The sequence below is a fragment of the Hippopotamus amphibius genome, chromosome 1, assembly GCF_030028045.1.
Source record: "Hippopotamus amphibius kiboko isolate mHipAmp2 chromosome 1, mHipAmp2.hap2, whole genome shotgun sequence".
Taxonomy (NCBI): Eukaryota; Metazoa; Chordata; class Mammalia; order Artiodactyla; family Hippopotamidae; genus Hippopotamus; species Hippopotamus amphibius.
Genome location: NC_080186.1, coordinates 166,609,187 through 166,681,275, shown reverse-complemented (window position 1 = coordinate 166,681,275; position 72,089 = coordinate 166,609,187). Strand labels below are relative to the sequence as shown.

General features: G+C 43.9%; 2 protein-coding genes across 3 annotated transcripts; both read right to left on the bottom strand.

Annotated features, from left to right (window-relative positions):
* Positions 1-14,582: 14,582 nt before the first annotated feature.
* On the bottom strand, positions 14,583-26,943 carry C1H5orf15 (chromosome 1 C5orf15 homolog). The gene is made up of 3 exons (XM_057735142.1): positions 26,790-26,943; positions 17,551-18,074; positions 14,583-16,055 (listed from the first exon to the last, which is right to left on the bottom strand). Exons 1-3 carry the CDS (start codon positions 26,926-26,928, stop codon positions 15,924-15,926), a joined length of 795 nt encoding a protein of 264 aa, XP_057591125.1. The 5' UTR covers positions 26,929-26,943; the 3' UTR covers positions 14,583-15,923.
* Positions 26,944-29,406: 2,463 nt separating this feature from the next.
* VDAC1 (voltage dependent anion channel 1) lies at positions 29,407-57,170 on the bottom strand. Of its 2 annotated transcripts, none has more exons than XM_057735127.1 (9): positions 57,064-57,170; positions 44,832-44,901; positions 44,256-44,305; positions 43,012-43,164; positions 42,866-42,918; positions 36,128-36,355; positions 33,008-33,158; positions 31,293-31,350; positions 29,407-30,351 (listed from the first exon to the last, which is right to left on the bottom strand). In XM_057735127.1, exons 2-9 carry the CDS (start codon positions 44,896-44,898, stop codon positions 30,260-30,262), a joined length of 852 nt encoding a protein of 283 aa, XP_057591110.1. In that variant the 5' UTR covers positions 44,899-44,901; positions 57,064-57,170; the 3' UTR covers positions 29,407-30,259. The 2 variants fall into 2 exon arrangements, with proteins under 2 accessions (XP_057591110.1, XP_057591101.1); XM_057735118.1 differs by having other exon boundaries at positions 44,832-44,904; positions 57,064-57,149.
* Positions 57,171-72,089: the final 14,919 nt, after the last annotated feature.

The window sequence follows — 72,089 nt, the reverse complement described above, 5'->3', positions numbered from 1 at the left end:
GCCCTGGACAGCGTCCAACCCCAAACTGGAAGCTTCATCCACCAGTGTGGCCAAAAGACCTCAAAACTATACCCAGCAGGCAAGAAAGCCCTGCCTGCCTTCCCCTATTCTGTGGCTCCAGGCCCCCTAAGCCAGAGGGTCCTCAAGAATGTGACCAAGAAAAGAAATCAGAGATGTATTTGCAAAACTAACAAAAAAGGAAGCCCAGAAATCATCTTTGGAAACCCGGGAAGTCTCTGGAGTCTTAGGACCATTAGATCCTGCAGAGACCTCCCTTCAACAAAAACTGAAATTACAGTAGATTCACTTACTCAAAGAACACAGAAGCCCACAAATGTTCACCCTGGCCAGCAGTCTCTCTGCTCACAGGTGAGGCTCATAGCACCTAAAATAGAAATTCCCCTTTTCTACCTTCCAGAAATCCACCCTTGAAGCAGGGCCCCAGCCTTTAAAATAACATCTCTGGATCCCTCTCCAGAAAATAAATTCAGTTTGTATATTCCTTTATTCAAATAGAAGTATGGAAGGATGAGTTTATTGCGATTTTTTTCCTCAATTTTCTTTGGAACCAAGATTTGACTCCAGGAGCCAACGCAAGCATCATATCCTTGATGAATTTTCCCCTCACCCTGCATGCCTGGAACCCAACCCAGGGCCTGGCTCACTATAGGCAGTCATCAAATGTCTATTGAATGAATGAGTTGTCTGTGGGCTCTCAGAGCAGAGTGAGATGCCAGACTTTATATTTCTTTATAGGCGTAGCATGTCTCAGAGTAACTTCTCTGTTTTGGTGTTTGACTTGGCAGTGCCTCCTTTCTAATGGGCTGAAAGCCATCCCTTGTGTGTCCCCCTCTGCTGGAACATGGTTTACTACACGGCTTTCTGCCTACAGGCCCAAGGCCTGGAGTCTGGTCCATGTGCTAATGACTTACAACAGCAAAGAAGCCAAATAGACTTTGAAGGTGTTGTGCTCCCATCCACCCTCAACCAGGCAACAGGGAAACCTTACTTCCTCACTGCAAAAGAGCAGGCTAATGCACGCAGAACTGAGTTTTCAATAAGAAAGGAACACACTCTTTATTTGTTGGCAACAGTAAGGTGAATGACTTCCAGGGTCCAAGAGAATCTTGCCATCAGTGCTCATATACTAGAAGTTCCTTCACTTGAAGTACACTAAGGACGAAGGAATGCAAGACATCATATCTATTCACTTGCAGTGCCCAACAATTGACTGTCCTATTGCTCAGAGAGAACTGATAAATGCAGGGGATCAAAGAGAGTGGCCAGCTCTGCCTGACATCTGTCTCAACATCTTTGCCAACACATAATCCATTTCATCCAGAAAGAGGGAAAATGCTGCATTTAACTATGATGGAGTAGCTAGTACCAGTCTAGCCCTCCCACCATAAAGAACTATAAAACTAGAATATTTATTTATTTGCTCATTTGTTCATTTATTTTCCAATCATGTTTCAAAGAACTGGAGTCCATAGAGCATGACAGTACTACTTACTGAGCTGAAGAGGCAGCGATCAGAGTTTAGAGCAGCTAAAGAAGCTATAATCTGAGAGATACAGGTCACTGAAAAGAAGAGAGCTGTGCAGGAAGGAGCTCAAGAGGTTAATGTAGGGGTTCCTTGTAAATCTGTGGCTGTTGGCTAGGCTATACATGTATAGGAAGAGACCATCTAAGGCTTACCAGATAGCTGCTATTGGGCTGAGAGAAAAAGTGCTAAAGGAAACTGGTGTTATGACCCTACCAAAGTGAATAAATCTCATTAACAAAGGATAACACCATATTAACACTCCTGACACTCAGCTGAGATATCCAGGAATTATTAAGCTTAAAAGGACCATAACTGAAATTCACTAGAGGGGTCCAACAGCATATTTGGGCGGGCAGAAATAAAATCAGCAAACTTGAAGATAGGACCACTGAAATTATCAAGTCTAAAGAGCAGGAAAAAAAAAGTGAAATGAACAGAGTCTAAGAGACCTGTGGAATACCATCAAGCAGATCAACATATGCATTGTGGGAATCCCAGAAGGAGGAGAGAGAAAGGGGCAGAAAGAATATCTGAAGAAAAGCAATAGCCAAAAACTTCCTAAATCTGATGGAAAACATGAACCTACAAATCCAAAAACCCAAGAAGCTCAACTCCAAGCAGGATAAACTCAGAGATCCACAATGAAACACATTATAGTCAAACTGTTGAAAAACAGAGAGAATTTTGAAAGCAGTAAGAGAGAAGCAACTCACCATGAACAAGAGATCCTCAATAAAAGTAACAGTCAATTTCTCATCAGAGACCAAGGAAGCCAGATGACAGTGGGATGACACATTTAAAGTATTGGGAAAAAAAAAAAACTATCAACCAATAATTCTAAATCTAGTGAAACTGTCCCTCAAAAATGAGAGATAAATTAAGACATTCCCAGACTTTTTAAAAGCTGAGGGAGTTCAGTATTATCAGACCTGCCCTACAGAAACGTCAAAGGGAGTCCCTCGGATTGAAAGGAAAGGAAACTAGATAGTACCACAAAGCCAAGTGAAAAAATATAGATCTCGGGTAAGATAAAGACATGGGCAAATATAAAAACAAGTATTATTATATTTTTGGTTTATAATTCCACTTTTTATTTCCTACAGGATTTAAAAGATAAATACATAAAAAATAATTACAGGGACTTCCCTGGTAATCCAGTGGTTAAGACTCCACACTCCCAATGCAGGGGACCCAGGTTCAATCCCTGGTTGGGGAAGTAAGATCCTACATACTGCAACTAAGCCTGTGCACCACACCTACTGAGCCTGCTTGCCACAACTAGAGAAGCCCACACACCACAGTGAAGACCCAGCACAGCCAAAATAAATAAACAATAAATAAATAAATTTATTTCAAAAAGTTATAAATCAGTGCTACCAGGCACACAATGCATAAAGATGTTGTGTGTGACAACAACTTAAAGGGGAGAGGACAGAAATGTATAAGAGCAGAGTTTTAAACTGGATTGTTATAAACTTAGAATGTTAAATGTAATCCCCATGGTAATCACAAAGGAAATATCTATAGAATATATACAAAAGGAAATGGAAACACAATCAAAGTGGTTTACTGTAAAAAATTAACTAAACACAAAATAAGGCAGTAACAGACGAATGAGTATCCCCCCCAAAAAAGTATAAGACATATAGAAAACAGAAGAAGAGCAAGATGGCCAAGTAGGATGATGTGGAGCTCACCTTCCAACATGAACACACCAAAAATATATCCACAGTTCAGATCTTTTGAGCATGAGCTGCCCATACTTCTTGCTGGGCCCTGCAATAAACAAATGCAGTACTTCCCTTCAACAACAACAAAAACAACAACAAAAGCCTACATGTGGAGCAATTCTCGCTGAAGACTGGCAGAAAGACTCTTATACAACCAAGGCTTTCAGAAAGATCTACACGGAATCAGATAGGAAGGGAAGAGAAGCAATCAGTTCAGGATCTGCACCCTTGGGAAGGGACACAGAATAGAAGGGGGATTACATGGGCTCAGAGATCATCCCTGGGGAGTAAGCAGTTCCAACCACATATTGGGCACTTTAGTCCTGAGGTTCAACACTGGGAGGACGAGTCCCCCTAGTTCATTTGAAAAGCAGTACGAATGACAGTGGGGCCATAAGAAACCCAGGCGCCACTCATGAAAAGTGCAAACACTTGCTGACTCTCGAAACAAGGCAGAAGAAACTGCCCTGAACTCTACCCAGTTTCCTACAATCGCCTAAGTGTGCACCCCAGCCCAAGGCAAGTACCTATTCCAGCCCACTTGCTGCAAGGCACAGTTCACACTAGGGTGAAGGCTACCACAGCCAAAGAGAGTGAGCAGTTATGGAGGACAGAGCTGGCTCAGACCCAACACAGAATCTGAACGGGGTGAGGGCAGTCATTGCTGGTGTTCATGGAGGCAGCCAATCAGGAGTGGTGTGGAACTCTGGCTGATGCCAGGACCACCCCAGCCTGTACCCCAAACCATGCTGAATACCCACTCCAGCCCCTCTTGCTCCAGCACTGCTCCTCTCTGGGGCAAAGGTGCCAGTGTTGGGAGGGGGGAAGGCATGCGTTTAGAGGGAACAGAGACAGCACGAACCTGAGCCTCAGGGCTTCCGCTCCAGCAACTTGGGACCCAACACCACCCCCAACAGGGTGGTGATGTTCAGTGAGCAGAGGAGAAGCCCTGCCTCACACCTGGCTCTGGCTTTAGCCCTTCCATCTCTAGCCCCACCTCAGTGATAGCTGCCAGCACACCCTAGGGGAAAACATGACTCAAACTCATGTCAGACCCAGCTCTCCCAGCAAAGCCACTGGGCACACACAGACTGTATAGGGACATTCCCACACAAGGACACCCTTCAAGACCAGGACAGGTAACTGTTTCAGCTAATTTCATAGATATAGAGAAAGTTAAGCAAAATGACAAGACAGAGGAATTTGTTTCAAATGAAAGGACATGAAAAAAGAACCTGAAGAAACAAATAATGAAACAAAGATAAATAATTTACTAGATAAAGAGTTCAAAAAATTAGTAATAAGAATGCTAACTGAATTAAGAAAGATAAGAGATAAACACAGAATTTTAACAAGGAACTAGAAAAAATATTTAAACCAATCAGAATCAAAGAATACAATAACTGAAATGAAAAACACTAGAAGAAATTAACAGCAGACTAGGTGATACAGAAGAATGCATAAATGATCTGGAAGATAGAATAATGGAAATCACCCTATCAGCAAGAAAGAAAACAAATTTTTAAAAATAAGAACACTTTAAGGGACCTCTGGGACAACATCAAGTGTACCAACATTCTCATTATATGGGTTCCAGAAGGATAAAAAGGGATCAAAACGTTTTTGAAAAAAATATGGTTGAACACTTCCCAAACCTGAAAAAGGAAATAGATACCCAGGTACAGGAAGCACAAAGGGTCTCAAACAAGATTAACCCAAACAGACCTACACTAAGACATATCATAGCTAAAATGACATACAGAAAACAATTAGTAAAATGGCAGAAGTAAGTCCTTCCTTATCAGTAGAATGGATTTAAAAGCATGATCCAACTACATAGTATATACATACAAGAGATTAACTTTTTAAAAAAATTTTATTTATTTATTTATTTGGCTGTGCCAGGTCTTAGTTGCAGCACATGGGATCTTCAGTTGCGGCATGCGGGCTCTTAGTTGTGGCATGTGGGATCTAGTTCCCTGACCAGGGATCAAACCCCCACCCTCTGCATTGGGAGCATGAAGTCTTAACCACTGAACCACCAGGGAAGTCCCGAGATTCACTTTAGATCCAAAGATACAAATGTATTGAAAATGAAAAGACAAAAAAAAAAATTCCATACAAAGAGTAACCAAAAGAGAGTTGGGATGTCTATAGTAAATCAGACAAAACAGGTTTTAAACCAAAAATTTTTGAAAGAAACCAAAAAAAAATTTTTAAAGGCATTATATATTGAGAAAAGGGCCAATTCATCAAGAAGATATAACAATTATAAACATATATAAGCCAAACAGCAGAGCCTCAAAATATATAAAGCAAACATAAACAGAATTAAAGGAAGAACTAGGCAGTTCTATAATAGCTAGAGACTTCAATACACCACTTTCAATAATAGACAATCAGAAGATCAACAAGAAAACAGAACACTTTGAACAACACTATAAATCAACTAGACATAACAGACATACATAGAACACTCTACCCAAAAGTACCTTACACTTTCATCTCAAGTCCACACTGAACATTCTGCAGCATAGACCAAAGAGTGGGCAACAAAACAAGTCTCAATAAATGTTTAACACTGAAATCTGAAAAAAGTGTATTTTCCAACCACAATAGAATTAAGCTAGAAATAAATAATTCAGAAGAAAAACCAGAAAATTCAACATACTCTTAATGGATCAAACAAGAAAAATTAGAAAAGATGAATGGAAATGACATGTCAAACCTTATGAGATGCAGAGAAGTCACTGCTCAGAGAGAAAGTTACAAATATAAATGCCTATATTTAAAAAACAGGAAAGAATCTAAAATCAGTAACTTAACTTTATGCCTTGAGGAACTAGAAAAAAGAGCAAAGTAGCCCAAAGCTAACAGAAGAAAGAAAATTAAGATTGGAAACAAACAAACTTTAAAAAAAAGAATAAAGTCAGAGGACTTGTACTCTCTGATTTCAAAACTTATTACAAAGCTGCAGAAATCAAAACAGTATAGTTCTAGCATAAGGATAGACATATAGACCAATGGAATAGAATTGAGAGTCCAGAAATAAACTCATACATCTATAGAAATTATTTTTGACAAGGATGCTAAGCCTATTCAATGGAGAAAGAACAGTCTTTTCAACAAATGGTGCTGGAAAAAGAAATCAAATGGTCCTAAAACAACTGGATTTCCATATGCAGAAAAGAATGAAGTTGTAACCTTACCTCACAAAATGTAAAAACTAACTCTAAATGGGGAATTCCCTGGTGGTTCAGTGGTTAGGACTATGCTCTTCCACTGCCAGGGGCCTGGGTTCCATCCCTGGTTGGGAAACTAAAAACCACAGGCTGTGCAGCTAAAAAAACAAAACAAACAAACAAACAAAAAAAACTAACTCCAAATGGATCAAGACCTAAACATAAGAGCTGAAACCATTAACTCTTAGAAGAAAACAATGTTTCATGACTTTGGATATGGAAATGAATCTTTACTTACAATGTCAAAAGCATAAGCAAGAAAAGAAAAAGCAGACAAATAAATTGAACCTTATCAAAATTAAACCCTTTTATGCATCAAAGGACAAAAAATGGGGGAAAATATTTGCAAATCATATATCTGATAAGAGATTAAGATCCCAAATATACAAAGAACTCCTAAAACTTAACAACAAAGAGACAACCCAATTAAAAAATGGACAGAGATATACAAATAGCCAATAAACACATGAAAAGATATTCAACATTCTTAGTCATTAGCGGAATGCAAGTGGAAACTACAAATAAGATACCACTTTATACCTATTAGGATACAAATAAATAATGAAAGAAAATAACAAGTGTTCGCAAAGATGTGGATTTAAACCCCCCCCACATTGCCAGTGGGAACATAAAAATAGTACATCTGTTGTGGTAGTGTGGTAGTTCCCCCAAAAGCTAAACATAGCATTACAATATGACACAGAAATTTCACTCCTAGGTATATACCCCCAAGAACTGTAAACAAGGACTCAAACATATTTGTATGCCAATGTTAATTGCAGCAATACACAATAGTCAAAAGGTAGAAACAACCTAAGTGACCATTAACAAATGAACAGATAAACAAAAATGTAGTATATACATACAATGGAATATTACTCATCCATTAAAAGGAATGAAGTTCTAATATAAGCTACAACATGAAAACATTACACTAAGTGAAATAAGCCAGATACAAAAGAACAAATAGTATATGATTCCATTTATGTAAAATATCTAGAATGGGCAAATTCATGGAGATAGAAAGTAAATTAAAGTTTATCAAGGTTTGGGGGGTTTCTATTGCTTAATGATTGCAGAGTTTCTATTGGGGTGATGAAAAAGTTTTAGAAACAGTTAGTGGTGATGGTTGCATAACAGTGTGAATGTAATTAATGCCACCAAATTATATACTTAAAATGGTTAAATGATAAATTTTAAGTTATATTTTACCACAATAAAAAAAAATTTTTTAAGCCAAAAGCAGAAAAGCAAACATTCCAGTTACATGAAGAGACATTTCACCAAAGAGAATAAACAGATGACAAGCACAGGAAAAGATATTCTACATCATTATCTGTTAAGGAAATACAAATTAAAACCATAATACAACATCACTACACACCTATCAGAATGCCTAAGTAAAAAATTAGTGACAACATCAAATGTTGGTCGGGATGCAGAGAAACTGGATCACTCATTTGTTGTTGGTAGGAATGTAAAATAAGACAATCACTCTGGAACTCTTTAGCACTTTCTTAAAAAACTAAATATGCAACTACCATATAACCCAGCAATAGCAGTCCTGGGCATTTATCCCAGAGAAATGAAAACTTATGTTCACACAAAAATCTGTATATAAACGTTTATAAGCAGCTTTATTCATAAGAGTCAAAAACTGGAAACAACCCAGACGTCCTTGAACAGGTGAATGATTAAAACATATGTGGTATACCCACAGCATGGAATACTACTTGAATAAAAACGCAGGAACTATTGCTACACCCAATCACCTGGATGAATTTCCAGATGATTATGCTGAATGCAAAAGCCAATCCCAAAAGGTCATATACTAAATGATTCTATTTATACAACATTCTTGAAATGACATAATAAGAGAAATGGTGAAGAGCTAGTGGTTGCCAAGGATGAAGGAGGGTTTAAGAGTGGGAGGGAAGTGGGAATGGCTATAAAAGGGCAACAAGTGAGACCCTTGTGCTAATGGAAGTGCTCTGTATCTTGACTGTATCAAGATAATATGTTGGGGGACTTCTCTGGTGGTGCAGTGGTTAAGAATCCGCCTGCTAATGCAGGGGACACAGGTTCGATCCCTGGTCAGGGAAGATCCCACATGCCACAGAGCAACTAAGCACCACAACTACTGAGCCTGTGCTCTAGAGCCCGAGAGCCACAACTACTGAAGTCTGTGTGCCTAGAGCCCATGCTCCTCGTAATGAGAAGCCTGCCCACTGCAAGCCCCTGCTCGCCACAACTAGAGAAAACCCATGTGCAAGATCTTTATATTATTTCACATAATTGCATATTAGTCTATAATTATCTCAAAATTTAAAGTTTAATATTATATATATTAATTATTAAATTGATAAAATATATTTAATATGTCTTATATATATTAAATCCAGATATATATGTATGACTATAGAAAAAACACAAATGTCCATCTATAGAATAATGAATAAATAAATTATGGCCTATTAGTCCAATGACCAACAATAAAAAGTAATAAACTGCTGACAATGCAACAATATGGGCGAATTTAAAAACATAACCCAAAAGTAAAATAGGTGAGAGACTTGAAAAAGCACTTTACAGAAGGGATATTCAAATGCCCAATTAACGTATGAAAAAATAATCAATATGATTAATCACTAAGGAACTGCAAAGTCAAACCGCAATCAGATAGCACGAGATATCCACCAGACTAGCTAAAATTAGGAACACTAACCAATGCTAAGTATGAGCAAGAATGTAGAACAGCATGAACTCTCACACACTGCTAGAAGAAGTGTACATTGATTCAATCAACTTGAGGAATTTGTTTGACATTAGCTATTCAAGTTGAATGTATGCATCCACCAATTCAACTCCTAGGTGTATACCCACCAGAAATGCAAACACTCCTGCAAGAGTGTATACAAAAAATGTGTATAAGAATGTTCCTAACAGTACATCCATAATAGTTTGAAACTGCAAATAACTCAGATGTCCATCAACAGTAGACTAGATGAATATATTGCAGTATGTTTTACACTAGAATAGCATTCAGCAATGAAAGTGAATAAACTACCACTACTATTGAACTAACAAGACAAATCTCACCATCATAATGTAGAATGAAAGAAGCCGGTCACAAAAGAATATATACAATGTATACCGTACAATTCAATTTATATGAAAGTCCGAAACTTACTAAACTGTAGTGTTTAGGAATATATATTTACATGGCAAATCTAAAAAGAAAAGCAAGGTAGTGATTGCCATGAAGGTCAAAATAATAACTCCCTTTGGAGGGACGGGGAGGGTGATGATTGAGAAAAGGAACACGGGATGTTGGCAAAGTTCTGTTTCTCTGCTTGGACAATAGCTACATAAGCATTTGCTTTTTATAATTTGTTAAGCTGTGCATTTGTTTGATGCATTTTCTTACAGTGTGTTATGTTATATTCATAACAAAAGCAACTTTTAAAGGAAGACAAAGAATATGTTTAGGACCTAAACGTTTAGGTCCTAAGGGGAGAGAAGCTTTGGATAGTTTTTCTTCTTTCTTTTGGGTAGCTGTCTCATTTTCTATAATAACAGGCAATTAGTGATTTTAAAAAGAAAAAACTGGGGGGGGCGGGGCGGGGGGAGTCTGGAGTCAGACCTTACCTTAATTCAAATCCCAGGTCTCTCTTATCAGTTCTATGACGTCAGGCAAGTTGTTTAACTGTGTGCTTGTTTCCTCATTTGTGAAATGGGGATAATAGTAACTACCTTATTGGGCCAGTGTGCACACAGGAGAGTGAGAACCTGATCCATGGGAAGCCCTCACTGTTAGTTGCTATTGTAATGAGTCTAAATTACCCTGACCATGAAGAAACAAAGGTGAGGGAACCCCCTGGCAGTCCAGTGGTTAGGACTCGGCGCTTTCACTACCGTGGGCCTGGGTTCAATCCCTGGTCAGGGAACTAAGATCCCACAAGCCAAGCTGCATGGCCAGAAAATCAAAAAAAAAAAAAAAAAAAAGGTGAAAGCCGGGTTTTGGTATATAATATTCATCACATTTCACTGTGAATGCTTAATTTCTTTTCTTCTCTGCCTGACAGTGGGCCCCATGGGGACACAGACAGTGTCTGTCTTGACCTACTGTTACCTCCAGCTTGCAGCACAGAGCCAGAGTGAAAAGAGCCCAGGTGTTTGGCTCTCAGTGCAATGCTGTGGTGATGGCAGAAGGTGGACACCTGAGCGTTAACCTCGGCACCCAAGCCCTGCCTCCCCCACCCCCCGCCCCCTGCAAAGCTGCAGGCTCCCTTAGCTCAGGCAACCCTCCCTGGGGTTCTGGGTCCCACTGCCCCTAGGCAAAGGTTCTTGGGAAGAGCCCAGGGCATGATGGGAAGGACCCTTTGGCCTTGCTTCAGGGAAAGAATGAGGACGGGGAAGAAGAAATGGGGTTGGGAGACTCTAAGGAAGCCCATCTGTCCCCTAGCAGGCCGTACAAGCCTGGATGATTGGGGATAAACCCAGCTCTCACAAGCTGCGTGCTTCCAGGGAGCCCTGGGGGAGCTGGGCAGGCAGTACCAGGACTGTGGGCAGCTTCCAGCAGCTCCTTCGGGCTCTCATTCCTTGGTGGGCCCAAGGCTCAAGGCGGCTCTTCTGTCAACAGTGACATGTTGGAAACTCCTCCCATACACAAAGTCCTTTCACAAACATAAATCCATTTTTTCTTCCTGGCAAACCCATAAGCTAATCAGTTGCCAATTTTACAAGGTAGGAGGCTAATAAAACAAAGCTCAGACCAGTCATCCAGCCTCACCTCACTCCATACTCCTCCTCCCTCTCCATTTCTCCTCAGGTCTGTCTTCCTAGATGAGCAGGTAGGGGCAACATGGGCCAGGACATGCTTAGCCCCAGCAAAGCCCAGGATGTTCAAGTTAGCCCTGGAGACCCTAGACCCTTCCTCACTCCCAGAGAATCAGGAAATGTGTTTGGCCTCTCCCTAGAGGCTGCAAAATGGTGTGTGAGGGACTGAGTCTAGAGGTCAGACCCAGGGTGGGAATTGCACCCAGACGTGTCTGACTCCAGGGTCCACCAGAGCTCTAACCCACTGCCAGGTACTGCCTCCTTTGGAAGGATCTCAGATGGGAGTGCTGTCCAATCCACATTCCAAAGAGTGGGCTCGACAAGAAGCACAAAGGGCCCTATAAGAACGGCGTGCAGGCAGTGAAGGCTTCCCAGAACATGGCGTCTTTAGGTTTCCCAGCAGAGAAATGAAGTAGTTTTGGTGTTTTGAAAGAACCACACGGTTTCAGAGCAGAGATATTAGTATGTTAGGCAGAGAAAGGCTTCCTAAGGAGCAGGGTTTTTTAAATCTGGAGCCTCATCAATAGTGACAGAGGGGTCTGGGACTCCTTAGGAGGGAGCTGGAAGAGAGGTGGGCTTGGAGCTTACAGGGTAAAGGCTGCTACTTACGGGTCCAAAATCAGGCTTCAGGGAGTCACCTCAGCAGCCTAGTCAGCAGGTCACCACCACACAGGGCTCTTGAGATGGGAGTCAGAAATGGCCCCAGTTCCATTTCCAGAACCTATCCAAGCAACTTCCCCTCCTCAGGTCAAGTGTCAAGTAAGTAAAGCCACGGGTGAACAGAATCTAGCTGCAGATTAACCTCAAACCTCAGGACAGCCCTTTTTTCAGCTCCCTCGGAAGATGTCTGGCCCTCACAAGATAATTTAACCTCTTAAACTTCTGCTGGGAAGTTCCCACACCATTTTCAGCTTACCGCTGAACCCAGCAAGGAGGCAAACTGTGCACCACCAGATTGGGCTGCAAGAGGGCAAAAGGCAAAAGGCAAAGTCAGCCAGAAAGGGAGAGAGAAAGGGAGAGAGAGAGGGAGAACCACAACACTTTGGCAGCTGTGCCCACAGTAAAGCCCTCCATCCCTTTCGCCTTCATGGGCAGCAGCTGCTCGAATCAGAACCTGGGATTTGAGGGAAGAGCTGATATCTCACACAATTAACATGGACTTTAGCTTCATGCAGGAATGCGGATATGCAGATAAAGCTGACACACTACATCTTGGTTCTCCCCCACGGCCTGCAGTGCTAGGTCCCAGGTGTTATTAGTATTAAACTGTATGCTGATTATATGAGCCAATGCAGAGCCTGTTTTCTCCTCATCTCATTTCGCAAATACACCGTCAAATGATTTCAAGGGCCTAGCAGGTGTCAGGCAGTGCTAAGTAAGGGGCTAGAGATAAGTAAGAGCCAGTCTCTGTTCTCAAGCTCACACTCTGTGGAGCAAACTACAGAGAGAGCTGCCTCTTGCACATCTTCTACTAAAGAGCTTGCACTCACCCTCTTGAGTTCACATCTAAAATCAAAACCCCAGTCAAGACGTGCCTGCCTGCACAAATTCTAAATGTCTGTTTCTGTCTGCCTCACAACTTTCAACACATTCTTTTTCAGATAAGATACAGAAACGGGAACTAAAGTGTTACCTATTATACCATTAGTACCAATGTTTGGTGCAGTGCTCCTGGTATCTCCAGAAACTGACACTGAAAGAAGGGAGTAGATAATACCACATGTGAGTAGGATACATTAGTGCTGTAAGACTCAAACGTCAATCCTATTTGTGCCATTCAATCCTATTTATGCCTCAGACTTCCCTAGTGGCACAGTGGTTAAGAATTCACCTGCCAATGCTACGGGACACAGGTTCTATCCCTGGTCCAGGGAGATCCCACATGCTGCAGAGCAACTAAGCCCGTGCACCACAACAACTGAAGCCCACACACTCTAGGGCCCATGCTCCATGACAGAAGCCACCGCAACGAGAAGCCCACACAGCACAAAGAAGAGTAGCCCCGCTCACTGCAACTAGAGAAGGCTCATGCGTATCAACGAAGACCCAACGCAGCCAAAAAAAAAAAATATTTTTTAAATCTTTAAAAAAAAAACCCTATTAAGCCTCCTTCGCCTCATTTAACCCAATTCCAGTACAGAAATGTTCACCACAATATTATTTCTGAGCCAAAAATTAGAAACCGTCTAAACATTTAAGAGGAAAACAACTAAATAAATTATGTAGCTATTAGATGTTTTTAAGGACTATTGATATAGAAAGTGCTCATGAGGGCTTCCTAGGTGGCGCAGTGGTTGAGAATCCGCCTGCCAATGCAGGGGACATGGGTTCAATCCCTGCTCCAGGAAGATCCCACATGCCGCAGAGCACCTAAGCCCGTGCGCCACAACTATTGAGCCTGTGCTCTGGAGCCCGTGAGCCACAACTATTGAGCCCATGTGCTGCAACTACTGAAGCCCACGCACCTAGAGCCTGTGCTCTGCATTAAGAGAAGCCACAGCAATGAGGAGTCCACGCACCACAATGAACAGTAGCCCCCACTCACTGCAACTAAACAAAGCCCACGCATAGCAGAAAAGACCCCACACAGCCAATAAAATAAATATATAAAAAAAAAAAAAGGAAGTGCTCATGATCTGTTAGGTAAAAAGCAAGATACAAAACTCTATATGAAGTCAAGTTCACTTAAAAATTGTTTACACATACATGTGTTAATTATATACACATTTATAGACCAGTGGCTTGGGTGCCTCTGTAAGGCACTGGCACCATTTTAAATCAATGTACAATCGGATGCTGCAAAAGTCAGAGGCTAGTTTACTGCAGCACTGGGACATGGTTAGCAATGACTGTGCCATCAGAAAGTACCCAAGAACCCCAGATCCACTAAGGGGGATGATCCTCCAGGATGTGGGAGGCTTCAACAGGGAGACAACAGGGAAGCCAGGATGCTAGAAGTGCACATTGATTTAGCTGCTTTACTTTTCTTTGCAATCCTACTTTGCTACAGTTTTCAACAAACTTCAGTACATAGCAGTAAACTAGACCTAAAGGAGGATCTAGAAATGTACATGGAATTCATAGAAGCAGAGTCCTACTGCTAAAAGGAACAAAAGCAAGCTAATCAGCTTACCTTCCCCTCAAAGCACTACCCATCAAGACCACCCAAATGACAGACCCCATGCCATCATTAAAATGCAACAAACACACTTATAAAACCATGGATTTATATCTTTGCCATTTATTTTTTAAAATCTTATTCAAAATATTAAATAATACAATTTCAGATATGAAAAAAATTACTGCAATAAAACAGTTCAGGTGTATTTCTACTGTACTTCCCTTCCTTATTATAACAGTAAATTGTCTACCTGAGACAAATAATGGACTGTCCTGCCTTTTCCATCTCTACCCAAACCGCATGCCCACTGGCTCATCTGGCCTTGCGAGTGGTGTTTAACATATATTAAGGGTTATGTTTTCGAAAAAGTTGTTGTGACACTTGTAAGTCAACCATGTTTCAAATCACATATTTACATATTGATCAACTCCTTATGACAGAAAGACAGGTTAAAATTAAATACAGTAAATAATTTCCAGTTGCTATTAAAAAAGAACAAGAAAACAAAACAAACCCAAGGAGAGAGTCAGTGTACACATATATCCTTTATGTATACAAACAACTTCATTCAGGTATAATTTTAATTTGAAAGACCTAGATACCATATTATTTAAGTGACAATGGCCCCTAAAGTTTATTCAAACTTACTATAAAAAAATAAACAAGTGAACAAATATGATATAATTTTAAACTCTGCCCCTTGCTTGAAAGCTTGGAGGAACCCGTGCTACAATCAATTGCTAAGTAAAAGCAATTGTACACATATTTAAAATTTTACGACAATTTCTACCTCTAAATTTAATTCAGTAATTCAAACCAAAAAATGCTATCTCTGTAACATTTTATTTATTCCACTGCAAACTGCAGTCTCTACTGCCAGAATTTCCAAATTTATTAATGTTACTTAAAATTGTGATCAGAATGAGCAATAATAAATTACATATAAATTGTCCAAAAATATCCAATGCAATTTTCCTGGAAGAAAAAAAATGTTACTTATATGTAAAGCATTATTACATCCTTGTAGATTACAATTTGAGAGCACAAAAAAATGTGTGCTTAAGAAACAGCATTTGGATGGCAGAAAGAGAATCTGAGTCAGCAGTATCAGATGTGTTAGAATTTAATTGTAAGTCTGGGACCTTTTAAAAGTAGCATTACTAACACTTCCAGAAGAAGTACAATAAAGAAATCTAAAAAAATAAAAACTAACAGGTAATGTTCAGCTCCACATTTTGGACACCTGATTGAAATCACCTCTAAAAATGTAGATAAAAAATTATATACTCCTTGTTCATGATACTTAATTTCCAAAGCACCAAGGCAAAATAAAGAGGCCCACCTCTCATTTAAGTACTAAGTGCCAATGGCAAACATCTGCACAATCTCATATAAAAAGTCAAGCAAATAAAATTACATAATAAGCAAATGCAAATCACAGTGCTTTAAAATATATAATCATTGGTAATCTTCAGAGAAGGCATTGCCTCATTAACATTTTGGTCTAGACGATGATATTCCACTGTTTTGGAACAAAGGCCATCACGCCATTTCCTGCTTTGAACCAGAAGGAAAATCTGGAAAACAAAATAAATCAGATATGCAAAAGAGAAAACAGAGGACATGCTAAAAAATTTTTATAACAAGTGAAATATCTCTCTCCCAGGTTCCCAAATACAAAAGTAAAATGTCAACAACAAAAGGGCTACTTTGTTTACCATCTTGTAAACAAGGTGAGACAGTGCATAGGAGCGCCTGTTAAAGACGAATTCCTGGCCTCTCTCTTCAGAGATGAGTTAGTAGATTGCAGTGGAGTCCAGGAACCTACTTGTTTAACAAGTCCCTTAGGTGTTTCTAATAGAGATAGTCCAACACTAAACACTGCAATAAAATATCACTGGCATTCAAAATTTTGTCTACCTACAAATACTTACAGAGTGAGTGACAGACCACTAAACCACAAATAACCAAAGGGTTTGTTTGCTTGTTTTCTAACTCAAAAAAACAAACAAGATATTAGAATCACTGATTCTCAAAGCTGGAAGGTATTTTGAAATTATCTGGTCCAGTTCTATCATTTCGTAGGTGAGAAAATCAAGGTCCCAAAGGGGAAGGTGGCTGCCAGGAATCACAAAGCAAATTACAACAAGGTCAAGAACTGAGATTTCCTGGCCAGTAAGTTTTAAAAAAGACATTGTGTTTGATCTCCCTTTAAGTGTTTAAAAAGCTTAACTATTTAGCTCTAGGACTACATAGTGCCCAGATGAACCCTCACACTAAGTTACCCACCCAGTCCTATTTATGCCTCCTCTGCCTCATGTAATCCAACAAACTAATTCCAGTACAGCAATGGTCATCACAATATTATTTCTGAACCAAAAATTGAAAGTCATCTAAATACTCAACAGGAAAATAGCTAAATAAACTATGTAGTTATTAAATCATGTTTTTAAAGAATATTAATGCTATGAAAAATGCTCATGATTTGTTAGGTAAAAGACAAGATACAAAACTCTATGAAATCAAATTCATTTAAAAATTATTAACATACACATATGTCTGAATTATACACACATTTACAGACCAGAAATATACCAAAATGTTAATAATGCTCAGCTCTGGGTAGTAGCTTACATTTTCTTTTCTATACTTTTCTGTGTCCCTAAAAAAGACATGTAATACTTTAGCAACCAGGGAAAAATGTTATCAAAATATCATTAAGTTCAATGCTTAATAAATTTGAAGTCCTAAATTAACAATCTCTCTCCACAAGTACTCCCAGTGAAGTAGCAATGCTAAATTAAGATATTAAACCTTTTTAAAAAATCACTGGGCTTTGGTTTTGCTCGATAAAAATAATTTGGCTTCTTTTTTTAGAAGCACATGTAGTAAAGCATTCCGTCCTTCATTTGTTAAAATACACCACAGATTTATAAACTGATGAGACATCTCAATATTTTACCATCAATTGAAACCTGACTAAAAAAAACTCTGAATCAGCAAAAGCATTAATAAGAAATATGACTGAGATAATAGAGGGCAACTAGAGGGTGTGAAAAATCCCAAACTTACCTTCCTTTTGTTGTGATATGTAATATAAACAACAGCAATACAAAAAGCAAAAATAATAAGATGGAAAAAGAAATGGCTATCTTCCTCTTCTATATTTGAGGGTGGGGTCTTAAAAGGTCTCACTGACTGTTCAATTTCCATATAGTCCCTGTTTTCTTCCAAGGCCTCATTGGACTCATCATCCCGGGGGCTGGTGGTCCAGTCATAGTCCAGTTCCCCATAATCTCCATTGTCCAGAGTGTCTTTGGCAGTGGACGGAGAGCTATTCAGTGTAAGGAGATCCTCATCCTCTATGCTGGGATCTTCATTGTTATCAGCTTCCTCTTGGGACAGAGAAGTAGTAGGCGACGGATGAGAGGACACAGACGCCACTCCACTTTTTTCTGTACTAGTTGTGGGAGAGAGGGTGGTGCTGTTTTGGGAAACAGGTTTGGTCTGATTTTCATTTGTTAAAGCATTCATATTTGGAGCAGAAACATTTGGCTTGAGTACGGTCTGGCTTGGTGAATCAGCCTGTGATTGAGCTAAAATAAGTAAATAAAGAACATTAAACTGAAATCTTCAAAATTTATCTCTACCAAGCTAGAAGCACATACACCTAAATTTTTTACTAAGCTAGGATCAGCCACCTGTCTTTCTGTACTGAGGTTGGGGTAGTCTGGGTACTGAAGCCCAGCCTCTGTGAAATGAAAACAGAGGGTACAAGCTCTGTGTGGATTTTGCCACGGTGACCTAAAGTCAAACCCCTCTCTGTTCTTTTTCTTTCTTTTTTTTTTTTTTACGCTGGCAGGCTATGTAATGCAATAGGTCTCTTGAGATGCTGAAGTTGTTACTACCTGGCAAGGCAACTATTATCTGATGAATATTTCATTTTTCATTTCATTTTATTTCATTTTAATTTTTTTCATTTTTTAATTTCATTTTAAACTCAATGCCCAAAATTCAGATGTACGTGTAATGCTGTCAGCAATTATACTGTATCTTCCTAGTCCGTTCACCCTTCTACTCCCTTAGTAGATCATTCACATTTTCCTCTGTCCTCAAACTTCTAACACCTTCTCTGTTGTCCTCATTTTCAAAGGCTAACATCACTTCCAAACTTCTCTGAAAAAAAGTGAAGCAATCAGAAGAGAACTTCCACGAACTGCCAGAACTCTAGGCTCATAAATCCAACTGTCAACCTGACATCTCCTCTTAGATGTCTGTTATTCAAATTAACATGTTCAAAATGAATTCTGACTTTGGCTTCCAGGAAGATGGAGTAGATGTATTTTTCCCTATTCTTCCCATTAAAAACAAAACCCCTGCATATTATATAAAAAATAACAGAAAATGACTCTGAAAGGTGGAAAGGATAAGGTGGAATGGTTAAAGACCTCAGGACCCGAGAAACAACCCAGTGGTGACTTCCCTGGATTTTCTTTTTACCTCACGTATTCCAGGAGGTATAGAACCCACTGGAGGTAAAGAACCCAGCAACCCGGAAATACGAGGACTGTGGACAAAAAGGCGCCCTCAAAAAAGCATCCTCTCTCGGAGGGAATACAGGGATATGTGTATAAAAACAGATGATTCAACTTGGTATACCCCAAAAAAAATAATAATAATAAAAAAAAAAAAAAAAAAGCATCCTCTCTCTTACCAGAAGATCAGGAGAGAGGCAGCCTATTAAGAAAGAAAACTTTTAGACAACAACCGCCCTACTCTAAGAAAACAGCACAGAAAAACCCGTGGCTCCACTCACACCTGCACCAGCAAAGACAGAGTGGGGAGCTTAGATTTCCAACCTCGCCATGCTATAATGAGGTGCTCCTTCCCCTCCACAATAGGATGACATCAGAGGAGGCCTAGTGGACAGTCAAGACTTCAACCATGGTCCAGCAGTAATAAGCCACCGCCATCAATATGTCAGTGCAGACCATGAGGGGAGCCAAAACTTCCACCCCTGCCCAGAACTAACAGAACCACCACCATCCTTCAGGTGTCAACACAGATCAGGTAGAGACCCTAGATTTCTAGCTCTGCCAGTAATAGGCACCAACCCCCACCTCTCCTGCCAGAGCAATGTCATAAAAGCCAACTAAAAGAGAAAGTTTGAGACCAGAGTCTTAAAAAACACAAAGTACCACAATTTACCCCATATGAAATACATAATTTGAATAGCCCTTTAACTATTAAGGAAACTGAATTCCCCAAAATTAAATCTCCCGGCCCAGATGGTTTCACTGGAGAATTCTATCAAATGTTTAATGAAGGATTAACACCAATTCTACACAAGGTCTTCCAAAAATCTGCAGAGGAGGGAACACTTCACAATTCATTTTTTGAAGCTAATATTATTATCCTGATATCAAAGCCAAAGACACTATAGAAAAAGAAAATTACAGACTGATACCTTTCATGAAGAGAAATGCAAAATTCTTAACGAAATATTAGCAAATAGAAATCAACAATATTAAGTTCCCTGGTTGCCTAGTGGTTAGGATTCCAGGTTTTTCACTGCTGTGACCTGAGTTCAATCCCTGGTTGGGTAACTGAGATTGCATAAGCCGCGTGCGTGTGGCCCAGAAAAAAAAAAAAAGAAAGAAATCTGCAATATATAAAAAGAATGATACTCCATGATCAATAAGGTTTATTCCAGGGATGCAAGACTGGCTCAGTACTCAAAAATCAATGTAATCCATCATATTAAAAAGCTAAATGAATCTCGGCCTAAGTCTCACACCTTTTACAAAAATTAAAAATGGATCACAAATTTAAATGTAAAATGTAAAACTACACAGATTTTAGAAAAAGACTTAGGACAAGATCTTCGGAATCTAGGACTAGGCAACAAATTCTTAGACCTGATACTAAAAACACAACACATAAAAGGAAAAATACATAAACTGAATTCCATAAAAATTTAAAAACTTTTTTTCAGTGAAAGACTTTCCTGTGAGGATGAAAAGACAAGCTACAAAGTGGGAGGAATATTTATTAAGCCCCATACCCAACAAAGGACTAGTATCTAGAATACATAAAGAACTATGACAACTCGAAAGTGAAAAAGCAAACAATCCAATTAGAACATTGGCAAAAGACATAAAGAGATATTTCACCAAAAAGAATATACAGATGGCAAATAAGCATATGAAAAGATGTTAACCGTTAGGGAAATGCAAATTAAAACCTCGATGAGATATTGCTGCACACCTATCAGAATGGTTAAAATAAAAATAATGACAATGTGTTGGCAAGGATGCAGAGAAACAAGATCACTCGTGCTGCTGGTGGTAATGTAAAATAGTACAACCATTCCAGAAAACAGCTTGGCAGTTTCCTAAAAAACTAAATGTGCAACTACCATATGACCCAGCAGTTAACAGTCCCGGGCACTTATCCCAGAGAAATGAAAACTTATGTTCACATAAAAATCTGTACATAAATGTTTATAGCAGCCTTATTCATAATAGTCAAAAACTGGAAACAACCCAGATGTCCTTCAATGGATGAATGGTTAAACAAAGTGTAGTACATCCATACCATGGAATATTATTCAGCAATAAAAAGGAACAAACTATTGACACATGAAACAACTTAGATGAATCACCCAAGAATTATGATGGAGAAAAAAGCCAATCCCAAAAAGTTACATACCATATGATCCCATATATCACATTTATGAAATGATAAAATTCTAGAAATAAAAAAAGAGTAGTGGTTGCCAGGATTTCAGGAGGCAGTAGGGATAGGAAGAAAGTGAGGGTGATGATAAAAGAGCAACAGGAAAGATCCTTATGGTAATGGAAATGCTCTGTATGTCGACTGTACCAATATCAGTATTCTGGTTGTGATACTGTACTACAGTTTTGCAGAATGTTATCAGTGGGAAAAACTGGGTAAAGGGTGCATGGAATTTCTGTATTTTATTTCTTACAACTGCAAGTGAATCTACAATTATTTCAGAATGAAATGGTTAAAGAAATGCACCTTTACTCGCCACTCCAAAAACAAAAAACAAAAACAACTTGTTCTATCTATAGTCTCTCTCTCAAAGGCAATTCCATTTTTCTGTTACTCAAGCCAAAAGCCTTGGAGTTGTTATTTTCACACCCCACATTCAATCTGTTACTCTGCCTTCAAAATACAGGCAGAATTTGAAGAGTTTTCACCCCTCCATTGCAACTGCCTGGTCTAAGCCAACATCATCTCACCTGGATTATTACAGTAACCTTCTAAATGATCTGCCTGCTTCTACCTTAACCCCTAGTGTCCATTCTCAACATAACAGCCAGAGTCATCCTGTAAAAACTTAAGTTAGATGATGTTACTCCTCTGTTTAAAACCATCTAGTAGCTCTCCCTTTCTCTCAAAAGTGAAATTCAAAGTCTTTATAATAGCCTATAAGATCCTATGATCTGGTCCCCATTATCTCAGTGCTATTACTAATCTTCCCAACTACTCTATCCCCACTGCCTACTTAACAGATAACAGGCTTTCAATAAATATTTATTGAATATGCTTTTGACCCAACTCTCACCACAAATAAAAGCCAATTAAAAGAGAAAGTTTACACTGCTCCCCAAGTATTGTTTTTGCACCTACTACACGCTCTGAAAAGCCTTTCTCATAGTTCTCAGCCAGGTAAAACCCCACCTGCTCCTCTAAGGATATCTGCAACATCACCCTATTTGTTGTTGTAATTCTAATCCTTAGCACCAAGCAGAAGCAGAACTAATAAATACTGTTCAAGGAGTGAAAACGTGGAAGTTGGGACTTCGCCGGCAGTCCAGTGGTTAAGACGCCGAGCTTCCACTACAGGGGGCAAGGGTTCAATTCCTGGTTGAGGAACTAAGATCCCACATAGCCTGCAGCTTGCGGCGGGGGAGGACACAAAAACCACATGGACTTTATATACAAGAAAACAAACTAGGAATTCATCTGAAACATGTGATATAAATTAGATCAACCTTCTGGACTATCACTCCTTCAAATGAAAGAGGCTGATCCAGTCAGCTATGAAGAGTATTCAGAACAAAGTGATAACTCTGACTTTATGGATTCAATTGTTTGAGTTTATATATATACATATAAAACTTCAGACTTCTAAATATTGATATATGTTCCATTTCTACCCTTTCCTATTTGATATTACCTCTCTAGTTAAAATTTAACACTTTAAAAATTAAATTTTTTAAATTTAATTATCTTCTACTGGTCCCTTTTTAAAAACTGCCTTAAAATAAAGTGTATCAGGGACTTCCTAGGGGGTGCAGTGGTTAAGAATCCGCCTGCCAATGCAGGGGACACGGGTTCAATCCCTGCCCCAGGAAGATACCATGTGCCGTGGAGCAACTAAGCCCGTGCACCACAACTGTTGAGCCTGCGCTCTAGAGCCTGTGAGCCACAACTATTGAGCCCATGTGCCGCAACTACTGAAGCCCACACGCCTAGAGCCCATGCTCCACAACAAAAGAAGTCACCACAATGAGGAGCAGCCCCTGCTCGCTGCAACTAGAGAAAGCCTGTGTGCAGTAATGAAGACCCAACACAGCCAATAAAAAAATTAATCAATTAATTAATTAAAAAAATAAACTATCAATATTTCTCAAACAAGAATGCTGAAGACCCCAAGAATTCATTCACACATTGAATTCTGGGAAACAATACCTTAAAAATTAAATACTTTACACATTAAATAAATTTAGGCGACATCTGGGAGCAGTATGATGGTGAATGTAGAAAGCAGGCACTTTTAAAATGGCATGGCAAGACTAAGTCACTGTCTCAGAGCTGCAGGGTATGTGGGATCTTAGTTCCCCAACCAGGCATCCAAAATAATGCTTGCATTAATTTTTTAAAACTTTATCAAAACAAAACGTAAAACTTAAAAAGTCTTACAGATTGCCAAGAATACACCCAAGCACTGAAACTTTAAGAAATCTAACATGGAACAAGTTCAAATAAATCTGATATGGCAATTTTCTATGCTCATTTGAAGTTTGGACCTCAACACGTTCTAACTAGACTTTAATTTTCTTATTACAAGAATAATTACTTCAAAATCACTCTACCATAAGGCACACTTACAAAGAACATTTATATCACCCAAAGCTTTACACATGCTACACTGTACTACACTGGAGCTACTTCCTTATTAAAAGCATATATGTTAGTTTTCATTTAAGTTATTTTCAGTAGGGAATAATCTGAATTTAAAATTGATACATATAAAATCTTAATTTAAAAAAAAGAAAAAGATTTCCTGAAATGTCCGAGTATAGTTGGAGCAATATCTACGGGGCCCTAAGAAATAAAAAGAGACAAGAGGACACCTTAATACTCCACACTCACCCTCACTTACCCACACATCAGAATATCTTCAACCATCTCTTAAGAACCATATCTTAAGCATTCCAGCAAGAAATATAAATGTTTAAATGTCAGTTTTTTCTTAGGTGATTAAATGACCAAAACCACCATGCTACTTAAGTACTTTAAGAACAGGAGTATCTGCATCAACCAGAGAAATCCTCATTATATTTTACTAACAGTGAAAGCCTTGGAGAGACTTCCTTGGTGGTACAGTGGTTAAGAATCCACCTGCTACTGCAGGGAACACAGGTTCGATCCCTGCTCCGGGAAGATCCCACATGCCAGGGAGCAACTAAGCCCGAGCACCGCAACTACTGAGCCTGCGCTCTAGAGCCCATGCTCCACAAGAGAAGCAACCGCAAGCGGGCAACAAAGACCCAACGCAGTCAATAAATAAAATAATAAATTTAATTAAATAAAAAAAAAAGGGCCTTGGGAAAATGGGCCACAGTCCTTCCCCAGACATACAAACACTTCCGGGAGGGTGGTCCAGGTCAGGGGTCCCCAACCCATGGTACCTTGGCCTGTGAGGAACCTGGCTTCCTCTGCTGCTCCCCACTGCTCTCATTACCATCTGAACCATACCTCTCGGCACCCAACCATCCGTGGAAAAACTGTCTTCCACAAAACCAGTCCTTGGTGCCAAAAAGGCTGGGGACTGCTGGTCCAGGTGCCCTGCCCTCAGTGCTGCTGGGGAAACTCAAATAAGTAACCACAGCACTGTAGTAAAGGAATGTATGGCTAGACAGACCCTGTTGGCAAACATGTGACCACTATCCCATTCACACTGTTTTCCCCCTGAACTCAAAAAAGATTTAGGCAGAAAAAGCAGGATTGTATCTTTCCCTGAAATAAAAAAGGGACTACTACACAAGACACTGCTTAATCATTATAAATTCTTATTAGTGGATTTGTTCCTCCCGGGTCTCAGGCCCTGGTTTACAGGTTTCTTCTTTTCTCTTTAAATAAAGCCTTCAATATCTTTATTCACAATGTAACATTTCTAAGAAAAGGAATACTTAATCATGCAGTATTATTTACAATAGCCAAGATATGGAAATAAGTGCCCGTGGGCCAATGAATGAAGAAACTGTGGTATATATACACAATGGATTATCATTCAGCCATAAAACAGAATGGAATCTTGCCATTTGCAACAACAGGGATGGATCTTGAGGGCATTATGCTAAGTGAAATAAGTCAGTCAGAGAAAGGCAAATATCAAATGATTTCATTAACATGTGGAATCTAAAAAACAAAACAAATAAAAACAAAAAAGCTAAACTCATAAATACAGGAAACAGAATGGTCATTGTGGGGAAGGGGGAGTTGACGAGAATCAAAAGGTACAAACTTCCAGTTACAGAATAAATAAGTCATGGGGATGCAATGTACAGCATGATGACTATGGTTAATAACACTGTACTGCACACTTGAAAGTTAACTATAAATCTGAAAAGTTATTATAAGAAAAAAATGTTAACTATGTGTGGTGATGGATGGTAACTAGACTTACTGTGTGGTCTCAGTGTATACAAATATCAAATCATTATGCCAAACACCTGAAACCAATACGTCAATTATACCACAATAAAAAATAAAAACCAAATACTTAAATCCTACAGATCCATTAACATGAAGCAGAGCTGTCTGACTAACCCAGGACACAGAGAAGGCAGATCATGTTCACAAAGAATCCCCCTTGTCCCAGAACTCCTCTCCTCCTCCCAAGCCCCTCAGGAGCCCAATACCCCAGCATTCTGGCTCTTTACCAAGCCCCAGAACCTCCCAGCCCCCAGAGATACACCAGTATTTAAAGATAGCTCTTTTCCCTTCACTTTCGCTCTCCAAAATATTCCACTGGCTCAGTCCGGTCACTGCCCCTACCCACCTTCGTCTTTTACCGCTGATCTCACCCGTTCTGGAAGCCCCCCACCCTCCCTTGGTCCAGCTAGACCCCTGGGCACTTGCTCCTGACCTTGGGACTCTCTACACACCACACCTTCTAATCTCGTCCCTCTCCTCAGCACCCTTCCTCTCGGTCCTCTCTTCTAGACCCTCCTAATCCCATCTCTGTAAAGAAAAAGAAAAAAAAAAAGTTGTACGCCATTCCAGTTTTACAAGGATCAAGTCATTAGCCACTATAGCTGTCCACCGACAGTGGACCTGAGGGGAACTCAGGATGGAGAAAAACAGGACGAAGTATTCTGTTTTGGATATACGGGTCTTAGATAGTTAAGATGCGCACCTAAGGAAGAATTTCAGTAATCCCAGATTCTTGCATCTTCCCATACAAGGAAAAGTACTAAAATCATGAACTTCAAATGTCTGTTCTTCGTAGTTTTTTGATGTTTGACTACATGTTTTTCCTAGTAAAAAAATCATGCATATCCTGGCTCCTTCCTTACCTCTTTGAACAATTTCTGAGAACTGAGAAGCTGGCTCCCCTCGCTACAGCCTTCAGTAAAACACTGAATAAACTCAACTCACAGCTCTTACAGTTGTGCGATTTTGTGTGTTTTTTAATCGACACCTCCAAGGAATTTTGCAGACCGCAATAACCGCCATTGTCTGTGACAACCCATTCTTCAAGACTCTCTAGACACCACCACCACTCCTCCCTCCCCGCCCATCTACGCACTCGCTCCCTGGGTCCCCGCAGCTCTCAACGCCAGTTCACAGGCCTCTCAGAGACCCCACCTCCACAGATCCCTTCCGATAGCCTACTCTCCGTTGTCGAGGCTGCAGAGACCCTGCGCCTCTAGACACCGCCACCTGCTCCGGACACTCGGAAGCGCCCGTTCCCTGGCCGGGCCGTCTAGGCGTTCCGCGCCCGGGCCCTCCCGTCTTCCCGCGACCGCCTGCCGCTGCGCCCCCTTTACCCCTGGACATGGTGGCGGACGCAAGCAGAAGCGCCAGGACCAGCGGCAGCGCCATCCCTCCGGGGACCTGGATGGCCGGCTTGGGCCGCAGTTTCGCTTGCTCGGCGCCCCTCATCGTCGTCAGGGCGGCGGCGGCCATAACGGTCTCGGCTGCGAGCCTGCGCGGTTGCCAGGCTTTACGTCATGACGTCGGACACGCGTAAGGCATAGCGGCCATAGGCGCCTGCGAACCAGCGTGATGACGTTGCAGCCGGGAGTAGGGCTCTGGGAGGGGGGCTCTGGGAGGGGGAATGAGGGGGAGGGAAAGCGGGAGTTGGGGCGAAGCGCAGCACGCTAAACTCGGCTGTGACTGCGAGCTAACGATGTACTGTGTACGGTGTGAGGAGGGTCAGAGCGAGGCGCTCCCTCCCACGTGATGGGCTGCTACACAGCTAATAACTGTCTTTGAACATTTTTAGAAGGAATATCCAACTGTGTAACAGACTGTCCCGAAAGAGAAGCAACTGCCCTCCCCCTCCCAAAGGCAAAGGAAACATAAATATTAGGAGTGGGTAGTGGGGGACTTACCTGGTGGCGCAGTGGTTAAGAATCCGCCTGCCAATGGGGGGACACAGATTCGAGCCCTGCTTCAGGAGGATCCCACACGCCGAGGGCCAACTAAGCCCCTGCGCCAGGTTGCTAAGCCTGTGCTCTAGTGCCCCTGAGTCACAACTACTGAGCCCATGTGCCGCAACTACTTAGAGCTGGTGCTTTGCAACAAGAGAAGCCACCGCAATGAGAAGCCTGCGCACGGCAGCGAAGACCCAACACAGCCAAAAATAAATAAAGCCATTATTATTTTTAAAAAAAAGTGGATAGTGGAATCTTAGGTAAATTTTTTTTATCTTTCCTCATAATCATTTATTACTTCAACAAACATTTAGTACCTCTCTATATTTCAATATACAGCACTGAATAAAACAAACTCCCCATCTTTGTGGAATTTACTTTTCTATGAGGGAGACTATAGTGTAAAATGCATACTATATACAATCGTAAAGGTATTATGGAAGAAAAGTAGGGTAGTGGGCGAGGAAAGAAGGGTGCAAACAGTTTCCACATTTCCTACGATAAGCTATTTTTTATTTTTGTAACTTAAAACCCCCAGAATATGAAAATGGAAATTTAGAAAGTTCCACGAAGTTCCCTTAGGGCTCTCGCCACAATGTTTTGGTCTGTGTGTTCCCTGAATGTTTTCTTAATGTCTGTAGGCTTCAGGTCATAAAATTACATTTGACTGATTTGCAGGAAAGTCAGTATGGCATGAAGCAAGACATTTACTTTATCCCACAGCTTCACCACTCTGGTCTCCATGATTCCCTCAGAAGATCACTGCTATCCCCCAGAGACAGTTGAGCTCCTCTTTGAAGAGAGAAAAGCCTGTGTTTTTCTGAATCTGGTTTCCCTTAACATTTATCTGGCCCTAGTGACTGCTCAGAAACTCACAAACTCTGTGTTGTTAAGAAAACTAAGAGGTCATTCATCTATTCATTTTCCCAAGCCCACCACAAGCCCAGATAGACTGAATGGTGCCCTTATTGCAAAACTTCCAGGGTAACCAGGGTACAAAGTCCTCCAAGTTCCCCTGGAGCTTTCCCTCTGTGAGTACAGAAACCATCACTCAGTTTAACGAAAGAGCCTCTCAGTTCTAGCTTCTGCATGTTAGAAGATTCAGACTTAATCAGGCCTTTTTCCTGAAATAAACACAACTTCAATCCTCTTTTCTTTGTCCACTTTGTTCCTTTGTCCCCATACCAGATTGTTTCAATTCTTACTGGTGAGATATCATGAACTCAAGGCATTTTGCACAATATGCTGACATGCTGCATGCAACAAGCAGAAAGTATGCAAATGGGAGGGAAATATTCCCTCAGAGGGCCCTTTGTACATTGCAAAATACCAAATAATGCACCTGGCTTCTGACTGGATGTACCCAACAACCTTTATGCACCAAAATCTCTGGACACATTTAACAAAGTTCACTTTGAAATAGTTGCAGGTCCTTATGAAGCTGAAGACATTATGACAAATACTGAGGCCAGCAGGTTTGGGGTGACCAGTTACACAAAATGCTAAAAGTAAATCTGATACCTGTTGTGAACTGTCACTTCCAAACATCCATAAAAAAGGAATTCTGCCTAAAAACATTTGTCATTAAATAGAAAAAAATGTTTACATTTGATGAAACTGGGTAATGTATATACAGAGTTGTTACCATTCTGTTGATACTTTGTAAATGTTTGAAACCCATGTTATTTTTAAATATATATATATGGCAGAATTCTGAAACCATCCCCAAAGACCCATGCCTTTATATGATCCCCTGCCCTTGAGTGTGGGAGGAATCTGTGAATATGATGGGATATCACTCCTGTGATTAGGTTATGCTATGTGGACCGTTGACTTCAATGGGAGATTATCCTCAGTGGACCTGACCTAATCAGGTGAGCCCTTAAAAGGATTGGAACACTTATGGGGATGTAATGTATAGCATGGTGACCACAAGGGACAAAAGAACAAGACCAAACATATGCCCTGTTTATTTATATTTTTATTAATAAAGACAACAAAAGATGTATAAGGTTTCAATATTTTATTCAAGTTTTACTTTAAGTGATGTTAATTACAGCATTTGAAGGGGAGGATCTAATTCCACACAAAATGGAAGACTCTAAAATGTACCCATTAAACTGCTAAAAAATAAACTGGCGAGAATACAACAGAAGTTCAATTTAGATTCTGAGTGTTGTCACCATGTGAATACAGTCACAGAGACTCTTCCCAGCTTGTAGCTGGAGCTCTTAGAAGCTATTTCATACTCTGGTGCAAGGGTAAAAAACCACAACATGAGAGGGAATTAAGTTCTGAATTATTGGCGTCATCACATCCACCTTCTCCACCCCAAAATGGCACAAAAGAAACAGCTACCACGCCCTGCAGACTACTTTTGGTGTAAAAGAGGTGATGGGTTGGGGTGAAAAAAGTCCCTGCCTAAAAAAAGTCCCTTTCAGATGAGTTTGTACACACCATCAAACAAAGAGCCTCTCCTCAGGGTAGGAAACCAAGGTTCAGTTATCAGGAAGTCACAATTTCATTCATTTACTCAATATGAATTTACAAATTACAAAGTGCCAGCAAGTTATCAGCTTCCACTTGCAGCCATTTCTAGGTAAAAAAGAAACCTGACATCTCTAGAGGGGCCAGCAAGCTCCCCCTCAAGTCTACAGCGGAAAGAACCTTTTTTGAAATCAGGTTTCTTCTGTACCTCTGAAAAGGTAACACCCTAAAGCTGAATCATCTTTAACCTGGAAGTCTAACATGATATTTAGCAATACTTGCATCCCAGACATACAACATTAAAAGGTACACTAAATTCTGAAGGTAGCTATGCTGCAAAATAGTTTAAAATTAAACGCCTGTACAGTATTCATTTATGCTTGAAACTCCAGTCCTAGACCAAGCTTGTGACCACCAGCATTGACATTCTTGCCATCCAGCAGGGCTGACAGTGTCAATTTAATACCTGCCGGGGGAGAAATCAGGAAGAGGAAAGGAGGTGAGAGGGAGGAAAAAAAAGAGAGGTTAGCAATGGAGGATCGCTGGGGCATGCTGGTGACACCACACCAGATTCAAAACCTGTTCCAGCTGAGTGTGATCAGCAGGAGCAAAACCACACAGCCCTTCAATCCCTGTTACGCAACACCATCTGACTAATGATGAGGTAGCCTAGGATGAGCTTATAAAACAATAATGATTATTCCACAGCCCACCCAAATCCACTTTAGGGACTCCACCTTCCTTTATCCTCTCATCATCCCCGCTACAATGAATCTAAAATCAGCACCATGCAGTAAACTTCTTTAGCAAAAGCCTCTTGAAATGAAACCCCAACCATGAATCAGACTCTGAGGTCTTACGCTCCCATTTACAGCATGTACACGCGCACGCACGCACACAGACGACAAAATGCTATCTTCTCTAGAACAGCTTGATTCTGCCATCATGTGACCCTAGATTTCCAGAGTTCAAAGCCCCAATTTGACCAAACTAACCCCAAGGGGGTATTATTTCCTATAGCTGTAACATACTATGGATTGGCATAGGTAACTGTGCAGAGGAAACCTACAAACCAGGTTTACAATGGGAATAACTTATAGGCTAGTTTTAAGAACCTGCTGGAAGTAAGTATCAAGCATTAGGTACACACTGGGAAAAAGAATGGAAGAAAATAACCAAAAATGTAATATATGTTAGCCTTGGCCTTTTTCCTCCTACTTACTACTTCTACTCTTCAAATGTTTTATAATGACTCTGCACTCCTTTACAAACATTAAACTATAAAACTTTATATACACTTGTTTACAATGTACTATACAGTCATTTTATAAGCAACAACACAAAGCAGCAAACCAGCACCACATCTTTTTTAAGATGAAGAACTAATTTCACACAATCAACACATACCTGGCTTTAGGGTCTGAGTATATCCTAACCCTATCAGGCTGGAGTTATTCACTTTAGCCTAGTAAAGGAAAAGATAAGAGAGTGAAACTGTTTAAGTACTTCATGTTTCTGTCTCCAAACTGAATAAGAGCTTTTTAATCAACCAACTCTGGACTTCAGTATCAAATTCGCTTTTTTCATGACCACTTTGTTTATAGGATTCATTAAATTCAATATGAAATATATCAAATTGAGGAACTAGGTCTCAAGAGTAACGCAAAGAAACAACACAATTTTCAATTAAAAGGAAGTTATAATTTACATTTGATTCCTATAGCATGTGTGCCCAATTCCATTTATACTTAGTAGGTTTGTATTTTTAAGTTATAACAGGTGAAGACACCTTCATTTATGGTCAGAGACATAAGACTTGTATAGAAGATTTCTTTAAGATCTATTTGTTGGGATAAGGAAAAACAGCAAATGTCAGATGGGGTTTTGTGGCTTTTTTTTAAAATGGGAGAACACTTTGAATTTTCTCTTCATGAAAAACAGAAGCAAAAATCATACTGTCATGAAGAAAATTTGGCACTGACAAGCCTGAATTTTTGAAGCAAAAAAAATGACCTAGGCAATCACTTAAATCTCAGCACTTAGTGAATGCCAATTAACAATTAATCAATAAAGCAGTGGAGTCAATAATAATTTTGCCCTTATTTTTCTGCCTGCATTGTAGGGAAATCTGTGCCTCTTCCTGACCCCTTTCTGGGGAAATAAAGAGAGGTCGGGGCAGAGCAAGCTCAAGCTGTGAAAATACCAAGTCCTGGAGAAAGCCAGAGCTACCAGGGTGCGTGTTTCCTGCTCGCATGCCCAGCATCTCCCACAGGAAAACACAGAAAGGAAGGCCTCCATCTAGCTATTCCATTTTGCCCATGCCCTCCAAATAACAAGGCCCCTTTTCCTTTGTTTTAAAGTGCCTAAATTAAGGAAGCCAAATTCAGTTCCTATTTCAGGAGACTTAAAATGGGCTGTCTGTAAATTACACAAGTCAGCCCAGAAACCATCCTGCAACATGAGATTTCCTCATTCTACCCCACAGCTGGCAGTGCCCTGTGACAACATGAGCTTGACAGGATTTAATGCAAAAACTATGCAGCAATGCAAGGGTCCACGAACTATGCTACAGAGTCTGCAAGGTAAGATGCCAACCACCCAATGCCAGGGCCTAATTTCTTAATATGCAGTACAGGAACTGGGCAAAAGAATGAAATCTGAGGGGGAAAGGAACATTTAAAATCTTCAGGTTCAAGGTAATCCCCTTTACAGTCCGCAGCATGAACCAGGGACTGATTAGAGAAGGAGGTTCTGGAGCAAGGCAGTCTGGGTCTAACACAAACCCCAGCACAAACTGCCTGCCCTTGGGGAAGTTACTCAACCACTCTAAGCTCTCAGTTCCTCATCTGTGAAAACATGGATGGAGTAATTTAAAAAAAAAAAAAAAAGCACCTATCTCAAATGGGTTGTATAAGAATTAAATGTAGTAATCCACATATAATGGGCTCCATACAATGCCTGGCACCCATAGTAAATACTACTGCTATTATCGTTTCACTCACTGTGAAGCTGTTCACAGTGAGAAAAGCTCTAGCCAAAGCATGGAACTCCATCAATCCAAAAGGATTCCAACCTAAGGGTCAGGTAAGGTCTCACGGATACATGATTCCACAAGTACCCACCGAGAAGCACGCGTCAGGATCGATCTGGTACTTGGCTGCTATTCCGAAGCGAGTGTTACTATTTCCTGCTGTCCAGGCCAGATTAACAGCAGTCTCCAACTTCTTGTTCACCTTCTGATAAATGGAGCCGCCAAACTCTGTCCCATCATTTCTGCAAATAAGCACAGCACAGATGCTAAGCAGCTTAGGAAGGTGGACCGATCTGGGCCAAGCTGCCCCAGTCTAACAGGACAAGGATGTTGTAAATGGACGGAACTGATCACAAAACAGGCACCAAATTACAAGAAGCCTGATAGATGACACAGACACCAGGGTTGGGAAGGTTCAGAGGATGGGAAAGGCAATCTCAGCCATCACTGGGAACACCCAGAGGCAGCTCAGTCAACTACAGGCTTCATGGAACTTGAAGTTTACTTCCAAAATATTTTTTAAAATAAAAGCAGTAACTAGGGCACTGGGATTTTGGATTCTGAGTGATTTCTTTCTTCTGCTGCTAAGGTTATTACTTTTATAAATGCTCTATTATAAAAATGGAAAGAGAGAACAAAGCCAGAAACAGCAAGAAACTTTGGGCCATTCATGCCCGTCAGAAGGCAGCCTATAACCCTTAGCACCAGCGGCTGCATCCACTGTGGAGAGGGCACAGCCAGAACCCATCACCTAGGAGGAACAGCAATTACGAAAGAGCTTAACCTACAATTCTGGCTGGTTGGCCTATGCACACTGTCGGCCCCTGCTGCAACATCTATGGTCCTGGTGAGATCTGGAATGGGGCAACCTGCTACATAACAAAATGTTTCTGTCTTTCAAAAATGGAATGAAACCCAGCAAGCCAAACTCCTTCCTCCCTTCCAAACACACCATATTGACCCCAGCCTCTAGGGATACCAACCCCCCCCCCCCCCCCGCAACATTTTAAACATAAAATACAATGTCAAAGTTCTGCCTCATCATTTGGGTGTTTCCAGTGGAAATGACACTGGAAACTGTTAAGGCAAAGCCCATATGCTTTAGAATCCAGCAAAGAGCTTAGAATTCACTAACCCAAGAATAAATTGTTGCTGTTTCATTGCAAACTCTGCTCTTCACTAATACACTCTCCCTAAAGTAGATGCTCATTAAATACATTCTAAATTCTTAAGTTTTCCCCTGAAATTCAGCCAGACAGATACTGTGCTTCCAGAAAGTACAGGAAAAGCCTAAACACCACCTGTTTCACAGAGATCCTGACTTCTTCAGAAAGTCTGAACATACTACAAAACAGCAGCTTATCAAAAATAATACATTTCCGAGTGACTGTGGTATAACTCAATTGGGGAAATTTTCTTGGACCTAAATGTGTCTCAACATTAGATTTTTCAATACATTCTAAAACCAGCAACACTGCCTTTCTGTACTGAACTCTTTAAACCATAAACAGAGGGAACTTGTAAAAAAATCATCTATATGAAGCACAGAGAACATGTGTTATATATCTGGGCTTCTGCAAGATCAGAGCAACCCAGATTAGCTGTGTCAGCTGCTTCCATGCCAGTTCCAAAAATAAACCATGTCCGCTTATTAAAAATCTTGCAATTCAGGTAAGGAAAACAGCCAACAGTCATTGTTCTTCCTAGAAGTGGTGCAAGTTCCCAATTCCAAACCAAAGAAGCACTTTCCATGCCAGCCAAAACGCTCAATTAAAAAACACTTCTATGCATGTGATATTTTTCCTATGGGTCTTTTGCATGTTATCTTTTTTAAATTTACCAATCTTTTTTGATCTTTTTTTAGTATACATTTCTATGAATTTTAATACATAAACAGACTCATGTGGCCAGGATACAGAACAGGCAGTCCCACTACCAAACTCCCCTGTGCCACCTCTTCAAAATGACACCCTCCCTGTTCCCGTCCCCCAACCACTGGGCTGTCCATCTCTAGTTTTTAAATGACTCAAATTTTATTAATTTATTATATTAATATATATCATATTATATATTAATTTATTAATTATAAAAATTCCTCAAAAATTTTTATTATGGAATGTTACTAGTTTAGACCCAAATACCACTGACTTGTCTCTAAATTTTAAAAATCACTTCTTTAGTGACCTCTAGTGGAAAGAGAGAAATTTGGTAAATTTGTACCCAGCTTGCACCATCCATTAGTTTTTCATGTCTACAGAGATTTCATGGATGAAATTTGTTTCCCTTAAATCTAAATCAGCACTCTAGGGCTTCCCTGGTGGTGCAGTGGTTAAGAATCCACCTGCCAATGCAGGGGACACGGGTTCGATGCCTGGGCTGGGAAGTTCCCACATGCTGCGGAGCAACTAAGCCCGTGCACCACAACTACTGAGCCCACATGCTGCAACTACTGAAGCCCGCGAGCCTGGAGCCTGTGCTCCGCAACAAGAGAAGCCACAATGAGAAACCCAAGCACCGCAATGAAGAGTGGCCTGCACTTGCCACAACTAGAGAAAGCCGGCGCGCAGCAACAAAGACCCAACACAGCCAAAAACAAAATAAATAAATAATCAAATAAATCTTTAATAAATAAATAAATAAATAAATTGGCACTCTACTTCAACTCTCAAGTTTGATTACAAAGGGCTCTCTCTAACCTACCCTGTAATTTTCTCTTCCCTTCCTGATACTGTCCAGTTAATAAACTTTTAAATGTTCTGCCATGCAGAGAAGACACTCAGTATTTAACTGAGATAATCATCTCGTAATTTGTCTCCCGTGCCTACACTTCATTAAGCACAGCAAGCTGGTCCTCAGGCAATATACGGAGAAAGAAAGAGCTACACCGCCCCACCCCCCCATTTTTTAAACTAAAGTAAAAGGACCTCAAATGTCCATAAAGCTGCAGGGAAGGGACACTCCTGTGAATTGACATCATGCCCTTGATAACTAATCAGTCATCCTGTGTGTACCAGGAACAACATTTACTGTTCACAGAACAGGAAGAACCTACATCACTTCAAGAAATGGGTAGGTGGGAAACAAGAAAAATACTAGCAGGCCATTTGGATCATCTGATTCCAACAAACCGACTTCACAGTGATTAAAAACTAAGCTTAGAAAAAAACCATGAAAAACAATCCCACGACTGCACACACTCACGTATACTTACACATTAGTGTGAAGCTGGAACTCATCGGTCTTGTAGCCAACAGCAAAGTTGCTCTGGGTCACTCGAGACTTTGCGGTCTCAAAGTTCATCTGGTAGCCAGCCAGCCAGCCCTCATAACCCAGCACCAGAGCACCCCGGATGGAAGGCCCGGCAATGTCAAAATCCACGTCACAGCCCAGGTTGATATGTTCCCGCTTGTACCCTGTCTTGATTTTAGCATTTTTTTTCCTGGAGGAAAAGAAATTGTATTAAAATCAGGAGCTAACTCATCTAGCAACAAGCATGCCAAGAAACAGAAGTTAATAATAATAATAATCCCCATTTGAATAGGGGGGTAGGAAGGCAAAGAGTCAGGGCCCCAGATCTCCCGTGAGCAGCTGCTGTGCCACAATGGGCAGAACGCAACCTCTCTTCAGCCGGAGTACAGAATAATGCAGAAATGCCACCGTAATGAAGCAAGAACACAGGAAAGAGAAGCTTGAAAAAGGAGCGCTAAGTAATTTATACTGTCCTCTCCCTGTGCTTAATGTAGTGGCATTCATTACAGAGACTGCCACCATGTAATTATGAAACAGATGCATCTTTGCTATTTTCTAAGTCTGTGGAAAAGATACATCTGTCATGAAGGCAGCTATCTAAACAGCAGCTTTTAAGGAGATAGTTTTCTTCTTACTTTGTGGCTCACTTAGTAAATAAAGAAACAAATACTAAATCCCTTCTACGTAAATACAACAGTTAGACAGCTTTTAATTCAGTATCCATGAGATCCCAATGAGTATATATTTCAGAGAACTGGGTAGTGAGGTAGAACCTGCAGCCCTACAGTCATAGGGGGCCAGGAAGCCCTGGTGGACTGGACAAGACCCCAGGTCTAGTCTGCTGATCCCAGATTTGCATACACAGCCAGATCAGTGCCTCCCGTGACTAATACTCAAGACCCAGCATTTCTCAGGAAGGGCAGGTGAGCCGTGTCACCTGCAAATATATTATCACCCTGCCTTTTACCAAAAATCAGCATTAGAGACAAGAGCACATCTCTCAAATATAATTTAGACTATCTTCACCTGATTGTTTCTGTCATTCAACTGCAAAATGGACATCTTTCACAGCAAGAAACATTCTCAGCAGAGACCACAGGAGAAACCATATATGCTTCAAGGCTCAAGGACCACATAGCCCTGTTCACCCCAGCTTCATTCACACTGAGATGAAAGCTTCATCCCCAGCAGCCAAATTGGGGGCCCTAAATACCATTCCCTCCTAAGAGGAACCAGCACTCCTCGGAAAATTGCAGAGTACAGGTTGGGGCAGGAAAGGTGCCAAATGAGCTTGAAGCATCTATCAAAGCTATCAAAGACTTTGAGGTTGGGCCAAAAGGACTTGAGAGCTAAGATGAAGAGACTCCCTCAGGGGTTTCCCTGGTGGTCCAGTGGTTAACACTCTGCATTCCCAATGCAGGGGACCCGGGTTCGATCCCTGGTCATGGAACTCGATTCCACATGCTACAACTAAGAGCCTGCATGGTGCAACTAAAAGAAACCATGTGCTGCAACTAAGACCCAGTGCAGACAAATAAATAAATAAATATTAAAAAAAAAAAAAAGAGGCTCCCAAGGGCTTCAAACATGGGACAATATGAGCATTAAGAATAATATCAGCAGCATGCATAACACAGGGAGATCAACTCGAAGAATGGTGATGACTTAGAGGGGTGGGATAGGGAGGGTGGCAAGGAGTCACTCGAGGGAGAGGATATGGGGATATATGTATAAATACAGCTGATTCACTTTGTGGTACAGCAGAAACTGGCACAACAGTCTAAAGCAATTACACTCCAATAAAGAGCTTAAAAAAAATAATATCAGCAGCAACTGAAGCATATCAAATGCTTAAATCTATGAACTCATGACACTCAAGACACACACAGTGATCATCTTTAGAGACTAGAGAACCAATTTGTTATTTTGAAAACAGTAAATAAAAAAGGAATGAAACATGTATCCCACCTTTCCTATACTAACTATATCTCAAGATAACCAAAGAGTTGATAAGAAGTTTCACTTTATTGCAATATTCCAGCTAAAAAATTAAGGAAAGATAAAGGTGGAATTATCACCAATTTGTAACCCCTTATGAGTAGATCATGAATGGCACTAACATAAAAGAGAAAACCAGGCCTTCTGTGTGCATCCCTAGTGAAACATATTTCAGCACAACCACCCCTCGGTGGAATCTAAATGTGATGAAGCCCCTAGAAACTGCAATTCACAGGAAATGTGTGGGACAGGGGAACAGTTAACACCACAGAATGCAAACAGCAAAATTTACTCTATATGTAATTCTAGAAGATAAATGACCTAGTTTTAACAAAAAAATTGCAAGGGGGAAAAATAGAGGAACAATCTAAAAACTGAGATCTAGGAGCCATATGAACCAATTTTTACAATTCTGCATGGACAATTTCTGATTCTATAAAAAAATTTCATGAAATCATGTAAATCTAGAGACTAGACTTGACAACATTAAGAAATTATGATTAATTCTCACAATGTAATGATATTGTGGTTATGCTTTTTTTTTTGAAGGAATCTTATTTAAAGATACATATTAAAATATATACAGAAGAAATTATGTGATATCTGTTATTTACTTCAAAATAATTTGAGGGTGGAAGGGGTTGATTATGGATATATAAATAAAACATGATTGGCCATGGGTTGATAATTATTAAAAGCTTGGTGATGAGAACATGATGAAGGTATAATATACTTTTCTGCATTCGTTTGCATGTATGAAATTTTCCATAATAAAAAAAATTAAAGACTAAACCCTCCAAGTTCCAATGAGTCAAAATTTCAGAGCTCATAGGTGAAAATAAAGCTAACACCCTTCCCTAGTGACAATGAAACTTACAACTTTTGTTCAAGTGGCTTCTGTGCATTTTTGCAAGCTTTGAAGGAAACGAGTAAAAACCTAGCTCTCTCTCAATAAGAAAAACTTAAAATAAACCTATTTTGGTCTGCCTGCTCTTTAGGGGAAGAGCCTGGGTTATGAAAAAGCATCCAATTGGCACCAAGTAGGGTAGGGTGATTGATGGAAAAAAACAGCTGCTCAGCAGCACTATTTACAATAGCCAGGACATGGAAGCAACTTAAATGCCCATCAACAAATGAATGCATAAAGAAGATGCAGCACACATATACAATGGAATATTACTCAGCCATAAAAAGGAATGAAACTGAGTTATTTGTAGTGAGGTGGATGGACCTAGAGTCTGTCATACAGAGCGAAGTAAGCCAGAAAGAGAAAAACAAATATCGTATGCTAGCTCATATATATGGAATCTAAAAAAATGGTACTGATAAGCCAGTGACAGGGCAAGAATAAAGATGCAGATGCAGAGAACGGACTTGAGGACACGGGGTGGGAGGCGAAGGGGAAGCAGGGACGAAGTGAGAGAGTAGCATTGACATATATACACTACCAAATGTAAAATAGATAGCTAGTGGGAAGCTGCTGCATAACACAGGGAGATCAACTCGATGATGGGTGATGACTTTAGAGGGCTGGGATATGGAGGGTGGGAGGGATAGGGAGGGAGGGGATATGGGGATATATGTATAAATACAGCTGATTCACTTTGTTGTACAGCAAAATTTGGCACAACAGTGTAAAGCAATTATATTCCAATAAAGAGCTTAAAAAAAAACACTATTACATATAGAATGGATAAACAACAAGGCCCTACTGTATAGCACAGGGAACTATATTCAATATCTTGTAATAAACCATAATGAAAAAGAACATGAAAATATATATATTTATATAAATCACTTTGTGGACTTCCCTGGTGGCGCAGTGGGTAAGAACCTGCCTGCCAATGCAGGGGACACAGGTTCAATCCCTGCCCCAGGAAGATCCCACATGCTGCAGAGTAACTAAGCCTGTGCGTCACAACTATTGAGCCCATGTGCCGCAACTACTGAAGCTCACACACCTAGAGCTCGTGCTCTGCAACAAGAGAGGCCACCGCAATGAGAAGCCTGCGCACCACAAGGAAGAGTAGCCCCCGCTCGCCACAACTAGAGAAAGCCTGTGTGCAGCAATGAAGACCCAACACAGCCAATAAAATAAATAAATTTAAATAAATAAATCAATCACTTTGCTACACCAGAAAATAACACAACATTGTAAATCACCTATACTTCAATTTTTAAAAACTGAAAGAAAAAAAAAAAGAATACAATCTTAAAAAAAAAAACACACAGCTGCTCAGAGGCTGGCATTTAGAAAGGGGGGAAGCCACAACATGTAAAAACCAGGCATCTTTTAACCACTGGGTAAAACGCTACTGCTGACACAAAATGTGACACCTGTGACAGGGCCTCTGACCAGTGGTGTGCACCAGCAACACTGGACAGTTCCATGGTGCCCCCACACACCACCTCACTGGACTCTGCCCAGAGGCACCAAGTCCCCAGGGAGTGGGCACTGGTGTGGCAGCGACTCAGGTTTCTCTCCAGGCTTGGCTCTAAGACAGCATTCTATGCCTTTGGAGCTTTTCCTCTTTCAGACGTTATTGGGGTTTTTTTTAAGCTATTTAAATAATAAACACTAATTTGATAAGCACCTGAGAGAGGTATATGCTTATCTGTGGTTAACAAGCTGGCTTTATCTGTGGTAGGTACTCAGTGTGGGTGCCTGTCCCTTGATGAGGTATGTCTGCAGCCTCATCCAAATGTGATGTATGCTCAGCTCCTTAACAGAAGCCAGGAAACTTTCCCAGGCTGTACTCCTCAGACACCTTGGAAAGCCAGCTTTCATTGCCAATATCCATCAAGTCATCAAAACTTGCCTCAAATACCCAGTAGCAATGAATACATCTTGTGCTCACAATCTTAGTTTCTAAGTACCATTCTTCAATAAAAAGAACAAAGGCCCCTTGGAGAAATGGCTGTTAGTAGGGCTAGGGAAGAACAAGTACACTTTCTGAAGAAATGCTCCAAAAAAATGACAGGGGCTTGTCAAAAGCACACAGGATGTCAACTTGAAGGCACTCCCAACAGCTGTATCTGGGACTATATGAGTAACAAATTATAGTAATGGGTTATAATCCATAGTATAAAATAAATGTCCAAGAATCCACACTGATACAAATAACTGATCAAATAAATAAAAGATGGAGAAGGAAGAGCTTTCCTTTCAGTAAAATCCCAATTAATAAATGTAGAAGGAATGATGGGAATAGAAAATCACCATTTGCCAAACATAATTCTTGCAGGCAAGAATCACCAATGGATGCTAATATTTGTGACTCAAAGTATAAAAATTAGAATATTTGCATGGTCTCAAACCATCCCCCCACAAGATACCTATTAATTATAAAGAGAAAAAAAGTACCTTTACAGAGAAATCTGGCAAACGCCACTTTAATCAAGTGCCCAAAGTAACATTACCAGTAATGAGGCATATGACATACAGCTCCTGATGTCATGCACCAAGTGGACAGAACACATCATGTCTATGGTTGTCAAAATGCATAACCTGATTTTAACCACGAGAAAACATCAGACAAATCCAAATTGAAGGATTCTACAAAATAATTGGCCAATCATCTTTGAAAGTTTCAAAGTCATGAAAGATAAAAACTTAAAAGATGGTTGAGATGGTAAATTTTATGTGTATTTTACCACAATTTTTCCTTTTTTTTTTTTTTTTTTTTTGGCCATGCCACGCAGAATGCAGGATCTTCCCCCACCAGGGATCAAACCCATGCCCCCTGCACTGGGAGCACAGAGTTTTAACCACTGGACTGCTAAGGAAGTCCCCACAATTTTTTTAAAAAGTAAAAAAATTAAGAAATGAAATTCAATATATGTTCTTGGCCTTGTCATTAGTATGCAAAACAACCTTCCCAGGTCTACAAGACCCACTGCTCTGAGTAGAAAAAAACAGGAGTGTGTTCTAGAAGAGACCGATTCTCTCTAGCCACTTTGTAGTTTTTTTTGTTTGTTTTTTGTTTTTTTTTTAAATTATATTATTTATTTATTTAATTGGCTGTGTTGGGTCTTCGTTGCTGCACATGGGCTTTCTCTAGTTGCAGAGAGAGGGGGCTACTCTTTGTTGTGGTGCGCGGGGGTGCGCGAGCTCCTCCTTGCTGTGGCTTCTCTTGTGGCTCACAGGCTCTAAAGCACAGGCTCAATAGTTGTGGCACACGGGCTTAGTTGCTCCACGGCATGTGGGATCTTCCTGGAGCAGGGATCGAACCCATGTCCCCTGCATTGGCAGGTAGATTCTTAACCACTGCACCACCTAGGAAGCCCACTCTAGCCACTTTGAAAAGCACCAGGAGCTGAGGCAGATCAACAAGCCCTCTTATCTCCTGATGTGCCCAATAACCAGCAAGCCCAACCTGTCTGTGGCTGGAGGGCCTGAAGTAAGAAAGTGCAGTCTCAAGAGCCACCTTGCAATTAAGCCCACATGAAAGGTCCCTCCAGCCTGAAAAATGGGGCTGGCAATGACCCATTAACCCTCGCTTCCAAACGCTGCCCACTGCCCTAGAGTCTTGGCCACTTACAGGACCAGCAGCCTTGGTTACGTGGAATGGAACATTACTGGACCAGAAATCCTATAGCTTCCACAGCTGAGGCCAGGAGAATAAGAACAAACAGCACAGAATGAATCTTACTATAAGACACTGCTAAATGTCCTTTTGGAGAAAAGAGATGAAATTCTTACCCAGTGTTTGGTGAGAAGGATGAATCGAAGGTCAGCTTTAGGCCACTTGCAAGCTGAACAGGAAAGAAATTCACCAAAAGATTTAGTCACAAGACAGGCTGGCAGATGTCACTGAATAAAACTATCTTTTCACAGGTGACCATTACCTGATCTTCCACAGTAATCTCCGTGCCTAGTGTGTTGTCAGTGTTCCATTTCTCCGTAAACGTCAGACCATATTCGGTCCATCTGTACTTGGTTTCCAGACTGCCCGTCACTTTGGTGGTCTCGGTGTTGGCTGAACCTGAGCTTGTAAATTCCTTTAAAGAAGAGAGTCACCGCCTGCATGCCAGCACTTCATTCTGCATTGCTCCACCCCTAAATGGACTGCACTTTCCTTTATGCAAGAGTTGAGACCCTGAATGTGTGGGTGCGAAAGCTCATTCTATAATTCAGTTAGATATTTAAAGTACTGGTGGAGTCTGCTAAGTAAAGGGATCTTTCGGGGAATTCTTTATCAGGAAAAAGCTTCCTTCCTCCCCTGTAACTCTTTAGTCTGGACAGGAAGGCAATCCTCCTTCCGTCCTGCCTCCAGGCTTGTACAGAGGAAGAGCTTTGAGCTAAAGCTGACATTGCAGTAATTCTACCCAAAACGTCTTCCTTCCAACAACTGCCACATGCACAATCTAAAAGGGATTATTAAGATTTGGTTTTTTGCTTTTAATAATCATGTGGGGGCTTCCTTGGTAGCGCAGTGGTTAAGAATCCGCCTGCCAATACAGGGGACACAGGTTCGAGCCCCGGGCTGGGAAGATCCCACATGCCGCAGACCAACTAAGCCCGTGCACCACAACTACTGGGCCTGCACTCTATAGCCCGCAAGCCACAACTATTGAGCACATGTGCCACAACTACTGAAGCCCACACACCTAGAGCCCATGCTCCTCAGAAAAAGAAGCCTCTGCAATCAGAAGCCCGCACACTGCAACGAAGAGTAGCCCCTGATCTCCACAACTACAGAAAGCCCGGGTGCAGCAACAAAGACCCAATGCAGCCAATAAATAAAAAATAAAATAAATAAATAAATTTCAAAAAAATTAACCCGCCTCTAACAATAATAATAATAATAACCATGTGGTATGAAACACAGATCAATTTTGAAATAAGCAACATAAAGAAAAATGAAACTGATACCTGCCCCATATTCCTTATGAGTATTAACAGCTGTTGAATTGGGGACCTAGTCACATAGTTCCCCTGGATCCCCCAACCCACAGAGGATGCAATGAATGTGAAAACCACGAGCTGCCACAATCAGAAACGTCCCTTTGTTTGCTACCCGGATGGAAGTTATTTATTATTTATTGATCTACAATAAATACCCATGCTCCATATGGGTCAGACAACTTACCAGTCCATTCTCAGATTTTGTTTTCAAATCAAGTTTTATTAAGCCAAATCCTAAAGAAAGAACATGATAACTGTTAACAGGTTAAACAAGAAACTCGAGAGCAGCATCTCTGCCTCCCTTAGGTTGCTTTAAAATGCCATGCGTGCAGAGAGCTCTCTGCTGCTGCCTGCCTCTCTGTGTGTGGAGCCTGGTTGCCATGGAACAGTGGCAGACAGAACAGGCACAGGCCCCACCTGCACTCCCAGTGGAGTCTGAGAAAAGGGTGCATGACAGCGAGAGCACATGCCTAAGGACAAGCTAAATTTAGGAGCCGCACTGCACTGCAGCGGCATCCACAGACCTGCTCCTGCCTCAGAGAGGAAGGAAGAATGTCCACTTGTCTGCAGCAATTCACAAGCATACTCATACTGGGTGCACAACCAAAACTGCTTTACGGGCCATAGAAGGCTTATGTTTTTTCCCTGACATGAAGTTTCGGAGAGCTGACTGACCCGAGTCTCTTAAACTGTGAATGGTAAAATATCAAACATGCCAACCCAGTTTCTGAGCTGAAAGGCCACTCCATGCAACACTCACCATAGCCCTTGGTGAAGACATCCCTGGCAGATTTGCCAAGATCAGCATACGTGGGAGGCACAGCCATCTTCTGCTATGATAAAAGAACCAGCAGAATAAACACACTGATAATTATAGATATTAATTTTCCACCAATAAAAATCATCAGCACTGAGTTCCAGGTATCTTATTCCCCCAGGTGTGGACAAAGAGGCCTGTGCTGTTTCCTGCTTCTTTCTGTGGCCAGAACTTGACACACCCAGTAAGTTTTTATTGATAGCAGACCAACCTGGCTTTGGACCTCTTCTCCAGGCACCCCCAGGACTGAGCACAGGCCCAGAATATAGTAGGAGTCAGTCAATATTTGCTAAATGAATTAATTGCCAAAGACACACTTCCATGAGCCAGCTACTTTACTGAGCTGCAGGACTCCTGCCAATAAAGCATATCTTCTTACAAAATACTGACTGCTAGAACATTAAATACACTGAAAAGAAATCAGAGCTTTTCATGGCAACCTATTTTCCATACAGTTCTGATTTCATTCATTCAACAAATATTTATGGAGTACCTACTATGTGGGTCAGAATGGACCCAACTTTTCACAAAACTTTTGCATTCTACAGGAACCCACTTTTAGAGTATCATATTCCTCACAGAGAAAATATTAAAACCTACCTAACTAACTAGGAAATTCTTCACATGGAAGGAAATGCAACCACATCACCCTACCCCCAAATTTAATTTGAACAAACATCTATTGAGCATCATTGTGACTTCACTTTTAAAACCAACTATCAAAGTACTATTTGGCACTGATGCACATCACTAAGTCAGTCAACAAGCATTTATTAAACACCTCAGTGTCCAAGGAAGGCAAGAACTTCAAAAAGTCCTTGCCCTTATACACCACCAAATGTAAAATAAATAGCTCGTGGGAAGTTCCTGCATAACATAAGGAGATAAACTCGATGATGGGTGATGACTTAGAGGGCCAGGATAGGAAGTGTGAGAGGGAGTCACAGGAGGGTGGGGATATATGTATAAATACAGCTGATTCACTTTGGTGTACCTCAAAAATTGGCACAGCAGTGTAAAGTAATTATATTCCAACAAAGAGCTTTAAAAAAAAAAAGAGGAAAGAAAGCATCCATTCCAGCATTTGATCAGTCTTATTCAAATCTCATCTATTAATAATCTTTTTAAATCTTTCTAAGAATTTTATTTCCCTTCTTTCAGTATCATATTATGTCAAAAAAAAACAACACAAGTTTAATGAAATGGGAGCTTGATATTTCATAAGAATGAGGCACAAGTCATGGCTATATTTTATCCATTTTCATCACTTTCAAAAAAGTAAATGGGGAAAAAAAGAAAAGAAAAGTCCTTGCCCTGAGGACCAAACTTCATTGCTGGGAGGCTCTGCATTTACACATTATGTACACAGAATTAAAACCCTAATCTGGATGGCACACACTCTATGCTCCATCCAAGAGGAGAGAGGAACGCGAGAAATCACCATCTTCTGCATCTTCTCCATCTCCTAAATTGTTAGCCACAATTAGTCAGAAATTCAATTAACCTGAGGATGGTTCCATCCATTTTAAATACAGTACACCTAAATTACCAAACTGAAACTGCATACATCCCACCTAAAGTCACATATAAATGTACTCACACAAATAAACACCCACATGGCATGTTCCTGGTTAAATGGGAACCCAATGAAAAGTGGTCCAAGTGATCCCACAATTGGAAGCTGCATCCTGACCAAAGCCTTAACTTCAAAGACATTGCAGGGAGCCCACAGAACCAATGAGTATAATGTTAAAAAACCATAACCTTCCACAATTTCAAATTATAAAACTGTGCTCCAGGTCCTATTTTACTTTTTTCAGAGGTTTTGCTAATTCTGTCCCAGCTCCCTTTTGTGTCAGAGCAGAGAGGAGTAGCCCAGTAAGCTGTTTACACGACCCTATTTTTGTTGCTGTTATTGTATTTCTCGCACATGATCAGGCTGGAACCACGGGCAACTCAGTCCACATTAGGATCAGGGCACAAAGAACATGGTGGAAGACCCATTTCCGGCTGCTCCCACTGGCTCTTTCGAGTCTGCGGCCTCCCCTCTCCCAACTTGTTCCCCTTCCACCCCAGATGAACCCCACAGGCACAGCCATCCCAGGGACCGACCAGGAAACCATCCACCGGGTCCTGCAGAAATAGCCCTTGCCTTGGGATATTCCCCAGCCACAGGTGGGCCTGGGCGCCTCCCAGGAGAAGCAATGAAAGAACCCTGAACTGCAGGCTATGGTAACAGAGCCCGAAGGAAACGTGCAGAACATCTGAGCCGAGAACATTCTCCACACACACCAGTGATGACAGTTACCAGCGGACAGAACACCCCTCTTCAGGGCTGCCCCATTCCCGGCGGGACCACAAGCTCAGCCCCAGCTGGGTGACAGGCAGAGCAGTCCAGTGGCAAGATCTAGGTTAGCTAAGACCTCCTGTACCTCAGGGCTCAGGGCATTCCCGAGGACCTGGCTCTAGGACCCACCTCACCGGGCACACGCAGCTTTCACATCTGGACTGGTCCATCCCTCAGGAAAAAGACAGAACACTCATCATTTAATGTTCCCCAAATGCCCTTGCTTATCCCTCTCTAATCCCTAAAACTGAAAAGCAGCTGAAAAGCAAAGCCACCTGTCAAAATACACTCCACTGACCGCAAACATCCCCCTGCAGCGGCCACTGAGGAGACTACTACGCCAGGACAAGGGAGGTGGGACGGCAGAGGGTGCCCACGGAAGGCCAGGCTCTCCTTGCAGCCCCAGCACAGCAGCTGGCAGGGAAGACGCACAGAAGCCACAGGCTGAGTGGCGCCAAACCCACTCCTGGCCCCGAGGTAACACGTACCAGAGAGGGCAAGACGCTGACTCCCCCTTCACCAAAGACCCCCAAAGGCTGCGTGGCTGTAGCTTCCCCTTCTGCTTTCCGTGCAGTCTTCCTCTTTCCCACCTTCTCATCTCATGCTGCACTTATCTGACAGGACTGAAGCAGCTCTGCCTCTCTGAAAAGCTCAGCTTTCTCACAACTGCAAACAGCACCCTACACAGTTCCCTACACAGTTCTCAGCACCCACTTTAAAAACAACTTTACTGTAGAAATAACAATTACCATCCATGCTTTCTCAGGCCAGGACTAGAGGGGGAGAGAATTTGGCATTCCACTTTCTCACTTAACATCCTGCCTGCGCTCACTTGGAGGCTGAACCCTGGTCCAGGCCCCTCCTGCTACCTGAATCAGCTCCAGATCACTCCCCATCTGTCTCCGCAGCATCCACCCCACGTATCTTCGGAAAAGGGAACCCTCATACACTGTTGGTGGGAAGAATGTAAACTGGTGTAGCCTCTATGGAAAACAGTATGGAGGTTCCTCAAAAAATTAAGACAAGAACTATCATATGATAGAGCAATTCCATTTCTGGGTATTTATCCAAAGAATATGAAAACACTAATTTGCGAAGACATATGAACACCTATGTTCATCACAGCATTATTTACAATAGCGAAGAAATGGAAACAACCTCAGACACCGTCAACGAATGAATGGATAACAAAGATGTGTGGGCGGGGGGAGATATGTATATGTCTGTGTACACACACATACAGGAATACTACTCAGCCATTAAAAAAAAAATCATGAAACCTGGCCATTTGTGACAACATGGATGGACCTTGGGAGTATAATGCTAAATGAAACAAATCAGACAGAAGACAAATTTCCTGTGATTTCACTCATACATGGGATATAAAAAAATAAAATAAAATAAATAAACAAATGAACAAACCAAAACAAACACATAGATACAGAGAACAGAGTAACGATTACCAGAAGGGAAAAGGAGGGGAGAGGGTGGGGATGGGTAAAGGGATCAGTACAGTGATGGATGGAAACTAAATTTTTGGTGGTGAGCACACTGTAGTGGACACAGAAGTAGAAATATAAGGTTGCACACGTGAAACACAGACTGTTCTAAACCAATGTTACCGCAACAGAAAAGAAAAGAGGAGGGGGAGGGGGAGGAGGAGGCAGCTGCAGCAACAGCAGAAGCGGCTCAGCTTCCAGAGTCTGAGCATGAAGCAGGGTATTCTGACAGCCTGGACAGATGGAAATCAGAAGGCTGCTGGGGGGAAGGCAGGAACCTAGGCCTCTACCTGGGTGACAGCTTCAAGGCAACGCCTGGGAGCACGGTTCCCAAGCACAAATGGGAAGCGAGGAATGGGTAGGGTCAGGCTGAGCAGACCTGCCGGCAGTCACTGATGACTCTGAGAAGGATGAGTAAGTCACACCAGAGACAGTAAGCACTGGTTCCCCTCCACCGCCTGCCACCCTACCTACCCAACCACTCCCTGGCTGACCTTGAACAGATTATGCAAGCTCAACTCCAGCTGAGGAATGAAAACCTAGCCCATACCGGAAGCTCAGAGGGGAGAGAACAGTACATGGCCCAGTATGGTCTGGATAACATGTAAACTCCATCTGGGGGGACACCCCCTCCTGGACTCATCAGCTGCATGGCAGTGATGGCTGCTCTGCTCCCAGGGCCCCACCACCCCCAAAAAACGCACATCTTCCCCCCAAAATGCACGTACCTACCCCCAAATCACACCCTTGAATTCAACGCATCCCAGAGCCTGGCATGCATAAATTTATCCAAAATATGGGAAAGGCTATGTGTACAAAGATGCTAAGGCCTGTCACATAGTAGGTATTCAATATAAATGTCTGTTTAATGAGTAAATGTGCAGTGAGTATCAAAGTATGGTTACAGTAGGAAAGAAAGGAAACTTAGTATCTGACAATAAGGACTAAGTAAATGACAATGTAACCAGTAGGCAGGCGCTCCCTCCATAGAGAAGCGCCACCAGGGGCCGGGGGTGGGGGGAGACCCACACTAGCATGGCCCCCCCCACAACCGCCTAAGGAGAGCTGAACTCAAGTTGAGGAGGCCAACCAAGCGCCTTCAGAAGAGAGTACTGCCACTTCTGACCTCGGAACCAAACACGGACTTTATTCAAAGGGCCTGAGGGAGCCACACTAGAAAGACTGACACATCTGTGTTTGGGAAGCTCATGCAACCAACAGATTCACAAAAATGTAAATGACAACATCTACTGTTAGTGTGGAAAATGATCACTCCCACTCTCGCCAAGTAGGAACACTATGTACAGTACAGCCCCTGAGGAGCCCATTGCTGGACAGTGCCTAAGTAGACATGCAGTAATTCTAGCCACAATTCTACTGCTAGGAACACACTCACAGTGGCACCCAAAGATGCGTACGGCAGGATACTCATTGCAGGGTTATTTTTAACACAAAACCCAGAAGCAAACTAAATGTCCACCAACAGGGAAACAAATGAATAAAAATTAAGGTGCCGCAAACTAAGGAATACTGTGTGGTAATCAAAAAGAATGAGGTGGGACTTCCCTGATGGCACAACGGTTAAGAATCCACCTGCCAATGAAGGGGACACGGATTCGATCCCTGGTCCAGGAAGATCCCACATGCCTCGGAACAACTAAGCCCGTGCACCACAACTACTGAACCTACATGCCGCAACTACTGAAGCCTGCGAGCCTAGAGCTTGTGCTCCATAACAAGAGAAGCAACCGCAACGAGAAGCCTGTGCACTGCAACGAAGAGTAGCCCCCACTCACTGCAACTAGAGAAAGCCCGCACACAGCAATGGAGACCCAACGCAGCCAATAAAAAATAAAAATGAATTAATGAATTAATTAATTAAAACTATACTTCAATAAAGAAATTTTTTAAAAATAGAATGAGGTGTTAAGAGAAGGTGATACAGAAGCTCAAGTGAAGGGAGTCACTTTGTACAAGAGAAGGGACATCCCTTTTATTTTGGCAGAAGAAAAGGAAGAAATTTTAGAATTTTAGTTATAAAAAAAAAATAGAATGAGGTGGATTTCTACATGGTGGCATAGAAAGCTACCTATGATAATAGTTCAATGAAAAAAGCAAGCCACAGAAAATCTATAATTCCATATGACTGAAGGAAAATCTTTTGACATATGCATCTTTATATGTTCCACATTTGTGAATGGATGGAAAAGCATGTGCAAGGAAAGGATGTGAGCTAACCTGTAAATTGTGGCTGCCTTGGAGCTGCTTCTAGAAAGGAAAGGGGGTTTAGGAAAGGAGTGAACTTAAAATGGGATTTTCATTTTTGATTCTACTTAATCACTTAAGTTGTTTGTGTACTTTATGCTTTTTATTTAAGTTAAGGACAGAAAAATTTAAAAGCTAATGAATGTCCGAAATTAAGCCACATTGCCTGCATTCATGACTCCACAAGTCACAGTCCAAAAGGCTGCTTGCAGCAGAAATGCCAGAAGGAAAAGCCATCTAAGTGTCTATACTGGTTCCAAGAACAGATCTGAATCACACTGAGGTGGCAGGGTTAACAGCTAAGGCCTGTGGAGGGCACATTCTACCCTCAAGTGACTACGGGTGGCTTTGGCCACCCTGCCCAGAAAGTAGGAGTAGGACAGCGCTCCCTAACTTCAGCGTGCATGAGAGATGCCTGAGGCATTTTTTTCAAAAGCCTCCTTCCTCCCCCTCAGCCTTTCACTGCCTGTCACACAGGCAGGGCAGCCCTCAGATGCCACTGAGAAGAGTGGGCTGGCTCCCTGCACCAAGCACCCATTAGAACCCCCGCTTTGAAGTATGCTCTCTTCTCTGCAAAAGCTCCCTCAGAAGGATCCAGGCAGGGGAGATTTGGTGCCCTCAGAGAGCCAACAACCACTGCAATGGCGGATAGAGAGCAGGGTGGCCATGTGTCCAAAGGGCTCAGTCAGGAACAGCGGAGAAGAAAACTCTTCTGAACACAGGTAACATCCAGTGGGTCGACAGACATTTTCAATGGCAAGGGTATCACAGGGCTAGGACCTAAACACCAAGAGCCACCCGGCCATGGCATTGCTCGACCCATCCGAGTGCCCAGGTAGCAGGGCACAGCGACTAATGGAAGGGGCTGTGAGCCTGGCCGAGGTCCCAGCTGTGTGACTTTGGACAAGCCACTTATACTCCTAGGGTCTCATGGTGCTCCTCTATAAAATGGGGCTGACAATAGTCCTTTCTACTGCCGATGCGACAAGGATTAAGTACAGTACACACATAGAGCATGCAGAAATGTCTGACACACAGTGAGTACTCAACGGTAGTGTAACCACAGTCCATTATTCTGGATATTCTTTGTTTGCCCCTCCGGATCCACGTTCCTCCTCCTCCTGCTCTATGCCCCAAGAGCGGATCATGATGGACTGCTATCAGTGGGCTATAGGTTGGGCTTAGCAAATAGGGGGCACCAGCAGAAGATGGGAGAGTGAAGTTGGGGTATTCATCCCCCAGGCTCCCTCCCTGTTGGTCCTCAGGTGGGCAGTGACTTTCCTCTACCCAACACCACAGCTCCTGCCAAAAGACCCCCTCCTTGTTCTAAAGGACCCAGGGCCCAGCCCTTTGGACCCATGGCTACACCCCTGTCAAGTCCCCGACACTCTGCCCATACCTTTGCAAATGATCCCTTCATCATGCTTTCTCTAATTAACCCATGGGAGTATACATCTGACTCACGCAAGGACCCCAACCAACACAGCCATTATCGCCATTACCATCACCACCCTGGGTTCCCCTCAGGAAGGGAGAATTGTAGGAAAGCCTTTGGCTCTGCTATTTCTAACACCATTCTAGGCAGTCTGTCAGGGCAGAACTGGGCCAGCCTATAAAAGGAGCATCAGACCAGCCAGGGATTAGAGCAAAAGCAACTCCTCCTAACTCTGGGGACCAGGAAAAGCAATTTCCGCAGCAGGAGGCCAGAGCTGCTCTGAAAGCCAACGTGTGAGGCCAACACCATCAGAAGCCTCCCTTCACCCCTACCCCACACTTTCGCACCAGAAAAGGCAGCCCAGGAGAATGGCCCTGGTTGGATCTCCAGAATGCTGGCAAAGCCAATGTCTGGGCTCAATAAGTGGTAGTGCAACCACAGTTCATTATTCTGGATATTCTTTTTTGCCACTCCCCGCCCCACCCCCATCCACTCTAGACTCTGGTAGGTCTGTCCTCTTAGTGCAGCTGTCCTCCCTCCCCCTTCCATGAGTGTCTCACACAGGGCAGCCGGGCTTTCCAGGCGCTGCTTCTATTTTAAAATACCCTGGGAGTTGGGCCACCACAGGCACAGCCTTCCACAAGCCTCAAGAGAATGTAGCTGACCTGGGGACACCCTGCCTGCCTACCCACCCATCAAGAGGAAAAGACCTGGGCTGACAGGCAGCATGCCAAGGTCTGGATCCCAGGTGCACCTAGGGCTCCTGCCTGAGCAGGAGCCTCGCTGCCTGGCTTGACCTAGTGGGGGTAAAATAGACAGTGCTTGGGCAGGTAGACTCAGGAGTCCAGCAGACCTGAGTTCCAATCCTACTCCACCACTCTCATTATGAGATCTTGGGCAAGTCACAACCTATTTGCACCTCATTTTTCTTCAGTTCCAGTACATGGAAAGAGTCTCTAACTCAGCATCATTCTGAGGACTGAATGAGATTGCTAGTATAAAGCACTTAGTACAGTGGCCAGTACCCAGTAAATATGTAACAAACACAGAGAGTATTTATTATAGATTTTCTTTTTATATATTTCTTATCATAATTATAGCTGCTGTGCAGGCTGCCAAAAGGTCACCCTGAACCACAGGGTCCAGAGTTCTCCCCAACCATAATGAGGTATTGTTTAGCTGAATATTGTCCAGCCAGGTCCTAGAAGAATGCCTCCCTCCTTATCCCAGGGAAAACTGACCCTTCTCCTGATAAACGCCCTGTACCACTGTCCTTGCAACAAATAGGGTAACTCCACTGACTGCTGTCCACTGACAGCTAGCCTACACCCAGCCATGCACATGTTCAAGCTGATCAGTGTAAAAGAGTAATGCTTCCCCTCTGAATAGCAAATTCCACCTTTCACAAGGCGCTCAAATCTGTCAGCTCCTCACAGTGGCCCCTTGGAGTGGTAACTGCAGGGTGAAAGCATCAGCACTAGAGCTAGCCAGACCAGGCCCTGAATCCCAACCGCATTCCTGCTGAGCTGTGTAACCTTGGCATGGTTACCTCGCCACTCTGTGCTTGAGTCTCATGACCCGTGAAGTGGAAACAACAGTACCTCTCTCCCAGGGCTTCAAGGACAGTGGATTCAACATCATAAGACATATGTCAACCAGCCAGGAGGGTGCTGGGCAGGCCCTCAATAAAGAATGACTAGGGACTTCCCTGGTGGCACAGTGGTTAAGAATCCGCCTGCCAATGCAGGGGACACGGGTTAAATCTCTGGTCCAGGAAGATCCCACATGTGGAGCAACCAAGCCCATGCACCACAACTACTAAGCCTGAGTGCCACAACTACTGGAGCTTGTGCACCTGGAGCCCATGCTCCGCAACAAGAGAAGCCACCGCGATGAGAAGCCCGTGCACCACAATGAAGAGTAGCCCCCGCTCACTGCAAGTAGAGAAAGCCCGTGTGCAGCAACGAAGACCCAATGCAGTCAAAAATAAACTAATTAATTTTATAAAAACTTATTCTTTAAAAAAAAAGAATGATTGTACTGATGACGATCACGGTCTTACAGTGGAGAAACTGAGGAACAAGAAAGTAACTTGGCCTGTACTAGAGCCTGTGGCTCACGTCTGAGCTGTGCTGTATGAGCTCAGTCTGCTCTCCAGGACTCTTTCCAGCATGGTTCTGGGTAAAGAGTTAAGATTCCCACTCACCCTCACCCCTCTGAGAGCAAGCAGGGAAATGCAGGATTGTGCCCAGGCCCAGCTGAAGATCCCCCTGATCACCTTTCCTCAGTGCCGACCAGAGGGGAGCCCAAGACCACCCTGAGCACCCTGAGGGGCTGCCTGCAGGCTTGGGCTGGCTCTTAGCCACACATGCCTCTCTCTTACCAAAGATGTCACACCTTGAGAAATCCCAACAAGGGCAAAATGGACTTTGGGAGCATCTTACCCGTAAAGGTGGCAGTGAATGTCCCCCATGGCCACCAGGCTGGAGGTGGCTGTCCACATCTGCCTACACTCCAGCGGGGCCAGAGGCCCATAGGCAACTCCTAACTATATGGTCCTCCTGAGCCCCACTGTTTGTCTACAAATAGCCCCTGCCTATAGAATAGCTGAAATAAACTAATCAACTGAGAGCAGCCCCCACACACCCAGGGTCAAACACTTTATCCAGGACAACTCCAGTAGAAGCCACCCATCAGAGAGGGAAGAGGCACCAGGCCCAGGGGCTTTTGGAGAATCCCCTTCACCAATGAATGTCACCCTCCCCCACAAGCCCAGAAACACCAGTTCAACAAGTTTCCTAAAGGACTTCAGAAGTCACAGAATAAGGATAACATGTTCAAAGCAATCATTTCAAATGAGAAAGCAGTTTTGCCTCTCACTGCCCTAGGGCTGTACACACCATTGCAGCTCTTTAGTTACCTGTGACGCTCTGCCAGGCAAGGATATTTTCTGAAAGTGAAGGAGATGTGTGCGTCCCTAAAAAAGGATGTCCAAGATCAAGGGACTACGGTCCGGGCCTGCAGCCACTACATATACCCATTCAATACTCCCACAAATACTTAATGAGCACTGACTATAAGACACACTGGAATGGTAAAATCTATTCTTTTGTCAGTAAGGGTGAGTCGAGTCTTGGATAAAAAGCAAGAGTACATTCACCCCCACAGACCCTTCTCTAAGTACCTAGGATTGTCAGGTGGCACCACCCCAAGGCACTGAAAACAAAGCTGTGTTAAGCCTGACCCTGCAGGAACTCAGTCCAGAGCTGGGGTGGAAAGAAGGCAGACCCTGGGCGGTCTGCCCTGGCCTTGCCTACAGCATATTAGGCAAAGGAGGTGCTCATTTCCCTCTCCACTGGAGAGGCGAGGCTAGTGCAGGGGCTGGGGGTCTCAGGTGGAACAGGCCTACGCTCAGCCCTGGAATGCACTCACATGCAACTTCCTACTCCAACCTGACCTTGTCTGTCTGTAAGCTGAAAGACTTTCTGAGTTATTCTGAAAGTTGCTCAATGCCTAACACACAAATGCTTAATCACAGTGTTTAAAATAACGGGGGGCCACCGTTATGGAACCCTTTCCAGAGCACCACGTGGAGCAAAACAGTCTGCAAGGGATAGGCGAGATCCTCCCCAAAAGCCTGAAGGGTAAGTGTCAAGATTTTGGCCAAGACCGACTCCCTACCAGGCACTGTTCTGAACACTTCAAGTTAATCGACTCATTTTATTCCTCCCAAAAACCCAGTGAAGGAGAGGTATGATTGCTCCCATTCTACAGACGAAAAAAATAAAATGAGGTTTAGTATCTTCCTGGCTGTGTGACCTTGGACAAGTCACTAATGCCGCGTGCCTCAAATCCAAAGGGCTCAGAACCAGTTTCCTGAATGCACCAATGCATTTGGTGAACAAATGAGCGACCGAATCAGGCAGGAACCCCTCCTAAGGCCAAGGAGACCACATCGCTACCCGCGGGACCTCCTATTCCAAGGCCTAACCTTCTGCCCAGGCACCAGCTCCGGCCCTGGCCCCTGCGGCCTAAGCCGACTATCAGCCTCCCGTTTCTCCCGGAAGGCGCTGGCACGCGCGGACAGTGCCGGGCGCCAGCTTCTCCGGGCGTGGACCGTACAGGGCGAGCGGGGGCGCGGGGCCACGGCCGTCACATGAGCTCATCCCCGAGGCGACAGGCTGGCCCGCACAGGTCCGTGAGCCCAGCCCCGCGAGCACCGGCGGCGGGCGGGTCCCTGCCCGACCAGCGCTGGCGGGATCGAGGGCCAGAGGGCGCCTCCGAGAAAGGTCACCTAGACCTGCGGCGGGCCGGGGCTCCCCGCGGCGGCCCGTGCCCTTCCGCCCGCAGCTCCCCGCGGGCTTCGGTCCCCAGCCGCAGGCGCCTCCGGATGTCCAGCCTCCCGCTCTCCCGCCCGGGCCTGCTCGCCGGCCGCCCGCCCCGCGCGGCCTGCTTTGCCCGCCGCTGACCCGCCAGGCCCGCGCGGGCCGCTCTCGCTCCCTGCCCCGGCCCGGCCGCGGGCCCCTCGGCCTCACCCGCTCTCCGCCCCAGCTCCCCCCTCAACTCCCCAGGGGCCGGCCCGCGACCCGGGGCGCAGACAGAGCCAGGGCCCCCCTCCGCGGCACCTACCCCAGAAGCGGCGGCAGCGGGCTCCGCGGCTGCTACGGCGGGGGCTGCAGCGTGCGGAACGCAGCGAGCGGCGGGGCCGAGGGCGGGGCGGCACGGACGGCGGCGGCGCAGACCCGCCCCGGCCCCGAGCGCCCGGCCCCGCGAGCTCCGCCCCCTCGGCCCTCCGGGGACGCCGCCCCGGCCCGGCCCGCCTCCGGTTCGCTTGCAGCTCCTGAGCCGCGCGCGGGCCTCTCTGGGCCCCTCGGTACCCGCAGCGGGCGCGCGGGATTGTCTGCTTGCGCCCGGGCACGGAGCGGCGGGACAGCCTGGGGTCGCCGCCCGCGCGAGCCTGCCTTACTGGAAATCCCGCCCGGTGGAAGCATTCGCGGAGGAAGGGGTCTTCCGGTTAGCTGAGCAGTAGCCGAGATCCCCCGCGCTGACAGAAGGCACGCGGGGACCTGGGCCTCCTGCTCGGCCTCGGGGCTGGGAGACAGCACCCTTCCCCTGGGGAGCTGATGTGGCGGGTGTGGCCGGACCAAGGCCTGGCCGGGGTGGACGACGTGACCCCCGGGTCCCCTGCAGCAAAGCCCGCGCAGGGTGTTAAGTTGGACCCCGAGCCCCTGAGGGCAGTCGCAGCCCCGGCTAGGGGAATGGGCGCCCGAGGCGGCGCGGGTACAGGGTAGCGCCCACGAATGCTGCTCCTCGGCCCTCGGCTCCCGGCTCCCCAGCACAGTATTTCCGGCCCCTCCGACCCTCCCTCTTGCCGCTCCAGGCTCGCAGATCCCTGCAGGGGCCTGGAACAGAGCTCGCCGGGAAACCCTGTGTGCCGAGTACGCACTCAAGATGAGCAGACGGTTTACCCCTATAGCGAAGCTGCTAGCAGCCATTTTCGGAGCATTTGATAAGTGAAAACAGTAAGTTGCCTTTTGCAAGAACGTCCTCTGCTGGGTCCTATGGCGAGGGCCTCTCAGGGAACCCGCGTGCAGCCCAGGCTTGCCTCCCCGCCGGGCTTGGTTAAAGCGTGCTGAGTCTCCCTGCTGGGCCCACGCGACCCACCCCCAGCGGACTGCGAGAATTAATGAATTCCTGGCTGGATGAAGATGCTGCACATCCTTCGCCTTCAGCCAAAAAACGTTCTCCAAGGCTTGAGGCGTCTAGAGCCCCTTGGAGGAGGTGCCAGTCTATAGAATCAGGACACCCGCTCACAAGCAGCTGTGGCACAAATTAAAGGAGTAGGCAACTGGGGCGTGTGAAGAGGCAATCAGACCAGGCTGCTGGAAAGACGCGGCAGCTTCAATGAGGAAAGTGACCAGTAGTGTTCCAGTGCCCTAGGCGGGGGGGGGAAGAGGGGAGGGGATTGAGAAAGAAAGGAGCTTATGGTGGCAGAGGGGGTGTGAACAGAGTGGCCTGGCCCCTGTAGGGGCTTAGGTCTGATTGACAATGTGAGGAGGAGTTCCCGGACCCCTTGAGGTCCTGAAGAGTAGAAGACCAATGCTAAAACTCTCCCCAGGCCCATGACCTGCTCCACGACTGACTGGGGACTCTGGGCTCCCAACCAGGCCATCCCCACCCCCACATAAAGGCCCAGCCCACTTCTGAAGAGGATGCAGCAGGGAAAGCCACTGAATCACCCACCAGTGCAGTGAGGCAGAATTTGGGAGGACAGAACCTCAGGGAGGCAGGACAGGACCTCAGGAAGGAAGGACAGGACCGCAGGAAGAAAGGACAGGGCCTTAGGAAGGCAGGCAGGACCAGGTGGCTCTTCTAGAAGACACGGCTTCAGAAACCTCATGAGCTAGGAAGAGATGTCTGCCCAAGGTCAGTAAAGCCCAGGTGTGACGCTTGGACCAAATGTGTACCTCCCCTCTAGCACCTCCCTGTCAAGCCCCCTTTCACAACCTTCAGCCTGAGGAGAGTTCCCCCTGCCCCACCTGCTCTGGGTCCCTTCTGGGGCTCCCCTAGGTGCTACTTTCAGATTAATCACCTGACTGCCCTTCGAGTCACTTACTGGCTGTGTGACCCTAGGCAAGAAGCCTAACCTCTCAGCTTCAACTTCAGAGGGTTGTTGTGATTTTAAAAATGAGACACATACAAGTAAGCACTCAGAAAACAGTGAAGGAATCAGGTAGGACACGGAAGCCCCTGCCCACTGCAGCCCTAAGGGAAGAGCTGAGCAAAGGCAGCCTGTCCTACCAAGCTTAGCACACCACCTTAGAGCCACACTGCCAGCCCCGCCTCCACCCCTTCTGCCGCAGCTGATTGGGCTGGGGTTAGGCACCTGACCCAAGAGCGGCCAATCAGGTCCTCTCTTGCAAACTAAGGCATCCAGGTCAAGTCTAAAAGTTTTCTTTTGGGAGAATGACCCTTCTCTTTCTCCTCTCAGTACACAAGCTTTAATGGAGCTGACTCTCCCTGATTCCAGGACCGTCCTTGGGGTGACCCTGGCTCGGCCTGACCAATCAGAGTACTGCACTCCCCTGGCTATAGAGATGGACCAGTGAGACCTACCCAGACTTCCTAGGTGTATTGAAATAAAGATTTTGGCGAACAATGAAGCCAACCCACAAAAGAGAGACAGTAACCCAGGTCCTGGAGACATCTTGCTCCAGGATCTAGCCCTGCCTTTAACTACCCCCTGTGCTTTCCAGCTCTCTGAAATGAAAAATTCCCTTTTTTGCTTAGTGCAGTTTGGATTAGGTTTTCTTCAAGGTCTTAGCTCAGTTCCTCTCCTCCATTCAAGCAGAGCAATGTACAACCTCCAGGAAAGAAAAGATTTTTCTTTCATGTTTAATACTGGAATGGGTGACCCGTGTAAGTATATGTTGTCTTCAATTTCTTTAATCAGTGTCTTATTTTCCAAATATAGGTCTTTTAGCTCCTTAGTTAGATTTATTCATAGGTATTGTGTTCTTTTTGATGTTTCTCTGATAGTTCATTGTTAGTATATAGAAATTCAAGAGATTTCTGTATATTGATTTTGTATCCTACAACTTTACTGAACTCATTGACGAGCTGTAGTTTTTTGGTGGCATCTTGAGGATTTTCTATGTACAGCATCATGTCATCTGCACACAATGACAGTTTTACTTCTTCCATTCCAATTTGGATTCCTTTTATTTCTTTTTCTTACCTGACTGCTGTGGCCAGGACTTCCTCAATATGATTTCTTAATACTTTCTTTGTCAAGTAACCAGTGCTTGAAGATGAGATCTATTGAAAGTAGAAATGGAAGATGGAAGATATGTATATATATAATATTTTTTAAAAATATTCTGCTTGACTGGCAGACACAGGATTAGGGGGGCAGGGGGTGAAGGGGAAGCTGGGATGAAGTGAGAGTAGCATAGACATATATACACTACCAACTGTAAAATAGCCAGTGGGAAGTTGCTGTGTAATAAAGGGAGATCAACACAATGATGGGTGATGCCTTAGAGGGCCAGGACAGGGAGGGTGGAGGGGGGTCGTGGGAGGGAGGGAATATGGGGATATGTGTATAAATATAGCTGATTGACTTTGGTGTACCTCATAAGCTGGTACAAGAGTGTAAAGCAATTATATGCCAATAAAGAGATTTTTTAAAAAAGGTAGAAAAAAATATTCTGCTTGTAACCTGCATCAATGAATTGGATTATAAAGCTGAATTGCCCCATAAAACTTAAACTTCCCAACCATTTTCAGACTAGAGACTGGGTAGGAGGAGTCAAGATTCAGGATTTGTGGATCAAGAATCCCAGTCCATACTCCCCACAGTGTGCCCTGTCACTCATTATCCAGGAAAGGTCTGACCAGGCCTCCAGTTTCCAAGTGACACGGAGAGCAGAAATCAATTGGAAAAACAAGATGGAAACCATCCCAAGATAAGAACAATAAAACTTTTTCTCCTGCATATCCAAAAACATGAGGATTTTCTATGCATATCTAAAATAGTTCCAAGAAGTTCCAATATCATAGCCATGGTGTTGTTGTTGTTGTTTTTAAGTTATATATACACTCAAAGACAGAAATATTAGAAAGAACTGCATTAAGTACTAGTGAAAGCTGTGTTTCAATTTATGGGACTATGAGGGATTTTTTCCCCCTTTGGCTTTTTCTGTATTTCCCAGATATTCTTTAATGAAGATATAATACCTTTACTATAAAAAACTTTTTTTCATTTCTAACAAAGCCAAATGAGGTTAAGAGAGATTGCACAAAGTGATATAATCCGGGATAGCAATTAGGCAGTATGTAATACAAATCATAAACCTGCTCCCTGTGACCTGTTCCTGGGAACCTACACTAAGGCAATACTCCCAAGTATGGGGAGCGCTAGCTTCAGAAAGATGTGTAGCAGCCCAGAATGCAACACAGGCTGGTGTCCAGTGTGAGCAAACTGAAGTACATCCCGTAAGTGGAGCACTCATGGCCTTAAGAAGGCTACGAAGACTTCCTTTGGGGAAATGTTTCTGTTATGGTGCTCATTGAAGCCAATTATATTTCAGTATGACTGCAACCACAACTGAAAAAACTTAAAAATAGTAGACAGAATAATGACCTCCCCAAGAGGTCCTTGCCCTCATCACACAAGCCTTGCATGTCAGAAGGAACTTGACAGATGTGATTATGTTAAGGACCTTGAGGTGGATAGATTAACCTGGATTGTCCAATGGGCCCAATGTAATCACAAGCATCTTTATGAGCGCCTCAGAGTGAAGGAAGCTGACATAACAACAGAAGCAGAGATCAGAGAGAAAGAGAGAGAAGCCAGAAGATACTGCACGGCGGGCGTTTAAAGATGTAAGAAGGGGCCATGAGCCACATGATGCAGGCAGCCTAGAGAAGCTGGAAAAGGCAAGGAAATGGATTCTCCTCTAGAATCCTCAGAAGGGACCAGCCCTGCCAATACCTTAGCTTTAGGCCAGTGAGACTGATTTTGGATTTCTGACCTCTAGAAATGTAAAATAATAAATCTAAATTGTTTTAAGTCACTAAATCTGAGGTAGTTTGTTATGACAGCAATAGGAAAGTAATACATGAACCTTTGGAAGACAGTATTAAAAATGGTTTGTTAGAGTGTCCTCAGCTTGGGCTGCTATATATAACAGAAGACTGAGTGGCTTAAACAAGAGCCGTTTATTCCTCGCAGTTCTGGAGGCTGGAAGTCTGGTGCCACCCCAAAAGGGAGTGGGAGCCCTCTTCCTGGTTATGCGCCCACATGGTCTTCCTTGGTGTGTGCAGGCAGAGAGGTGGCATCCTGCGTCTCCTTTCCTTTTTATAAGGGCATTAATCCCACTGTGAGGGCCCCACCCTCAAGACCTAATCTAGCTCTAAGTACCTCCCAAAGGCCCCACCTCCTAAGACCTTCCCATTGGTGGTGCCGGTTTCAACAATGGAATTGAGGGGACGGGGTAGGGGAGGTATCGTGTGGTCCATGATAAATGGCAAGGCCCAAGTGGCTTTTTTCTTTTACATTCTCTACTTTCCAACTTTTAAATAATGTGGTACACATCTTAAAATCAAACAATCACGAAAAGAGGCAGGGACTTTGGCTATATAAAACCAACTGCATATGGAGGGTGGGAGGGCGGCTGGAGAGAAAGAGGGGATATGGGGATGTATGTATATATATAGCTGATTCACTTTGCTGTACAGCAGAAACTAACACAACATTGTAAAGCAATTATACTCCAATAAAGACCTGGAAAAAAACAAACAAACAAAAAACACTGCAGTTTGGAGCACAGACCTTCCCATCATTGTGCAGCCAACCCAGGCCTCGGTCCAGGCCCGGCACCTGTACTTGTCAGGTCCCCTAAAAAGGCCATCAGTGTGTGTGCCTGTGCACACGGGTGTGAGTTGTGAGGGTGGTAAGCAGAACTGCGCTGGGCTGCAGTCCTGCCGGAGACCTCTGAGCTGAGAGAAGCAGGGGTGTCTCCTTCGCGTGGCATGGGCTGGCTCCTGAGAGAGACCAAGAAAACCAGGGGGAAATTCAGCCAGGATCCCCTTTTATTGCAAGGGGACAGGGAACCCCTTTCCCAGACCTTACCAGTAAGTGGACACATGCGCTTTTCCCTAAAGGCAGAAATGGAGCTGCCTGTTCGCCATGACTTGCCTTCGTTGCCCAAGGATCTGGGGTTTGATGAAGAATTTCCCAATTTCTACATCATAAGACTCCACTACCAGGCACAACTGGTTTTGTTTTGTTTTTTAATTTCAATGGTGGGTGAGGTCAAATGGTTTTGTATCTGGTACCAACCTGGTAGGGGTGCTGGCTTCTAGGCACTGTCTGTCCAAGCCTGCCATGTAGGGTGGAGTGGTTTACACACTGCACAAGCACAGGCCGGGGGGATGTGTGAGGCTGAAATTCGGCCTATTCACAGCTCATGGAGACTTGGGTCCCAACAAGACTGTGTCGGCCACAAGGAAAGGACTATTTCTGCTGCTGGACACCTTTTCACCATCAGCCTGGAGGCATCAGCTGGCAGCGGAGGCCCGTGCGTCCTTCTGCCAGGCACTGTCTCCTGCCGTTTTTTCCCACAGCTGCAGCCTTCTCGTTCTCCGGGCCTCAGCTTCAATGGGACCTCGTCAGAGCGGCCTCTTCCCACCCACGATCTAAGGCAGGTTCCTTCCAGCCCTCTGCTCTTACTCGGAGTTCAGCCCTTGTTCCCTCTGTCGCATGCAGCACCCTTTAAAAGGACTTCATAGTTGGTTTGCTCTTTGTTATCTGTCTCCCCGGCTGGCGTGTGTGCTGATCACGTTGCAGGTATTCAGTACGTGGTGAGTAAATAAATGACTGAATACATGACGAGGGACACACAGCATAGAGAAAGGGGACTGACTTGGAGTCACCACCCCTCTTTGCAGGTTGCACACGTGGCAATAGCTGTTTTCTGCCCTAATGGCCGGACATCTAGGAATCCTGCTCCATGTGAACCCTCCGAGAAGAATGGACCCACAGCCTTGGTGTGGGCTGGGACGGTTTCATCTGCCCATGTAGTTAAGAATGTAACCTCACCCAAAGGAAGGTCTGGCCTTTGCCCTAGACTTCTGGGAAGAAAATCTCTAAGCCCTTGCAGTGTCATGCCAGATAGGAGTGTCTTTATTTAGGGCAAGGGCTGGCCACACAGGATAAACTAACAATGTGATTTAGGGCGGGGACTGGTCACACAGGATAAGCTAACAGTGTGATTTAGGGTCGGGGCATTGACTCACATGGTATCAACTGGTATCAGCTGCACCTCCAGGGGGACTGGAGGCTGCTGTCAGCTATGTGGATAGTCGACTTCAGAGCCCCAGTGGATCTCTGGACGCCAAGGCTTGGGTGAACTTCCCCGGTTGGCGATATTCTGTGTGTGTCGTCACACATCATTTAACGTGTCTGTGAGTCCACTGGGAGAGGACAGCTGGAAGCTCCATGTTTGGAGCCCTCCTGGACTCTGCCCTATGCTTCTCATCTTTTGGCTGATCTTAATCTGTACTCTTTCCCTGTAACAAACCAGAAGATTGAGTATAACAGCCCTCAGTGAGTTCTGCAAGTCCTTCTAGTGAATTATCAAATGTAAGGATGGTCTTGGAGACCCCAAACTTGCAAATGGTGTCAGCAGTGGGGGTTGTCCTGCAGACTGTGCTCGCTCTAACATTACACTGCCCTGAACACCCCTCCCCACACACACACACACGTGTGTACACACACACACACACACACACACTCTGCCTGAGGACTGGCTTCTCCTGGTTTCTCCTGGCTGACTGAGGTCTGCTGTCAGACCAGGCATCTGTCCTGGCTGGGACCACACTGCCTACTGGTTTTTATTCCCCACGGCCTCCTCCAGGAGCTGGAGAGTAGTTGCTTCCTCTGCTCCTCTTTCCTGGCTGGTGGGAAGAACTTTCCAGTGTGGGCAATGACAGGCAGGCAGCCAAGTTGGCTAGAAGCCCAAGTGTCCCTGCCATTGTCCCCACCCGAGTCTGTGATCTACTCCAGTCTGTGCTGGAGGAGAGATGGTGGAGGGCGGGCTGAGCAGCAGGGTTTTCTCTTGAAACGCCAGAGATTTCCTAAAACGTGTTAGGACCCTCCTGCTGCTGCCCACCAGCTCCCCCAGCTGCCCAGGAGGAGACTGCAGGGCCACAGACAGAGTCCTTCCAGCCACAGGCAGCACAGCCCAAGACCGCAGCAGCTTTGGATGTTTAGAAGTTTCAGGTTCAAATCTATACTCAGCAGCCCTGCTGCTCTGGTATCACAAAACAAGTTCATCCATGACTCTCACGTAAGAAGTTTACACCCTTTATTCCCTCCCTCACTCCTCCCCAGCTCCTCCTCACCTCTGGGGAAATCCTTGCTTCCCCTTAACTGTGCTAAACACTCTTCCACCAGGACTTCACCCCTCCTCTCCCTAAGCCCCCAAAACAAACCTCATTATTCCCACATATGGTAAATCTGAAGGAGAGAATCAAGTTTGGCTTCCTCCCTGCCTGGTATGCTTTAAGCATCACCCTGCCCAATCACAGAGGATTGGACAACATGACCCCTTTATGACCCTGAGCATCAGGCTCAGCAAAAGGTTAAGAAAACACACTTTATTTTCCAGAGATTATGGAATGGGCTGCTTATTTACAAAGCCTTCCTGGGGAAATAAGTAAATAAAGCTACCAAGGTCTTAAGAGACACAAGATGGCCTAATGGAAAAAGCAGCCCAAGAAAAATCCAAATATAGAACACAGAAATAGAAAGGTGATGCTTCTGAAGCTGTGGTGCACATGAGAGTCACCTGGAGGGCTGGTGGACCGTGAAGGTGGCGGGGCCTCACCCCTTAAGCTTCTCCATTAATATTTCCGGTGTAGGGCCAGCACCTGCATTTTTCAGCAGCATCCTAGAGCAGTAGGCTCAGAGAATGGCTATGACCTTACATAACCTCACAGGAAGAAATTCAGGGTGTGGCTGCTCTGAACACCAGTTCCCTGGGGTGTTAAAGAACATCAATTCAAAAGATTTTTTTAATGCTCCTCTTCTTCGAGATCTAGCATCTGTGTGCTGCAAAGAGGGATGGCTCTCTAGGAAGATGCTTCACGTTTTGCCCTAGTCCTGTCCCTCCCACTCATTCACTCAGCCAATATTCACTGCAGGTTGCTATTTTCCAGACACTGCCCTAAGAACTGGGGATCTAATATAATGGTGGGTGGGAACGGACACCGTCCCTTTGAAACAGGAGGGAAGGGGGCAGGGCACAACCTTTGACAGAATGACATAGCCCAAGGACATGACGTAAACTAATTAGACCCAAATGGGTCCAAGATGGCAGACAAGTCTACTTCCAGGCACCATGACAGTTCCAAGGCTGACCGTGAGGATCAAAAAGTGGGCGGTGGCCCAATTCTGGAATACCCGGCCCACTCATTAGCCTATGAAATTACCCATCCTTACAAACACTGACAACCCCCATACCCTGGTGCCTTTCTCACCTTCTGAGATGGCCCACACTCTGTCTGCAGAGTATGTTTCTCTTTAAATAAACTTCTTACCTATCACTTTGTCTCTCACTGAATTCTTTCTGTGATGAGACATGAAGAACCTGAGCTTCATTAAGTCCTGAATCCAGGTGTGTGATCTCAGTTGGGAGATCTTGGGTTTTGGCCGGGTTCGAGTCCCAGCCACGTGGGTCCAAGTCCCAATCTGGGTTTAGGCTGGGTTCGAGTTCCAGCGCATGGGTTGAAGTCCCAATCCCTTGTGGAAAAGATAGATTTTGCTTAGATCATCATACAAATAAACATGTAAAGATGAACTTTGATAAGTTCCATGGGAGAAAGATTCTTAGAAACATTCATTCACTCATTCATTCATTCACCAAATATGTATTGAGCTCCTACAATGGGCCAGGAACGGTTCTACATCTTGCAGACTCGGCCTTAAAATAAACAGATACAGTCCTTCCCCTCCTGGTACTTACTGAGGGCAAGTACCAAGTGTAGTGGGCAAGACTGGAAGCAAATAAATACGAATTACAGTATCAAGTGTTGGTAAGTGTTCTTTAGAAAATTAATTCAGGATTGGGGCCGAGAGCAATGGCGGGAAAGGCGGGTGGTGGTGATCTACTCAGGACAGTCAAGGAAAGCGTCTCCAGGGAGGTGATTTCTGAATAGACGTGACGGATGTGAATGAAGTGAGCAAGTGGATATTGAATGGAGGGCCTGACCTGACCAGAGGGAGGTGGGTGTGGTGGGTTGTCTGCGGAGATGGTGGCCAGTTCCTCCCAACCACTCCTCTCATCAAGAGGTAGAGTCTGCTTCTCCTCCCACTAAAATGGGGCTGGCCAACAGAATGTGGTGGCTGGGACATTGTGCCAGTTCTGAGCCTAGACCTTAGAGGCCAGTCAACTGCCATTCTCTGTCTTTTGTAGCCTGGTCCCCCCCAAATAAGAAGTTCAACTACCCTGCCGGAGAGAGAGGCCCAGCTGCCTCCCCACCCCCAGTAGCCATCTAGAACACTCCAGCTCTCCCAAGCTCCCAGCTAAATGGGACCACAAGTATGGCCCCAGGAAACACAACATGGAACAGAGGAACCGCCCAGCTGAGCCACTGCACTAGCCCAGGCTTGGGATGAGTGTGGCTCAGACAATGGTGAAAACAGCAGTGAAGGTGGGGAGAGTGGAGGAAGTAGACGAACCTGTAGGGATCACTGATAGTGGTGATGCTTCTGGCTGTGTAATGAGCAGATGGTGCTGTCTGTACTGAGCTGGGAGCACTGAGGAGGGGCTGGTGTGGGAAAGATGGTAAGTTTGGGTTTGACCATTGGAGGCACCAACCTCCTGCCTTTTTCCCCAAGCCCAGCCTGTTGGGGAAAGAGAGTCTGAAGAGGAGGCATCATTGTGTCTGTAGGAAAAGGGTAAATAAAGAGCAATCAATAAGGTTGGTCTGATTTTTTTTTTAACAAGTACATCATTAAACATTTAATGAAAATGATAGGAAAATGTCCCATTCCCACTGGCTTCCCTGGTTACCGCACACCCTGGCTGGCCTTATTTGGGGCTTCCCTGGCCCAGCCTTAAGGAGAGGCTCTTAACTAGCCTGAAGGCAGTCTACCTACCAAAGCAAGTTGCTTTGCTGTGGTTCTGTGCTGGCTGAGCCAAGGGTGCACTCCCACCTACCCACCAACAGGTGGCAGCACACTCTGTGCCCATCACCGAGAGGCTCTGAACAGCAAATTCTCAAAGCTTTTTCTGTGAGACAGGCATCAGCCTCCCTCATTTACACCCCCAGCTCATCTTCATCCAAAGATTTCAGGCCACTAGGGTGCTGCGCTGGTTTTCTGATCCAGCTCCAAGAGCAATCCTTAGGGAGCATTTGGCAACATCTGGAGATACGTTTAATTGTCACCACAGGGGGGCATGTGCTACTGGCAAATACTGGAGAGAGGCCAGGGCTGCTGCCAAGCGCCTTGCACAGAACAGCCCCCCACAACGAGAATTATCTCGCCCAAAAGAGCAACAGTGTCAGCGTTGAGAAAACCAGTTTAATCAGACTCTCAAGAGTGGGTGGCTCGCGGGGTCTTGGACCTCCGTGGACCAGGGGCCACTGGACGAGGCTGACTCCCAGCCTCCCCTCCCCCAGGCAGCCATGAGAGGCCTCCCACTGCCTGCTTCACCGGCAGCATCTCCCTCCTTCTTCCCACAGACTCACTCAACAGTTCCTGACCCGCAAGCATGCCCAAGGCACTGTGCTGGCCCTGGAGAGAATACAGGGGACAAAAGCAGGCACAGTCCCTGCCGTTTTCACGGAGCTCAGAGGCTGCAGGGAGAGACAACATATTTTCAAATGTGACGAGTGCTATGCGGGCACAAACAAGGCACTGAGATACCAAAAACTAGAGGGGTCCAACTTGAACCAAGATTGGAAAGGCCCCTGAAAGGTGACAGTTGAGGTCTGAAGAAGGAACCACCCTTTTTTATTGAAAAGACAATATAAGTAACACTGACACTCATTTCTTTACATTACTCACAATTCTCTCCCCACCCACTTATCATAATTGCAACTATGTTCTTGTTTGTGTAATAAATTCATCTCTAGACCTTGACCTTGTCCCTGTATTGCTACAGCATTTCAACCATCTCTCAAGTATATATATTGTGTCATCATTTTTTCCTCCCTTTTGGCTGTGTAACTTGGTGTTGGTCATTTGTAACAGCATTCAATGTTTTCGTGTGGCGAGAACTTTCTAAATGGTTCCCCAGGTGTTGTTCATTCATCCTGTGGGAAAGGACATTCAAGTAATCTAATAGAGCTTCAAGAATCATGCTCAGTTCCCCAATCTCACTAGCCTGGGGTTGCCCTCCCCTGCTTCCCTGCTTCCCCCCTGTGAGTGTTCACTGAGGTAAGTGGGATGACCAGCATCTTATGGTGGGACAGGACCTTGAGATGGGCAAACGTGACTGCACATCAGGGGTCAACAGGGAAACTTGATAAAGTACAGATTCCTGGGCTGTGCCCCATTTGCCCAACCAGAATCTCAAGTATAGCCCAGTGTAGAGGGTTTAAAATATGTCCACTAATTCTTTCACAATCCTTCCTCCAAAAGGCAGATCCTAATTCTCCTCTCCTGGTTGTGGACTAAAGGATTTAGTGACTTGCTTCTAATGAAAAAATGCAGTAGAAGTGACACCATGTGACTTCCAAGGCAGATCAGAAAAGACATCGGAGCTTCTGCCTTGCTTTCCCTGTGATCAGTCTCTCTGGGAGAAGCCAATGGCCATGTCATGAGGACACACAAGCAGCCCTGCAAGAGGCCCATGTTGGGAGGAACTGAGTCCTCCTGCCAACAGCTGTTCTCTTTGCCCAGGACAGTCCCAGTATTCACACTAAAGTCCCACATCCCATGAAACCTCTTAGTCCTGGGCAAGTGGAGACAAGTGGTCATCCCAACAGGCAGCACCACCTTTCCAGGCATGTGAGCCAGTCAGTCCTCCAGCCCTAGCCAAGCATCAGACACTGCAGCCCTGACCAACACTTCACTGCAATTTCGTGAAAGACTCTGAGTCACTCTTTAACTCTTGACCCACAGAAAGTATGTAAGATAATAAAGGTTGATTGTTGTTTCAAGCCACTACTTTGGGGATAATTTATTAAACAGAAACAGATGAGTAATATACTCAGGACTCTCTATTTCAAGACACTCCTGGATGACGTAGGCTATGAAGCAGCATTTGTGAACCATGGATCTGGTCTTATTCCCTAAAGCAGCACTCTCCAATAGATCTTTCTGCAACGATGAAACATTGATATATCTGTGCTGTCGAATGTGATAGTCACTAGACAGCTGTGGCTTCTGAGCTTAGAAATGTGACTGGTATGACTGAGGAACTAATTTTTTTATTTGATTTCACTTTAGTGAATTCAACTTTAAATTTAAATAGCACACGTGTACGATTCCATTTATATAACATTCTCAAAATGACAAAATTATGGAGATGGAAAACAGAGTAGTAGTTACCAGGGGTTAGGGATGACGGGGGAAAGAGGGATGGATGTGGCTATAAAAGGGCAGCATGTGAGAGATTTTTGTGGCCAGGGAGTAGTTCTGTATCTTGATTGTGGTGGTGGTTATGTAAATCTAAGCATGTGAGAAAATGATATAGAACTATACATACATTGTGCCAACATCAGTTTCCTGGTTTTGATATTACACTACAGTAATATAAGATGTAACCATTGGGAGAAACTGGGTGAAGGGTACATGAGACCTCTTTGTGCTATTTTTGCAACTTCCTACAAATCTATAATTATTTCAAAATAAAAAGTTTAAAAGTTTTAAAAATACGCGATAAGCATAAAGTATTGAATAGTGCATGTGGCTAGTGCATACCATATAGGAGAGTGAGGCCCTAAATAATGCACAGATGCCCCTGGAATATCTTCCGGTCATTGAGCCTCTGTTCAGAACTCCTGGTGATAGGGAACTCACCGCCTCACAAGGTTCTGTTTGGTGGCTCTAGTAAAAAGAAAGTTTGGGCCAGCAGGTTTCAGGGTAGAAAAGTTTTCCCCTCACCTCTCCATTTTTGCTAGAATCATGAATTAGGCCCAGACTTTCTGGAGCAAGTTCTTACCCCTAGGGAGCCCAAGAGACCCGACAGGAAAAGTGTTCCAGTCATCCATCACTTTCATTATTATCACTTGTCACTCATGAGACAGACTACAAGGACCTCACACTTTGCCCCAAAGTAGCCCTGGATGACCATCTTGTCAGACTTAGAAGCAGCCATTACCAACCATTCCAGCTGATCAAGAGAGAACTAAACCCAGGTATAGGATTTTAGATAGTGAGGAACCTTAAAGATCTTTGGGTCTTATCCCTGCCTTTTATAGATGGGAAAATGAAGACTTTGAATAAATCTATAAAGATCAAATTCATTTAGTTCAAACAAGCATGCATTGCCTGTGTTAGACTAGATAATGCTACATGCTAGCTTTGAAGATGGAGGAAGAGGCCATGAGTCAAGGGATGCAGGTCTAGAGGCTGGAAAAGGCAAGGAAACAGACCCTCTCCTGGAGCCTTGGAGGGACCATGGCCCTGACAATACTTTGGCTTGGGCTCAGTGAAACCATTTCTGATTTTTGGTCTCCAGAGCTATAAGACAATAAATTTATGCTGTTTTAAGCCACAAAAAATCATGGCAATTTGTTGCAGCAGCTTTAGGAAACTAATATATTGCCTAACAAAACTACATGGGCACCTACCTTTTGACCCCGCAACCCACTTCTAGGAATTTACTCTAAAGCTACACCTCCGATGTGAAATATGCATACACAAGGTTATTCACCATAGAATTGTTTGTAATTGCCACATACTGGAAACCACTAAGTGCTCATGCATAGGAAAGTGGTTGAATAAACTGTGGTATGACCACGTGATGGAGGAGGATGCAGCTATAAATAAAGATGAAGAAGCTAGTACAAACTGATTCCCAAGAGATATTAAGTGAAAAAAGAAAAATGCAAAGGAGTATCTACAGTAGCTACTTTTTCATGGGAGTAAAAAGGGATATAAGAAAATATATGTATATCCATTCATTCTGCAAAAA

Bases quoted from the DNA above. Each gene is read 5' to 3' on its own strand.
- C1H5orf15 (XM_057735142.1), bottom strand. From the start codon at position 26,928: ATGGCCGCCGCCGCCCTGACGACGATGAGGGGCGCCGAGCAAGCGAAA. The intron at 18,075-26,789 runs GTAAAGGGGGCG...TACTTATTTTAG, and splicing joins GTCCGCCACCATGTCCAGGG to CTCAATCACAGGCTGATTCA. The intron at 16,056-17,550 runs GTAAGTTTGGGA...TTTGTTTTCCAG, and splicing joins CATATCACAACAAAAGGAAG to ATTTTCCTTCTGGTTCAAAG.
- VDAC1 (XM_057735127.1), bottom strand. From the start codon at position 44,898: ATGGCTGTGCCTCCCACGTATGCTGATCTTGGCAAATCTGCCAGGGAT. The intron at 44,306-44,831 runs GTGAGTGTTGCA...TTCTTTCTTTAG, and splicing joins TGTCTTCACCAAGGGCTATG to GATTTGGCTTAATAAAACTT. The intron at 31,351-33,007 runs GTGGGTACTTGT...TTCCTTTACTAG, and splicing joins ATCCTGACGCGTGCTTCTCG to GCTAAAGTGAATAACTCCAG.